The 72,089-nt window shown below is 37.5% G+C and overlaps 2 protein-coding genes across 3 annotated transcripts; one reads left to right on the top strand and one right to left on the bottom strand.

The window, feature by feature from the left end:
- Positions 1–9,893: 9,893 nt before the first annotated feature.
- On the bottom strand, positions 9,894–11,930 carry LOC133792501 (protein FAR1-RELATED SEQUENCE 5-like). The gene is made up of 2 exons (XM_062230411.1): positions 10,104–11,930; positions 9,894–9,929 (listed from the first exon to the last, which is right to left on the bottom strand). Exons 1-2 carry the CDS (start codon positions 11,928–11,930, stop codon positions 9,894–9,896), a joined length of 1,863 nt encoding a protein of 620 aa, XP_062086395.1.
- Positions 11,931–29,301: 17,371 nt separating this feature from the next.
- Positions 29,302–32,734, top strand: LOC133789002 (glutamyl-tRNA(Gln) amidotransferase subunit C, chloroplastic/mitochondrial). Of its 2 annotated transcripts, XM_062226707.1 has the most exons (7): positions 29,302–29,651; positions 30,665–30,800; positions 31,178–31,414; positions 31,494–31,534; positions 31,626–31,681; positions 32,349–32,400; positions 32,521–32,734. In XM_062226707.1, the coding sequence occupies exons 3-7, from the start codon at positions 31,211–31,213 to the stop codon at positions 32,594–32,596; spliced, it is 429 nt and encodes a 142-aa protein (XP_062082691.1). In that variant the 5' UTR covers positions 29,302–29,651; positions 30,665–30,800; positions 31,178–31,210; the 3' UTR covers positions 32,597–32,734. The 2 variants fall into 2 exon arrangements, with proteins under 2 accessions (XP_062082691.1, XP_062082690.1); XM_062226706.1 differs by lacking the exon at positions 30,665–30,800.
- The last annotated feature ends 39,355 nt before the right edge of the window (positions 32,735–72,089 follow it).

Raw genomic sequence — 72,089 nt, 5'->3', positions numbered from 1 at the left:
TTCTTGTCATGGAGCCAGGCCATATAGATGGCCTCGTCGAAGGTAGCCTCCAGCAAGGCGTCCGCTTGTGTAACGCCCTAGTTACCCCAGAACAGTTACGGTGAATCAGAAATTTGACTCGCTACCCGAGTCATTTGGTTAAAAATGTGCTTGTAAGTGTTATTAACAGACTAAGGTGGAAAACAATAAAAAGGAAAGGATATATTTTATTAAATACATAAAATTGTTCATGGGCCCATAAAAACATTTACAAGTTATTTACAACTCAAAAATGTCATTACTGTTTCAAATTTACAACCCGCCGACCTAAGCGGCAAAAATATGGTAAACCCCCTAGTTCCTCTAAGAACTCCTTGGCCGTGGTGGTGAACCAAAACAGGGCAAACCAGAGAATTCAAGGTATAGAAACGTACCCAAAGATCAGCTTATGATGCTCTTCAATGGAGGAACACTGTCCCAAACTCGTGAGGCTTACTTCCCAAGATTGAATCCTCAAGAATGGCTCAAAAATCTCAAAGGAAACTAGAGGAGAAAAAGATATGGGAAGGCTCTTAAAGATGCTCTGTTTTTCTACCTCTTTCATAGCCTAAAATGGTTTATATCAATCCTATGGGTGAAAAGACCATTATACCCCTAGGTCAAATAAAGGTTTGTAAAGGCTCCCAAGGGAAAAATTGGTATTCCCCACCCATTTGGTTAATCATAATTAACGCTCTCCAATTCCTGCTATTCTCGATAATCTCAAACACCAATAATGAATATCCCGTTATCCTTTAATTCCTGGTAACGCTCTTGTTATCCCCATTTCCTGTCGTGGCCCCGGGACGATGGTCCAGGCCCATGGTCTGGGTGATTGGATATGGGCCCAGCCCAGGCCCGCTCTGCACGGGAGTAACCAAGGACGACGGCCCAAGTGTGGTTCCGGACCTGGATGGTGTCCAGGAAGATGATCCATGAGTCGCTCGGGAGACGTATGGCCAGTTGGGGATACGGTCGCGGTATACGCAAAATGATCCCGGAGTCTGGTAAACGGTCCGGGCCTGTGGTAAACGAAGAGGGACAGAGGTAAACGAACCCGGGTCATGTCCTCCAGGTTGGCATGAAAAGGCATCCATGACCATGAAGCCGCCCCACGACGCGTGGGAGCTGTCCCCACTTTTCACCTGCGGAAAAGGCCACCTGGGATTGCACGCCGCTTGTTCAGACCTGCACTGGCAGTGCACTGACCGATCTTGTCTCCTGAATCTGCCTCGTAACTCGGAATGTCCAAACCAAAAGCCCTATTTTTTCGGGCGAAGCATAGGCTTTGGGCTGCCCCAGTGGGCTTCAGTCTCTCTTAATCTTTTGTATTTTTATCCTTTGTATTGGGCTTCCATTATAGAAGCCTAGGGTATTTATCCTTGATGGGCCCGGGTCATACCCGGTCGAAGGCCCGTGCTCCTGTGAGCCTATAAATACAGATGGCAGAGCTCTGCAGAAGGGATCTCTCTTCGACTTGTATACAGTTACTCTGTCAAAACATAGAGAGAAACTCCATTGTAAAAGAGTTTCCAAGCTCTAATACAACTGACTCGTGGAGTAAGGCTCGTTAACGCCCCAACCACGTAAAATCCTATTTTTATCTTCTAAATTCCATATCATTAGTCTTACCTAATATTCATTAATATAGTTTCCGAAAATCTTGGTAAACAGCTCTAATCATTAAAATCACCCCGAAACTCATCCTGAGGCCCGAACTTAAACCTGTTATGACTAGACCGCTAAGTAATATTCCATGATTGTCTCATGCCGAATAGCTCGAACTAACCCACAATGTAATGTGGTCTCAACACTATATCACCGACATGCTTACAAATAGACAATTATACTCTCAACGGGCCAAAATAACCAAAATATCATAATAATTAAATGTGGACTGACATGCATGCGTATAACATCATATTATAATATAATTGACATAAACATTCATATTATCATTTAATGGCATAATTAAACAGTTATGGCCCTCCCAACCTACTAATCCAGCCATTAAACCACATTACAGATTTCGGGGCATTACAGCTTGTTCTTTCCCTTGACGGGTGTAACGCCCTGGATAGCCAAGACCGCTACACTGTGTACTTATAAAGGTGCAAGACTTGCTAATGAAGTCATTATTTTAAAAACGTGTCACTAAACATGTAAGAGCTAGGGTTAAAAAGGTTTTGGTCTTAAAAGACTCATTTCATATATTTAAACTATTATAAACACGGGATCCCATAAGAAAACCGAGTTAAAATGAGTTTACAGACTCCCAAAAGTACATGAGTAACCACTAGGCATATTAAGGAAAAATAGACAATCTTCAGGTCTCGCGTCCCTGCCTAATCCTCAACCGTGGTGGTCGGGCACCTGACTATGTACATTCTGCTCGCTGAGCTCTCCAATCAAGGCTGATCTAACTTGCCCTTGCCTTTACCTGCACCACGTAGCACCCCTGAGCCAAGGCCCAGCAAGAAAACATCTTATACAATTCAATCAATGATAACAGACAATTAACTCATTAAGCATGTATTTCCCATCAGACAATCCACAACAGATATTCAGCACATACATTCAGATTCAAGATACAATCTATCACATATTACACCCATATCACATAATATTCAGGGTCGACAACTTAGGCCGCACCCTCTGTTTAACCCACTGACTCCGACCCGCTTAAACCGAGCTCAGTGCATAATAAGCTGTCCTCGGCTACCAGTGGCCGAGCCGCGCCTGTGCGCTAGTGAAACCCTTGGCACATACGATGGCCGTTGGTTCACTAAATGGCTTGCATGGCATAATACCATCTTTTCAAGCATTTACAATTGGGAGCCCTTAGTCCCGTCACATATATCCAATCAGGTGCAGTTTTCTTACCTTTAGTCTGTACAATTATTGATTACGAGCAACGCCCCTGAAGCACGATCTGTTCCCGAGTCTAAGCCTTTATTACCTAGTCACAACCAAAGTATAGGGTTCCATTAATACTCAGATATAGGTTTCCAGTTACAAAACTAACTCCCAGGAAACCAAATTCCACCAAGCACGGTGGTGAAACCAATCCCGAGCATACTAGACCATTCCCCCGTGCCTAAAACCCTCAAAAACTCATGTGTGCAACCAAGGGCTGCGACCCTTGAAGCTTAGCCGCGACCCTAGCCTCAAAACAAAACCAAGCCCATCCTGAACAAGACATGCGTCGCGGCCCTTGCCTTGGGCGCCGCGGCGCCCTCCCATGGCCGAGCCTCCTTGGCCTTTTTCATCCTAGGGCCGCAGTGCTCTAGAACAGAGTCGCGACCCTCCCCTTCGTGCCCAGAAAACCCATCATTTCTAAGCTTGAAACCTCATCTTAAACCATCCCAAAGCTCCCCAACTCATAACCAATTAATCCCAACTCCTTTAACATGACTTAAACAACATAATTCCACAGAAAACACAGCCTAACACAGACTAATCTCCTCTTTTCAATTTATGAAACTCAAGAGCTATAAACACTCAAACCAGCCATTCAAATCCAATTTAAAACTTCTAAACCATGAGTTGAAACTTACCTCTTCTAATGAACCACTTCACCAAGCCAAAGCCAAGCTAAGTCCCCAAGTTTCCTCCTCAATTCTGCCTTAAGACATCAAAACCATGTTTGCTTCAACACTTAACCAAAACCCAGAATTTTAACCACAAAGAAGAAGATTAAGAGCTTACCTTAACCCTGTTTTAGTTCTTGATTTACTCCTGAGCTAAGCCTCCAAATCACCCCCTTCAATCCTCCAAACTCCAGCTGAATTCTAGCAAATTCTCTTTAAGTTTCTGTGTTTCTTCCCCTTGTTTTCCTTGAGAGAGACTAGAGAGGTAAGGTTGAGAAAATAAGGTCGGTTTATATTTTCTAAAGGCTTCCTTATGTCTATCTTACTCGTTAAGTTAATTCCGAGGCTCGGGGTGCCGGAACCGTCCCCGAGGCGAAAATGGTAAAATCCCCCAATATTCCCGCCTAGACATCCTAACCTCAAATATATCTCCATATATTTACTTTCATGACCCGATAGTCCAAATCGCTACCCGCTATCTAAAAATACCTCCGACTTATCCAAAGTCATATCTTAAGTCCCGTTGTGACTTTTCCCGCTATCTGACCCTAGGATCGTCTCGAGTCGTGCTCTGCGAACCTATCCACATAATAATGTGGTTCTCACATATACCACATATTTATCTCATATTACATTACCACATAATACCATCAATTATCATATAAACATTACTAAACATATAATTACTCTTTTAAATCACAATTATTCCATTAATGCCGTCATGGCACACTAAGCAAAGCCCTTAAGCCTTATTAGCGATTTTGGGTCGTTACAATGGGTCTCCCCATGCATCTTCACCTCCAGCTGAATCAGCTCATCTAATGTCTGAACACAGGTCTCCATAGTCTTCAATGGCTTAAACATATCGTAGGGGGTGAAAAGACTAAATTGCCCCTAGCTCATTTAAAGTTTTGTAAAGGCTCCCAAGGGTAAAACCGTCATTTCCCATGCGTTTTGTTAATCATAATTAACACCCTCAACTTCCCATTATTGTAGATATTCTCAAATACGAATAATTCATATCCCGTTACCCGTTAATCCCCAGCAACGCTGTAATCACCAAATTACTCGGAGACTCACCCCGAGCTCCGAACTTAATCCTGTTATGACCAACATGCATGAATATACATAATTACGCCATCAGCTGGCCAAATTACGAAACTGCCCCTATGATGAAATGTGGACCCACATGCATGCATTTAACATCATATTATAATATAATTCACATAAACATGCCCTTCATCTGTTTTTAACTACATAAGACCACGAAGTAATCAACCTTTTCTACCGTTTCATTTTTACTCGACTTCTCTTTAATAAGTTGCATCAGAATAACGGGGACTTCTCTTTAATAAGTTGAAATACTAATGTATTAAATAATTATGATACATTAGTGTTTCAGTGAAACTCCACATCATTTTTGGAAAACAATCTCCGCATTTTGCAGCTATGTTCATAACTACAAAATTAAATTTTTAATGATGTATAACTGTATTCTATAATTTGTTTCACCATAATTTAAAAAAAAAGATATCTTTCACATGTGGTATTAATATATATTTATAAAATTCTAATGATTTCATGAAATTTTGTTAGCACAACTGGGAAGGTGCTATCTGAGTTGTTACACGAGGAAGGGGGTTCGACCTGGTGCATTGTTACATTTATGCTCTTTAATTAAACGTAAGTTCAACTTTTTTTGCTCAACTAGCTTTCACCCCTCCATTGAAATTCAAATCAACTCTCTTGCATTGATTTTGCCTATATATATACAATAAATTTTTGCAAATTAAGTTCACACCACACTCAAAAGATTAGTTGAACATCTTCCCTCTAGTATTTTAAGTAAATACTAAACACAATATCAACTGTTTTCAGTTTCAATCCAAAACAAGAGGATGCTGAAAGATATGAAAATAGGTAACATTACACATATTTTGATTTCTAATTATAACAAAAGGGTTCGCACAACATGATCCTTGATACTAATACATTGTACACATACACTCATGTTTACTTGATAGAACCATATGGCCACATCGGCAACCATGGTTACTGAAAAAGAGTGACTACATAAACCAAATATCCATTATATATAGAACTACTACATTAGCTTGTTAAGTTCAAGTTAATTTTCTCTGTCAGTAGACAACATCCTTCAACTCTTGGAAACACAAAACCATAGTGTCTAGTGCATCTTGCATAGCACCGACGGTTAAGCTGCTCAAACCTTTCTTCTCAATCTTAGCTCGTAGAAACTGAGCCGTCGTCATACCCTTGTAAAACTTCCCAATCTGTTCCTTAATAAAACATTCAATGTCAGTGGGTTTTGGATACTTTAATTTGGCGATGTCAGGTTTCTTAACAACCGAGTACGGGGATATGGTTGTTAAATTTTATGCCTACAGCCACCTGGGTGGTTCGAAAGTAAACTGGAAGAGTTAAATCCATTGCGATGGTGTTGCAGCCTGAATCCATCGTTTGTATGGCTCCAGCGTCAGTGTCTGCGTCCGCATCCAAAATTATGTCACGTTTGTTCAACTCTGAATCGTTGGCTGAGGTGGCCATCATATTTTCGAAATATTACCCTTAATGTCTCTGTTCGCCAAAACAGAAGTCCAATGCACAGATGTGTTTATACCAGTGTTGGATTTATATAATGGCAATTTATTATGGTTTCCACTAGTTTTGTCTTATTATATTACATGTACATTAGTGTATCTGTGCATTGAGAACCCATATATCCCACAATACCCGCCAAGCATTGAATGATTGACCGACTACCAATAGTATTTTGAAATTGACTACACTGTCGTGGGATCCACCCATTTTTTGGAGTATTTATACACGTTATGGCTTCTTTGACTCAAATACTACCCACCCTCACCACACCTTCATGTCATATCCAAATTTGATTTTAATATCCATAGTGGGGCCAATTCTGTGGATGCATTGTTTATTTGCTCATAACACGACCCTACATTGTTACTTGCATTTATTTCAAATGTCACTACTGCAGGAATGTACTATAAGAAATGATAGTGTGGCCTCGTATTGGTCCCACTTAAAATTTGTGTCATAACGCCTATGGCACTTAGGCATACCCACACCTCTCAATGACTTCTAGAGTACACCATCCATGTCCTATGCTCTTGTTTGGACTATGTTATTAGTGTGCATATGTATGGAACACTATAAACTCCCATTTATTTACGACCAACCATCTACTATGGATTCCGGCTCCTCATTCGACTCATGCAATCAAGAGGTTTTCCCCGAGGTCGCCCGTCAAGAAAACATCCGCCCGGAAATGGAAGAGTTCACGCACTGTAGAATAACAACCCTCCCCCCACACCCTTTAGAGTACATTAATGATCTAAAGGATAAATTGGAGGAGAAGAAGTTCTTGATTTGGCAAATCAATTTTGAAAAAGGTATGTTGGAGGAACGTAACAAGTCAATGGAAGCGAAGATATTGGAGTTGGAGGCCGAAATTGTTGAACGGTGCAACGAATTAGAAGGATTGAGAAGGATTGCTTCCAAGGACGACTACCAAAGGTTGTCCGAAGTAGTGGACGAACTTAAGTCTGAGGCATTGACTAGATACCAACAATATCTAGATGAAAAAGTGCACAACAGGGTCGGTGTCCGTTTGCAAAAGGAAGGTAGAAGAGGATGAACAACTCCATTGTTAGCAACTTCAAAACTTTATGATACTATCCTTGTCTAAGTTAGTCTAAGTGGGCGTTGCATTGCATTAGTTTCACCGAGTAAGAATGGTTTGTTAGTTTATAAGTGTTGTTCAATTAGGTTTGGGTTGTTGGTTTCTTGAGGTGGCGTATGTCACAATGACTTGTTTGTCAGATTATTTGACTAAACTTTCATAATATGCATTTGTAGTACTTATGATAATTAATAACTTATAATGGAATTATGTTCACTAGTATTACTCTAAATGAATGTGAGAGTTACACTTGAGGAGACTTAGTGGGACAGCCTTCCCATCATGAAGAAATTGTTAGAGTACCACATGACAGTGCACCTATCTAGAGAGTAGGTTCATCTAGTCTAAGTAAAGTTGGTTGTTACCATACTCAAACAGCACCTCCCATCCCCCAATTACGACCATATCTATATGCAGGTACAAATTTTTTTTTATGAACCCCTGCCAACTGAAGGATTCACAACTACATTGTTAAAAAGTGTTGTTCTACAGATCGGTCATACATGGATCTTATTTTTTACATTTTCCCAGTTACATACAACATCCTCCCCTTATTGACTACATAAACCAAATATATTGCTTTCGGTGATACAAATGAGGAGTTACAAAAATTGAATCCATTTCTCGGTATATTTAATTATCCTTCGAAATTGGGTTATAATATAAATTGGAAAGGAAAGCACTAATGCTTTTTGTAATGACCCACTACCCTACACTTACATATAAAAACATCATAACTTTATTTAAAACTAAAAAGCAAATGTTAAACTACATAAAATTTAAAGTAGGATATGGGATCCCATTGTTTTTAAAATAAAAACATATCATAACTTTAACTAAATGAATTACAAAATAAAGTGTGGAAAATACATATAAAGCATAATTTTTAAAGTACTAAGAAGCGACTTCATCATCGAACCGAAACGCTCAATCCACCGATTCCATCCCGCCTCAATACACAACCCCTAAGCTGCCAAGAACCTTTCCGCCACCAAAGCTATTTTTCTGGACATATAAACATAAAGGAATGAGCCTAATGCTCAGGAAGGAAAATCTAACAACATAAATCATATACATAAATTTATATCATAGGCTAAAAACATACCATAACATATACTATAAGCATATCATATATGTCATATATACTATAATGGCCGTTACTACTTGGGGCTTGTAAAGTAAACAAGTCATATTAATCAAACCTAGGTTAAAATTAATATTCTAAAACTATAGGTTAAACTTAGAAAATGTACAAGTGTTAACACGAGTGTCCAACTAAATCCAAAACTGAACCAAAATCCACAGTCATAAAAATACTACAACTATTACTATTGGTCCTACTATCTAACTAGCTAAGTAAAGTTCTTGGACTCTACACTTTTTAAATAATTACCATTATAATGATTAAATAAGCTCTTTAATATGAAATAATACTCCATGAGTTCATAATAATCGAAATATTCAAAATTTTAATTATTTCATTTCTTCAGCTTTAAGAATTACGATATGAAATCATGGGTGAAGTTCATAACCTAATAAAGCTTATTAACACAAACAACAAAGTAATTTAAAACATATATATTCTACTCACCCATGCGTCGCAAAACTATGACTGTCGGCTATCGTACTTTCATTTAGACGAATATCGCCACTCGCAGAAATGTTATTTTACCATGGTGTAGATGTGTCATTATTGCCATCGTCATTGCTTTCTCTAGGCTGGATGAAGCCACAACATACACTTGCTTCTGTGGATGGAAACTTAGAAAATGGTTGAAATTGTTGAGTCATTTGAATTTGAGGTTGAACTTTGCAAGTTGCCCTGTTGTGCCCTAACTCATTGCAGTTTTTGCATCTTCTCTTGTTAGCCACCTTGTTATCATGCTCCTTCTCCTTTCCTTTTGACTTTTTATTAGGTTCCCTCCCCTTAGTCCGAATTAAAGCTGGATCTTGGATCACTCTGTTAGATGGGTGGGAGTGGTTCTCATTTTGCTCAATGTTTGCGTCACCGGATTGATTACAAAATTGGAAGCACATTGTACGCCCTGTTTTTCCCACGGGCTGATTAGCGAGCTGAGCTGCGGGACTAATCATGGTTATCTCATGGACGCCCCCGCAACCGAAGCTGGGTCGTAAGATCATACCTCCTTAGCTCGAGGTAATCTAAGGAGTCGCCTCTAGTTGCTTAATGACAGAGTCCGGGCTCTGAAGACCGAAGGTCGAGTCAAGCATCCAGCCCGTAGTACGAGCTAGGGGTGAAGGCTCTGATCCTTTATAAAGTCAGCCACGCAAGGTAAACGTGCATATATCAGACATCACATGTCTGATATATCCCTGACTTCTCGGACACGCAGCAGGAATGTGCGTATTCAGACACCCACGATTGGGTTGGGTCGTGCGGCCCATTATCTCCTTACCAATTGATTTGACCACACTTATGTGTCAGGTTTAGGAATTAATCATGAATGTCACAGAGTTGATATGATAGGTAAGAAGGTCACGGGATGACCTTCTTACCAACTCCTAGGTGCCTTCTCCTATAAATATGGAGACCCTGGGAGTTAAAAAGGGTTGGATCCTCTCTTGTAAGAAATACCCTGTAATCGTATACTCAGAATATAGCAATAATATTGACTAGTGGAGTGGAAGGATTTTAACCTTCGAACCACTTAAAAAACGTGCCTTGAGTAGCCATTTCATTTTCCTAAGATCATATATCTGTTTCGGTTCAACTTTAAGCACTAATCCCTTTCTCTCCTTTTCTTAATTACCTGTTGGCGAAGAATCGTGTCAACACACATTGACTTAAATTTCTCCTCCAACCGAGACATCTCATTCATGGCCTCTTCGTAAGTGTCGCTTTGCTTGGTCGCAAAGTATCCCATTGCATTGAATCGTGATGTTAATGATCCCCATCTTGTACATACCAACACATCACCGGGCATCCTAGAATGGGGGAAACCATTCAATTCAACCGAGCTCTTAGCATCCTTCCTCCATCTAGCCTTAAACAGAAAGTCTGGAATGCAAGGTATGTTCAAGTGCTTCATAACAGCGAATATATGACGACATGGAATTCCATCCGACTCGAACAGCATACATGTACAATTGATGTGTCCATGGTCAGTATCGTAGTTCACTTGACTCCATACTAGTCCTTTTGGGAAACGTGTCAAGTAGTACGACCGACTGTTAACTGTTACATCTGCAGAGTCAACTAAGTATGAAAGAGCACTACTGATTTGCTCTGCCACCTTATCGTACATGGTCTTGGTAAGAATGGAGGCAACTTGTTGGTAGTACTGGTGGAGGACGTTTGTTGGTATGCTGGGCGAAGTGTGGTTACTGATGAAGTCATCCTCCCTTTCGGTGTGGTGAATGTTCTGTATGGTTGCATCAACTTGGCCGACAAGATCCCTAAGCTTAAGTTTGCTCGTTAGGAAGTGCGATAGGTAGGAATTGATTGACTCGGACCTTTGGGTGGTTGTAAGACCCGCGAAGAAGTTTACCCGAAGGAAACACTCAGCCCAACTTTTACGGTTGGCGTAAGTTGTTTTTTCCCAGCGACTTTCTTGAAGATGGAATTCTGAGACCATATTGTTCCATGTATCCTCAAACTGTTCCTCGGTACAATATTGATAAAGGAGCTCGTTGAATTTTGCCTTGAAAAGTGGGTGAGGTGTATTGCTGGTTAAGTTGGCCTGAAGGTGCCACGCACACAAATGGTGGACTGACTGCGGCATGACTACCTTTATTGCATTTTCCATAGCGTGGTCTCCGTCGGTGACAATAACATGCGGTGCCTTGTTTTTCATGCACTCTAAGAATTCTTGTAAAACCCATATGTATGTCTCCTCCGTCTCATCGTATAGCAATGCAACTGCAAAAACAATTGTTCTGAAATGATGGTTCACCCCGACGAAGATTAGTAATGGTTTGTTGTATGCATTTTTCCTATATGTCGTGTCAAAAGCCATGATTTCACCGAACAAATTGTAATCTCTACGACAATTTCCATCGGCCCAGAACAGGTCTGCCAATCTGAAGTCCTTGTCAATTGTGTGTGTTTCATAGAAATCAGGATCACGCAAACCGAGACATTCTAGGTAACCGAGTGCACCTTCAGCGTCTGTTTCCCCTTCTTCTGCTTCCTGTCGCCTTTGGCTACCAATCCAATTATAAAGATCCTTTTTCATGAATGGAAGATACTCACATCCTCCCCTTTCTCGTGCTAGATGATTTAATATATGGCAAGTGCGTATGCCTGATCGTCTCATTGATATGACCTGTGCACCTATACATTCTGGTATAGCTCGGTTGGATCGCAGGAAATGTAGCTCTGTCTTTGCAGCTAGGTCATGATTATGAACTGGGTTAAAGTCTTTCGCCACCCATGTGTTATCCGACCTATCAAAGTTTACTCGGAGTACTGCTAGACAACCTGTCCTGGTAATGGCTCTGGGTGTTTTCTTTCGGTTAGTTAGGTTTTTCCACTTCTCTCTTCTAAAGCCCTGTTTCGAGCAAACCCATTTTCTTTGCCACTCTGAGTTATCGGCCTTCTTGCGGCGAACATCTTCTTTTCGAACACTAAAACCCATCCATTGGGAGTACGTGTAATAAAAATCTTCCCATTCTTGAAGGGTATTAAGGTGTTGATGTACGATGTCTTCTTTTGATAGTTCTTGTGATCTTTATTGAAAAAATTTACTTGGCCCGGTACTGTACAGATGTTACTTTACATATTTTCCGTGTTTTCTCGATCTTAAATCCCTGAATACACTACAACTTCGTAAGTACCGAGGAAAGTAGAAAAAATATTTCAGTAATATGAAAGTCGTGATTTAATAGATTTTGGGGCGTTAAATATTGAAATTTAGGATATTTCCCCTCTACTGTTTTTTAAAATTTGTGAGATGTTGTTGTTAAAAACTTAATTTTTTTTAGTAAAAGGGCTTTTATTAAATTAATCTTTGACTTGCCAAAACGTGATATAATATATTTCAATTTCTGTATTCAAATTCTTAATTAGGGTTCATTTAAATTAGGCAAAATTGAAAATTTTATGTCTGTGATCTTAAAATGTACATCGGCCCGATAACTTATATTGGACAGTGTTACTTCTTGGGTAAAATGTTGGTGTTTCCGTCCTACACTTTTCACTTTTCAGTTTACGTGGGAAATAAAAAGAGCAAAACTACGGATAATGTTCACATCTTCTACTTCCTATGGGCCTGTTTGGTAAAAAAATTATTTTTTAAATTTATTAAACACAAAAATATAAATATTAATTTATTTTTATTTCTTTATTTTTAACAAATAGAAAGATGATCGGTAACTATTTTTGTTTGTTTTTTTTAAAAACAAAAAATAGTAAACACGTTTGCTAACTTTTATATATATATATATATATTTAACAATACGAGGTGTTGATTTGAATAATGGAAGAAAAAAAAAAGAAAAATTAAAAACTATTTAAACGAATTTTGAAAGTAAAATAATAATTTTTTCAAAATTTAATAAATTTTAATTAAAATTTAATAAATTAAAAAAGAGTTACCAAACATAATTTTTGTTTAATTGTCACATTTTTAATTAATTAAATAAAAAAACTATTTTTTTAAGTGTTAACAAACGACACCTATGTATAAAGAGGATGGGTGACTACAGCATGAATGCATGTGAATTATTATTTGGTTCTTTTTTTCAGGTTAGCAACAATATATTTGGTCTTATGTACAAGGCTTATACATATTCTTATTTCTTATGTCATATGGGTTTCTATTACACTATATGCAATAAAAAATTGGGAGATAAATTACCAATTTTTTGGTGCCCAAGGTGATCTTTCTGATTTCGTAATAAATTAACCATATGAAATCTTATACATAAATAGTCATAGTTTACAAAAAATGTAAATCAGAGTGTAAATACTTTGGGTGTGTAATTTTTATGCGATATTACTTTGGACTTTCATCAAACTAATATTCCTGTACGAAGTAAGATTAACTTAAAAGGTGAATGACATCAAGTACATAACATACAGATAGCCTTAACAAGGATATATCACCTACTACAAAGCATTGCAACTATCTTACTAATAAAAGGTACTTGGATTACCCAAAATAGTGTTTTAGGTAAATTTAGTACCTAATACGAGTGCGTACGTAATATAAAAAACAATAATGCATTTTCAAGACACTTGATGACATGAAATTTAACATAGTGAGGTCATAATGCAACTAGATCTTATAACCAAAAGTATCATAATGTGAAATATCAGTCAAGCACTATGATCTTCGTCCTAATTCCTGAGTCGTTAGCTTCGACACACAACTCACTGCTAATGGTCTCTTGGTGCTTAACCATAGTTCCTAGATGATCTATAATCTGGCATTGTTGGAAAAGGAAAGACTTAATGTCCATTGAATTAACCCTTAAAGTTGAAGCTTTCTTAGCAGCAAGGTTTTTGAAAGTTGAAAGCTTCTCAATCTTAAGATCTTTTTTCATACAATTTTTGCACTTACCACGGAAACCAGGCTTAGTCTTTGGTTTCTTACTACCATTATCACTCGGCGACATCGTCGCTGACCTGTTAACTGAGGAAGGAGCGGAGTGGATTGTCATTTCAGTGTTCTTAGTGGACGGTGGTGTTGGGGGAGTGGACTCAACATGGAAAGGAATTGGGAATTGATGGGTTGGTGATTCAGGCTCTTTTTTAACTACGAACTCCTTTGGGAATAGATTGACGCATAAGTTAGAAGATGCCATGTTTTTTTAATGGTTCAGTGCAAAAAACTAGGGTACAAGGCGAGGGATTGGGGGTGGCAGGTTTCACTAACTGAGAGTGTTATATATACTGGGAGGCTGGGGTTGTTAATTCTCAAAACTGCTTCCCGCCAAAAAATTTGTTGGTTAAGGATGCTATATTCAACCTTAACGATAATGTGTAACAGTGAAACAAAACCCTTAACAAAACGATGGTTTCGTGATTACAAATGAAAGTGGGTTACATCTTCCATGTTTCAAGCAAATTAAATGAACAGTAAGGGTCAGTGGTACCTTTAAGTTATTGTGGCCCAATGCTATCTGAACACTTGCATCCCTTCTTACTCTTCCACCTGCTCAATTACGGGTAGCTAAATCAAAGGACACAATATTCCCCTGACAATCCACCCCAAAGAAGATCCTATACAACTTTATTAATAGGCAAATTAATTAAGGCAATATCTTTCATTTTATTCTGAAATGGCGGGATCGATTATAGAAAATGTACATATAACATGGGAATGGATTTATTGATTTTATTAAAGCTGGTATACCTTAATAAGGAGTGTTAGTTGAACATTACGAGTGGTGCAGAAAATAATGAAGCCATGAGTGAAAATTGTCACCTAAAAACAAATGAACACTACAAATCATATAGAGTAAGTATATCTTCTCGTAAATTTGTTTAGATGAGCATGACATAAAAATTACCTCTTTCAGTAGCTCATAAACTATATACTAACAAGTAAACGTTGGTTGACTTTGTGACTTTCTATGATACTAGATGTAGATCTTGCCATCCAAGGGCGAAGAGAGGCACAACATCAGTTTGGTTCACAAAAAACATGTGAATGGCTCATATATATACTGCTATTGAATGAGCCATTTAATGTGGTGGTTCTGGTTTGTTGTCGCAACTGTGCCTTACATTAATTATCGTTCTCCTTACACCTGGTGGTAAATGATGTGTCATTTCATCCATACATTAAATGAACAAACCTTCATGTTATTCCATAATTATAATTTGTTAATTAATAAACGCTCAAACAAGCAATAGAAGGTGACATCACCGTAAATGCATTAAAAATATGGGGTGGTAGATGTAAAAAGAAATTTACTCATTTGGTTCTTTTTTTTTTGCAAAATATCGTTCTGGTATTCTGTTTGCAATAATACTCATATGATACCCGTATTTTGAAAACATAAATATTTGGTATCCTAATTGATAAAATTTTTCCATTATCACCAAATTGTCAGCAGTTATTTATAATTTGTAGATCGTATGATTAAATTTATTGTAATTTGATTAAATTGGTAAAAATTTATTAATTAAATTTTAGTTTATGGTACCAAATATGTACATTTTTAAAATACAGGGTACCAAATATGTCAGATTGTACCAAATGAACATTATTTGTACCAAGATGATACTTTGGAAAAATACATGTTAGCAAATGGTTACTTACCCGATGTAAAACGAATTAATATATTACAAAGGTTAAGTGTAGTGATTGACTTACATGAATCGTCTTTGTTGGGTTGAAATGGAAATGGTGACAATTGTTGGGGCTCTTACATGACAAATATAGATTTTTATTCTTGAATGTGTAAATGGTAGTACATAGTTTTTTTTAATGGTAGATGCCATCTAGTAATGAACCTTAATTTAGAAGCCATAGGAATTGAGAAACACTAGGAGTAATCGGCCATAAAGGGTATTAGTCGGTGTTACACAATACATACGAAGTAAGCTGGAGAAGACTTGTTAAAACTAAAACCATAACATTTAATATATACATAGAGGATAGTTTGCATTACACATGCAAGGGCCCCTTACACATTGATAAAAAAAGCCTTAATCATAGTAGGGGGTACACAAAAGAGAAGAGTTTCCAAAAGTACGATCCAAAAGACTGTTTTACAGCAAAGTGACTTGTAAAGCCATTAAAACTTGAAAAGATACATATTCAGTAATTCCATTTATAGTAAGTGTAGACCAAATTGAGTAGATATAACTAAATAGATATCTATTGATTAGGTGGCTTCTGAGTTTGGACGTATAGTGGGTACATGTTGATATAGCCACTCCGGAGCTCATCGATCGCGACTGCCACAAATTCCATTTCCTTTCTCTAGGCCATCTCTGTTGCAACCGACTTCTCTTTCAGCTCTAATACCACCATCTTGATGGAGTGTAGGTCAGACTTAAGGAGAGTGTTCTGGATGTTGGACGCATTGTATCTCCTCTCCCATTCGTTCCGCTCGGTGGCCAGCCTGACGTTGTCATGCACAATTCAGTTAATGTATTGCATTTGCTCAAGATGATTGTCATCAAACGACGGGAAGTTAACGATGTTATTCATTGGCAAAGGTGTGGAGTCCATTTTAGAGAGAAAAAGAGGATATCCAAGTATACAGGTAGGGTGGTGGAGATTGAATTGAGGTCAACACGATCCCTACACACATATATATACATATAGAAAACACATTCCTCTGTAAATGGTGGAGTTGTTAATGTACTGTCACTTATCAAAAATAGGGTTGCACAACAGTCAAAATTACATAAAGTATGCCATTATTAGAAACATAAGGAAGCAGTCACGTATTACGTGGGAAGAATTAGAATTTGCGTTTCAGCACGTCATGGTCACGTGAGTTGCAAGTGCTATTACGTGGGAAGTTATTTGGAGCACAGTACATGAGAAAAATAAGAAAGGAGACGGAATTGACTTCCATTTTCATGTTTTTTTTCAAGTATATCAGAAACCTTTTATTAGTGGGCCATACTTAATATCAACTTATAATTCATAGATTATTTTCAATTTAAAATAAAATCTCTGTATATATGAGGGCCATACTCTCATGTTTTAGTATCGTGTAAATAGAATGTACAAGAGTAATATTGGATTCACACACAAGTACAAATCATTATATAGGGCCCCACACGTTTGACTATCTATTTGTGTTTCTGATTTTAGCTTGTTTCCAAAGGTTGCGTGCACAATTTTACTATGGATCACATTTGGCGGTCATGGGCCCACGTTATATCACTTTCATCAGGCTTTCATTAGCTTGTACCGATCAACATAAACCGAAAATACATGATAGTGGGTTGTCATTTACACTGTACTCTACCATTATCTCTCTTGATGTACTGCGGTGGGACTATATTGAGTTATTAAAACTAAATTTTTGAAAGGGCACTCGGTCATGGATTCAAATTCTTCAATCAATTCCTGCAATTTAGAGTTTCTCCATGACCTCCCACCACGACAACCAGACCCCCTAGATTGGGAACAATCCAGTTTCTATAAAATAACAACACTCCCAGCAAATCCGGTCGATTACATTAACGATCTCCTGACTACATTAGGGGAGAAGGAGTACCACATTTCAAATATTGATAGGGAAAAACGTGTTTTGGAGGAACGAAACATAATAATGAAGGAGAAGATACTGCAGCTAGAGGCAGAGCTTGCCGAGAAGTGAAATAATTTACAAGAAATGACACGAGATGCTTCGTACTCGAAGGACGAGTGGATGGAAGATTATGAACGACTTTCCGAAGCAGTGCTGCAACTTAAAACAGAGTCAATTACTAGGTACCAAGAATACCTAGATGAGAGATTGAATAATATTGTGGGCCGTGAACTCTCCAATTTGAGGTGGAAGAGGATGACCAGTACCTGAGTTAGTAGCTTAATCTATTACTTGTTATGTTCATTGTTTCCTTAAAGTAAATGTTAGTTACCATTTTTAATCTTTCGTTGCCTCTGTTATTTCCAAAGTTGCTGACATTTTTTTAAAATGTTTGTTTGTAAGTTGGCCTTCTAAATTATATTTAATTAAATTTTATTTTCCTTTGTTATTTATGGACTCATCACACTTTTTTTGACATTAACTTTGAAAAGATTTTACTTTCAGTATCGAAATGAAATTGAGTGTATCTGTTTACTAGTATATTGATAGGACAGGACAATTTCGGGAGCCCATAATGTGAACTGTTCTTCACATTACCCCATAAGAAGGAAAGGTGAGTCTATTTTTAGGGTGGGTGGATGTAGTATTATTAAGCTCATGCTCTTCTAAGATATGTCAGAATAAAAGAAACAAATATTGTAATAATGGCCAATATCTTGTAGGAAGGCTATGTTTTACCTATTCCGTGTTTACTAAAAAAGTTGACTTCAATGGTTTTTGTATATCATGTTACCTCATACACATGACCTCAATGATGGTAGTCTTTAAAAAATAATTTTTTTGTAATTTATTTTTTGTGCTATTCATTGAAATTGAGTGTCGACCGTATAAACCCAAAAATCCATATTTTAACTGCATCTTCACCAACTCTTAAAGATCATCACTTGTCCCACATTTGGGTATTATAGTTTTTTATGTAATTAAGCTTTTCTCGTGGCGCATACACCATTTACATAAATGGCCAGGAATACCCATTTGACACATTGATTAAACATGTGTACCCTTTTTTAAATAAATCTTAATTTTTGAAGAGACAATTCAAAAACTACCCTCATTAATAACTTGATAAAGAAAGAAAAACATGTTGTTTATCGTTTAATCACAAAGTTCACAAACTAGTTAGTCTTTAATCATCAGTTTTAACAAATTTGTAAACAATGAGTTTACTATTTCAGAAATTTTCCAACCGAAATCGTAAAACAAAATATACATGAACAAGGTATTAAGTATTTTTTCAAGTAAATTGTTAAAATTAAGATTAACCGTCAAGCTTTTAGTTTAACACAATTGTATAGGAAAATATTGGTTTCTTGTAAACTGTAAACAATGAGTTTACTCTTTATTTTTTTCTTTTCAATAACACTGTAAACAATAAGTTTACATTTCAAAGAAAATAGAGATTCACAATATTTAAAGAAAAAATAATTAGTCAATGAATGTATCTGTGTTCTGCTACGGAAGAAGATGTATAAAATTCAAAATTAATGATTCATTCAACTAATCCCCTTTTTAGTAACAATTTTAATATTTACATGATACAATTTGATTTTCTGAAAGAAACAGTAGTATAACATAAGCAACGAATGTCATTAATTTTAGTTGACAACCATACTCATGAACTTGAAGCACTCATTATGTTGCGAGAGCCTATTAACCATTAACGTATATCATGGAAGAACATTCCAAATTTCCTTGTTGAAGTACTTCCTCTTTATTCACTCTCCTAATGTCAGATTCTCTTAGTAATCTCTGGTTTTGTAACAATAAAAAAAATTTATAAACTAAAAAAAAAAAGAGCCAAATTATTTTGTAGCTAACTTAAATCTCTGCTATGTACAAGTCAACCCACCTGTTTCCCCAAGAATTATGTAATATTACAAAAACATCAGTACAACATACAGAAGGATATATATCATAAACCATATTTAATATGGTTGCACTAGTGCATTTAAGTAAAATTACAAGCAAGGTATTTTTTGGAATGTTGGAGCCTACCTTTACCTCCACAACAATTTCAAATTCCCAGCAAGTAGTCCTCAAAGCAAGTGGATGCACTACACATTCAACATATATGTAAATTAGTTCCATTATTGGTACGTAATAAGGAAAAAAACATGAATTGGAGTAATTATACAAACCAAACGATTAGAAATATGAACAATGAAGACTAGGAATCAGGTTGTATCAATTACCACTTTAATTTTGGAGATTGCATCTGCAAAAGCTAGTTTCCTGAACTTTTTACATTTAAGCCAGGCTATTTTCGTGGTCCTCACCGATTTCGGGTGTTAAAATCTATACAATTTATCTATTCTAATGTATAGAAACCTCTTAGCAAATTGAGCGTGTTCGCAATTCAGTTAAAGTAGTGAGAGAGTGCAAATGAATGTACTGAGCTCCTATTAAGTGTTCGCACTAACGTAATATATGTGATACGCTACGTAAGAAAAGTGCAAGTTCACGTAAAATGAGAAATAGAGTGTGAAAATTGACAGTTCAAGTACATGACCATCTTTCCAGCAAATATAAAGGACGGGATTATGTTTTGCATATTTGAGCAGTACACATAACACAGGTCTGGTTTTTACTAATATGGTTGATGGATACTCGCATTATATGTCCCAATAATGCCTTCCTATTTAAGAGTGAATAATCAAAAAATAAACCACATAACACACATTAATGTGAGAAACATGCATGCCCAACTATTGTGTAGCCACAAAGAAATTAATAGTGTAATAACTAATTGGTCTAAACATGGCATGGTAGTATGAAGACAAAATATGTAAATACAAGTTTAGTTCATTGACTTCCTCTTTTTTCTCATTCCGCGCTTCGACCAGTGTTGCTGTCGAGACTTTTTTGTTGAAAGCGTTGGAGGCGAAGCATCACGTCTTGGGGGAAAACACTTACCTTCTTTTAAGGTTGATGATTCACCACCTTTGCTTGAACAAACTCCATAATAAGCGGTTGCATCATGCATCACATCCCAAAATAGGCCATTGGATTCCGATAAGACAATATCAATTGCAAATCGGAATCTCTCATTATGGTCGACTATCTGCAAAGTAGAAGCAGGCAAGCATACATTTAAGATAGTAACGCGGTATTCTAAACACAGTGCATAGGTTGTTTAACCAAAAATAAAAATATAAGGTTAAGACACCTACATAGGTTGAGGGAGGAGATTGTCCAGATGCAATGTACTCCATAAACCTCATGACAAAAATACCACAATCATGTCCATTGTCCTGTTGCGGGAGTTTTCCGGCAGGCACTATATTGAAAACTTCAAAAACAGGTTGGCCATAATGCACATCATCCATCGTCCTCAACAGCAACTTATCAAGCTTCTTCAACTGTAATAAGAATTAAATAGTACATATACTTTATCCATTATTTAACATCAATAATATTAAATTGACAAGACACGCATACCAGTGTGCTAAGAATATGTATCCTGTGCCTTTTTGCGCGTGCAGTGGACATGGAGTCCCAATACGATGCAGAGGAACTCTTAATGTCCAATACAGCCAGTATCCAGTGATTGTATTCGATGTCCTTCATAGGCACTAGGATCTAAGTTAACTCTTACCCAAAAACAGATGATTAGATAAGTGAATTATTCAAAGAAAATAAATAACTTGCATAAGGAAGGCTTAGAATACTTTTTCGGCATTATTTAGAACCAAAGTAACATCGACAGGTACACCAAGAAAACCAAAATCCCCCGTCTCCCAAAAGTTTCGAGCATGACCACTTTCCTATTATTAGATTAATAGAAAATGAGCAACTACTAACTACGTTATCAATGTTCAACTAAGGCAATCAAACATACGTTACAACTTACCAAATTGGGATGAAAGGTGGGAAAAATTAGAGTTCTCATATCCTCCATTTTGTCACACTTCTCTTTATGTCTAAATCGTAGTACATGAGCAAAAGCATCAATAATCTGCAAAACATAATTAAGTATAAAGCCGTTTATCCAAACCCACCTTATTCAACAAATGTAAGGCGTAACCCTTCATAAGATACTTTGGGCATCCTAATAAAAGTGAACTATGTACAAACTGGGTACTTACCTTCATGTCCACATGAGCTTCAGGCCTAAGGCTCCTAAAGTACCAACGTTGCAACTTTGCCATTGGATTTACTACCAACACCTCACTGAAAATTACGGGGTTGAAAAATGTAAAAAAAGTAAACCTAACAACATAAATATTTTCAATGTAGAAATTGTGTTAGAGATAAAAAATGGTTGATTTAAGATGGGAAAGTATCACATACCTCAAAGACAAACTGAAGTAAAAAATGAAAAGTGCGATTTCGAAACTCGCCAGGGGCAAGGGCCTCCGCAATTTGAATGCTCCAATTTGGTAATAATTGCTTTCATTGTATGTGTGAATCATATTCTGAAACAAGTTGTCCAATTTTCAGAGCTCCTTCTCTCTCCTTAGAGTGGGAGGATCGATCTTCTCATTATCATCTTCCTCTATTTCATGTACAACATGATCAACCATAATCCCCGGGATACTAGGTTCATGAGTCGTGACTTCATCCACAATATCCTTCTCCTTTCCTTTCTCCACCTCCTTCTTTTCTTTCTCAAGAGGTCTAAGTTTAGCAAGAGATTCGTTGAAATCTTTGTCCATTTCAACCATGGTCTTCCCATTCTCCGAATTAGATGGTTCACAGGGAAAAGCATTTGGGTCAGTGTTTGCTGGGACCTCATTGAAGAACTCCTTCGGTGGTGAAAATGTTAATTCAAAATTAATGAAGTCATGCTTCACTTCCCCCAGGTTGCTTTCGTTGAAGGAGGGTGAGTAGTTTCCATAAGAAGGTTCATTCCGAAATCCTATACCGCACTCCAACAACATTGGGTTATTCCTAATCGAAAGCTTCTCCAATATCCTATTCTCATCCATTTGCATGTTTGCTAGGATAGGGTCATTAATTAATATGGCTGAATCCCAAGGCTCCTCTCCCTTACTATACTTGGGAACACCACCACCACGCACCCTTGAACTGATTCCGCCGCTCAAACTCTTACGTAATCGTTTGAATTCCTTGGCCATTTGCAACTTCAAATCCTCATGAAATTTTACCATTTCTATTTCCTTTTCAATCATTTTGTTCTCAATCGATTCAACCTTATCACACAAAGAGGCGAGCGTGGCGGGCATCTTCGATGCTGCAGCACCGTCCTGCAACTCTATCATTGGAATCTGAAAAAACATGGGAAAATTTTATTAATTCAACCAAACAAAATATTTCGAAAACAAGAAATGATTATTTACATAATCATATACTTACTTTATTTGATTCAAACCCCCCATGCTCCTGTACCCAATCCAGTATAGCCTTGAAATCATCGTCAGACCACACATTTAAAGGGCAGAGGGATCTATCAACATATCCTTCCTTCCAAACAACGTGATGACAGTAAAATAACTACAACATGTAGAAACATAAATTGTTATACGATGGTGTCTCATAAAACAATTACAGTTGCTAAGTGTAAAGAACATGTACCTGTAAAAAATATATGCATCCTCCTACAAACATGCCTTTGTTTTTGTGATGCCGTCGAAGGGTCTTCCATAGATAATTGTACGACAGTGATGCCCAGTTAACATGACAAACCGCTGCAATGTCATTTATGGCCTTTATAGGATCCTCCACTTCGCGAGCAGCATTTACAGACGTATTAGGCATCAAGAATACAGAGACAATAAAGAGCAAGAAGTCTCGAATGAAGGACATGTCCGCCGATTGACTTGTTATCAATTTCTCCTCTAGAACTTGCACAGCAGTGCTTTCAACCTTCTTTTTCGAATTCTTCTTCCTGCTACCATGAAATAAATTTTCAACACCATCCTTAACACCAATCGTAGCACCAAATATTTGACTGTTCAATTTAAATTGTTTCCCATGAACCTCCAAAGACCCGACTTGGGTGTTGAACCGAGAAAACAACCATGTCACTATATTCCTTCTTACGACACAATCTTTCATCCCCAAAAGTGCCCCAAATCCCATTTGTTTCACTACCTCCTTTTGATCCCCATTGAGTTTGGAAATAACAGAAAATACCCTACGAGGTGAGCATCTATAATCTAACTTCTTTGCGTCAGCCATTTTTTAATTATTTTAATCAGTCCAAACTAACCTGTCAAATAAAAAACGGAAATTTATTAGTCAAACACGACTTAAGATTTACAAACTCATAAAAATAAATACACCATTCGCCTATCATAAAATTTACCAATGACAAAGGACAAAACATGAGGAATTCAGAGAGATTGTTCTTAAAATTTGGTGTATTAAGGGGTTTTGATCTGATCTGTTGGGTATTATTCAGAAAATAAACAGATTGAAGTCAGTGTTGATTTAGTTTAATAAGAGGAAAGTTGGAGATGTCACAGATAGATATTTAGAAGCCAAGGAAAATTTTCAACAACCACAATATTTGCTGCAACAGCAACCTCAATCTATAGAGTTACAGCAAGCAGAACAAGTAGCATGTTCAGAGTTTAATCACTATTCAAAGATGCATGACAGTTTTCTTAGGCAAAGGAGCAAAGTTACTTGGTTGTGATTTGGAGATGACAATACATCTTACTTTTATGCTACTTTAAAACAGATGTCAGCTTTTAATAGAATCACTGCTTATTTGGATGAACATGGCAAGATTGTTGATTGTTATGATGATGTGGTTAATCATTTTATTAACCATTTTAAAGGTTTTCTGGGCAGTCCTACCTCTGCTACTTCTAGGATTCAGCTGGATTGTTTTAAGGTTGGGAACATTTTGAGTTTAGACCAGCAACTCAGTTTGATTAGGCCTTTTTCGAAGAAGGATGTAAAAATGGCCATGTTTAGTATTCATGCTATTAAAAGTCCTGGCCCTGAGGGGTTTGGTTCGGGGTTTTTCAAGTATATGTGGAAAGATTTGGGGGATGAGATAGCCACTGCTGTGCTGCATTTTTTTTATTCTGGCTGCTTACCTAATTCCCTTAACAGATCAATTATTACCCTTATCCCTGAAAAAGATACTCCTTCCACAGCAATAGATTATAGACCAATAGCTTGTTGTAACACCTTATACAAGTGTATTTCGAAGATGATGTGTGTGAGATTGTCTACTATTCTTCCTTTTCTTACTCATCAGAATCAGGGTGCTTTCATTAAGCAAAGATCGTTGGCCCATAATATCTCATTCTCTTTTGTAAGGGTTCCTATATTTCAGTTCAGATTTTGTATTATGGTTTTCGAAAATTCAGTCAGGTTTCTGATCTTGCAGTGAACTTATCTAAGTCTCACATCTACTTTGGTGGTGTTCATTTGGATGAAAGGAAAAAAATCATGGATAGCTTGAATATTGAGGAGGGATCCTTCCCTTTAAATATCTGGGATTGTGTCTAAGACCAACTAAATGGAAGGCTGAGGATTGTGGTTTAATTCTTAAAAAAATCCAAAATAGATTACATACTTGGTCTAGTAGACATCTTTCTTTTGCAGGAAGATCTCAACTCATACATTCTGTTTTGTTGGGTATTAGGACTTATTGGATGAGTATATTTTTGCTCCCTCAAAGAGTTATTAAGGAGATTGATAGGTTATGCAGGAAATTTCTTTGGGGAGTTAAAGGCATCCGTAGCAGAGTGCATTTATCATTATCAGATCAGGTGTGTTTGCCTAAAAGTTTGGGTGGGATTGGTTTTAAAGAAGGATCTAAATGGAATATTTTATTGATGGCCAAATATATTTGGGCTATTTCATCTAAACGGGACTCTTTATGAGTCAAATGGGTAGCTAATATCTATCTCAAAGGGCATAGTTTCTGGTCTTATAATCTACAATCTGATGTTAGTTGGTACTGGAGGAAGCTTATTAAGCTGAGAGATCATTTCTCTCATGATTCATTAAAGCCTTCGGTTTCCAAAGGCAAGTTGAATCTTTCTAGTCTTTATATGCATCTGGTTCACAAAGAGAAGGTTCATTATGATAAGGTGGTTTGGTGCAAGCTATCTATTCCTAAGCATATATTTATTCTTTGGCAAGTGGTTTTAGGTCACCTTCTTACTCGTGACAACTTGATTAAATGCCATATTCAAATTGAGTCTTGCTTATGTCCTGTTTGTGAGTTGGATATGAAGTGGCATGATCATCTGTTTTTTAGTTGTCCATTCTCTTAGCAGGTGTTGTATCAGGTTCGGTCTTGGCTGGGTCATCTGATGTGGCCTCCTAAATACTCAGAGTGGATGAAGTGGATGGATGGGAGACCTAGGGGGCTTCATCAAAGGATTAGTGCTGTTGTTCTTGCTGCTACAGTGTACATCATCTGGTCTAATAGGAATTGGTGTATTTTTGAGTCTTATTCTTGTACTGTTTTGAAATTGAATTCTTTGATTCTTATGGGTCTTAAAGCCAAATGACTTGATATTAGGAGCATTAAACTAAAGGCTGTTGAGAAGAGTATGGTTGATTTTATTCAACTTTTGTAAAGCTGTAACTGTATATTCGTTTCTGGTACAGAGGGTTTTGTAAGTTGATTTTTTAGTGGAATATATTTTTCTTCTTATAAAAAAAAAAAAAAAAATTACGCTAAGTAAACATTCCTATGCACTTACGTCAACAACCTAGCCATCTCTGTAATTAAAATGAAACAACTCTTGGGAACTCCCGAGTCCTTTCAAGTTATCACATAGTTTAACTAGATATGCACCACACATAAAAAACCAAACTATTTGATTAGAATAAATTATACCTTGTATTATAATTAATATACTCCATGCAACAACAATACTTGTCATGCTTTAACATTTAGATTTGTTTATATTTTAAATACTTCTAAACAAAGATGTTAATGGAGTGGTAGTGCATTAGACAAAATAGATTTCAGTACAACAACCCCCTGGCAAATAAATATAATCTACTCCAATTTCTCAAAAACTTGAACACAATAAGTAAGGTGTAAACACATTTTAGTTGATTATATTTTCCTCCAAAATCAGTTGTTTAACATGAAAAAAATAATACTTCGGTCAACTAATTACATTTGTCTAAAAGCTATCGAAGAAGTGACAAAGTAAACTATCAATGATTCAATCACTGCTGAAACTACCAGTGAGTTATGTTGCCAAAACCAATTAAGCCAATTATATGTTACTTCTAACATTTTGGTTGGTCACAGAAAACAGGTTAACAATTTTTTATTCTCATTTTTTCAATAATATATATCTTTACAGACTTTAACTCTGCCCCTTAATCTCACACACACCACTAGAGATAATCTCAAGTGGCATCCAATATTTTCAAATAAAGTGTCAATAACTATTTTTCTTGTGATTAGGACCTGATGCATGGCCCTTAGTTTTCCACAATGGTGTTTGATTTTATTTTTTGTACTCATTTTCATAGAGTTATCTATTTCAGTTTATCATCAATTACCTTCCAATGATGACACATTCATAGTACACCATGACTATATCTCTTCCATCTAGTGACAACTGTGAACATAATCTTGTTAAACATAACAATGCTGAAATTAGAAAACTATCAATTGAAGCACACCCAAAGTCAGAAATTACTTGAGTATTCTACGAGTCTCTTATTCAGTACACTGATTCTCTTACCTTGTCTATTTTCGTAAATTTTTTTAATTCTTTTCCAGACCCTCTACTTAAATTCATATGCCTATTTAACGAGTGCCAACTGCATCTTTAATTGACCATATAGCAATAAGAAATTCATAACTTTTCGAATAAATTCTTCACTGAGACATTTTATCAAACAATATGCAAGCACTTTTAAAACTAATACAAATAAAAATAGAGTTTAAAATTGGATGAAACAAATGCATTAAAAACTTTGATAATATCAATTTGATCACGCATTGTTATATTTCACAATCATATGATTGCTATTATAATTTCTCTCAAACTAAAATTCAAACATAAGGTGGTCACCATTATATATGCTCGGCCACTGAATAATCGAGTGCACCATTACCCATAATTCAAAGAAGCCAAACATAATTTTTGCCTAATTAGCTAATCCCCAAAACTTATCACGTAAATGTGGTATAAGAACTTACCCGAAGAACTCGACACAAAGATGCAAGGATTTATGCTTGGCCACTCGGTCCTTCAAACTCAACGCAAACAACAGTGCATGTAGAATCAAACACCTCCAAATTAGTAGCAAATTTTACCAAACTCAATCCAAATCCTCACTACTCCAAACAAAAAAACCTAGCCCGAATTCGTCAAGGAGAATAATGGACTAAATGAGAGGAAATTTTCCTTCCAAACTTATGATTTGGTTTAGGAGGGACTTTAGCTTTTCAAAGGAGAAGAATGGCTAAACGGGCAAAATCACTGATCAAACACAAAGAAAAGGTCACCGGTTACTAAGGGGTCCCTAAGGCCATAACATTACTTTCACACCCAATAAACTCAACAACTAAATCACACCATCCATTTTCTAAACACAATAAATCTAAAGGCTGAAAATCAAACACAGGACTAAGTCCTGAAAATGAACCGAGGAACTGAAGAAAGTCCCTTATATCATTACTTTAGTTTAAAATAACAAATTAAATATTATTAAAAATAAAATAAGGGTATTTTTGTAATTTTAAAATTATACTTGATTCTAGTTTTTAATAAATGTATTTTTTTAATTCTGTTAAAAAATATTTCATAAGTAAAATTGTTTATAAATTATTTTGATGAAATATATTATTATATTAATTTTATGAAAATATAAAAACTTAAATGGTGCACAACCAAACACAAGTGATATTCTTAGGAATCACAGATAAGATTACAGTGCACAACCAAACACAATGATGTAAGTTTCCAGTCTATCAGATTACCCTCTTCAACTTTCCCAATAATATGAAAACTGTGAACTCCTCATACCAAACGACCCTTAAGAGTCTTAAAATGACATCCATGAGCTTATATATTTATGTATATTCCTACACTAAATATAGCTAAACTTCAATCAGCATGTAAACATTTTTTTAATACCTTTTTTTTTTTTATCTTTTATTCTTTTCTCTCACCCATTAGTTAATTTTTTATTATTTTGTTCTTTTTAAATTTTATTTTTTAACTTTAACTATTAAATAATAATTACAAATATAATATTTAAATAATTTAAAAAGAAAATATAGATAAAGTGATTTATAATGTAATATAAAATTACGAAGTAAAATATAAAAAAAGTTGAGTTTCGATAAAGTATTTTAATGAATAGAGTATGACATTTATTAGGAGTGCTCCAACCATACATATCTGGTTCGCGGACTATGGTTAAGCAAAACGCCTCCTTTCATTTACATACTTCATTATGCAAATTTTCTAACAATACCAAGGAAAAGAGAAACTTAATTAAATATAAAATCCCACATAAAATATTTTGTCGGGATTTTTTCATAAATATGGCTTTTTAGCTATTAATATGCAAAAATATAGTAATTAAATTTTTCTTAATTTGTGTGGACAAATTTAATTAAAAAAAATCAGATTATGGGGGAAAATATGGCATAATAATGATTATTTACAAAAATATGAGAAAAAATCCCATAAAAGGGAATACAAATTTTAAAAAGCCATAAAATAATATTTGTAAAAAAAAAACCATATTTTTGAAAACTTTATTAAAAAACCCATATATAAAATGTAATTTTCACTATTTTGTCTTCCCACTTTTAAATCTTCAGCTGGGTTAGAGTCATAAAAAGCCCAAGCCCAAGCCCAACCCAACCTAACATCATCCCATTTTCATCAACTCCTCTCATCCTCTCTGGTGTCTCAGCCACTACCAAACCATTCTCTCCCAGGCTCACAATTCAACAACCCGCAAACCACCGTGTTGGCTCTCAGCCACCGAGCCGTCACCACTGCACCACCAACTCCCGAAATTACGAGCCACCACCTACCGAAGCGGACCACACCATCGCATCGTGCCATCACCACCAGCAAGTCTCGTCACAGTAACACACCTACACCATCTTCCGCCACCACGGTCCACGCCGAGTAGCTTCAAGCTTGTAGTAGGTCCGTATGTCTCAAGAATTTTTCTCAGAAATATATGCATTTTTATCTGCTTAAATACCCACAAAATTATAAATTAGTCATAGAATCTCTTAATGTAGTCGTTGAATGTTTTCAGTGATTAAAATTTATTATTATTATTATAGTTTTACCTATAAACTGTGTATATGTGAAGCTTTTTTTTTTTTTAATTTGCAGTAAATATGGCTTTTAAATTTTGGCATAAAGCAAAATAAATTGAAGAAATAAAAGAAATGTTTTTAACACTAAACCAACTTGAAACATAATGAATTAGAAAAATTTAAGACAGCAAAGACCAAAAAATATATATGTATATATATAATTAAGCAAGATTGATTAGCAAAGTCTCCCAATCATTAACAAGCTGCTTCTTTACTGTTTATGGAATACAAATCTTGACGAGCTTATCATGAATGCATATCCTCCAAGAACATCAACATGTGAATTGCACCAAAAAAAATATATGTATATATATATATGTATTGATTTTGCTTAATAATTTGGCTGGTTAAGTCTGTTAAAAAAAGGTCTGTTCAAAATTCAAGTAAGATCTTATTTATTTTATTGTTAACTTGACCTATAAACAAGCTTGCTATTCAATTGAAAATTTGGTTGGTGTTGAATTTCAACACTGTTTTTTCACTTTTAAAACTTAAAATGGTAGGACCATATAAAATACTTGATTTTTTTTTTAATGGTATAAAATACTTGATTGGTTGGGTGTTGAAAAATAAAAACTAAATCATTTAAATATGTTTTTGAATTTTATGCTAGAAAATGAAAACAAATGATTTGGGGAGATTTAGGAACATGGTCTCCAAAATTATAACACCTATGTGGGTGTTATTAAGGCCTAATTGCTAGTGAATCCAAATCCATTTTGAAATCTTAAAACTTGTGGGCCCCATAATAATGAGTGGTTGGTAGGATGTTTATGAAAACCAAATCCAAATATCAAAATCTGATGAATTTTGTGTTGTAAAATGAAAAACAAGAAAATCAACTTCTTCCCAAAAACCCTAAAAAACAAAATCCACTTCTTCTCTTTCTCTCTCTCTCCCCTCAACGGCGACTCACCGGCCCTCCTAACTGCCTGGTCGACTCCCTCTGCTCTGCCATCAACCACATAAGGTATCACTTTGGGTTTGAAGTTTGCATTTGTAATGATACAAAGTTACACAATGCCATTTAGAAGTGGCATTTAAAGCTTATTTTTCATGTGTTTTTCCTTCTAGTATATACTTTGTGTTGTCATTTTTAAGTCTTAATCAATAGCTGGTGTTGCATTGTCATTCGTTACCTATTTTAGAGTCAATTCCCCTTGTTTTTGTTATAGTGATGTTGCTTTATTGGTAGTCTATGAACTATTGTTGTTGGATACTCTTGAAAACTATTCTGTTTACTTTTTAATCTGAACTGGACTTCCTTGACAATATAGAAATGTTCTCACTTTATACTATAAAGTAGCTGGTTAGCTATTTAGTGATAAAGATCCTGTACCAATGTAGAGTTGAGACGAGAGAGAGAGAGGCAGAGGGAAAATGGGGAGCAGAGCTGTAGTTTTTGGAAAGGGAATCAAAGTTTTGAGCCTCCCATTTAATGGCAAAGCTCTTCTTCTTCATAAGAGGAACAATTTAGATTTGGTTCGAAGAAACTGCTCAAGTCCAACGAGTGGGTCCCCTCTTCAACCTCCGGATGTCTCGCGTTTAGCTGAAACAGCCAGAATTTCCCTCACTCCTCAAGAGGTGTCTTGGTTTTTCGTCATCTCAAGATTTGTTTTTCTAGCTCATAAACCAATTCAAAATCTGTATTTTTCCTTATCAGGTTGAAGATTTTGCTCCTAAAATTCGTCAAGTAGTGGATTGGTGTGAATCTCCCTTGGAGTACCAAGTAATAGCTTATTGGGGTTTTTAATTTGTCTGTAAATTATTGAATGATTGGTTTGGTGACTGACAGGTTCGGACAACTTCAAGCTGTTGATCTTCAAAGTGTTGAGCCTGCAATTAGAGCAGGTGCTTATTCAACTCCCTCTTTTTCCTTGATATAGCCTCTACTCTACTTGTATGGATTTCCTGCTTAACAACTCTTAGTTTAAAATGGGAACATTCCAATTTATTTAGGGTCACGTATAGGGTTTATACCTTTTTTGACCATGTGTTTTTTCTTATTACCTGTTTGAACTCTATGTTTTGACAAATTATTTTTTGGACCCTATGTTTTGTAAAATAGTTAAAATAGAACCTTAAACTCAATTTTGGTCAATGTTTTCTCAACTAAAATCACAAATAATTTACCAAATTAACAATTCAGAACAAAAATAAAATCATTCTACTTAAAAACTGTATTGTTATATTTAATTTTTTCTTCATTAAAATTGAGTTTAGGGTTCTATTTTAATTATTTTACAAAACATAGGGTCCAAAAAGTAATTTATCAAAACACAGGGTTCAAACAGTTAATGGAAAAAAATTTAGGGTCCAAAAAAGTATAAATCCTAATTTTAAATTGTTTGACTGAAATTAATTACACATCAACATGTTTAATTTGTATGTGTAATTTCCTTAGCATTGTTCTTCTGAAAATGATGTTAAGTTTGGAGTGTAGCTACTAATTCTCCTCAAAAGTATTTATAGGCAGCTTTATAATGAGGAAAATTGATTGTGTTTGGATGATTTACAGATACTGAAGGTGACAATTTGCGCAATGATATTCCTGAAACATTTGAGAACAGGTAATGAACAGTACGAGAGGGTGTTTTAATACTTAATGTGAATTTATGTTATGTACAGTACAAATTTATAAGGCTTTTGGGCTAAATTCTTTTACTGGTGAAATGGTTTGTTCTCAACAGGGAAGCCATAATTAATGCAGTTCCAAAGTATGAAGATCCATACATTAAAGTTCCCAAAGTCTTGAACAAGGAATAGCTCCTTTTAATTGGTTGCTGGGTTCTTTCTTCTTAGGCCGATTACTCATTTTATTATTTATTTATGTATGATACTTTTTTTGTCAATTGTAATCTATGGTATTCAAGAAAATAAATTTTAGTGAAGAAGTTGTGAAAAGTGAACCATAAATAAGTATCGAAATATATATGCCATGAAAACTTATCAAAATTGTATAAGAAAAAGAAATATCAAAATTAAATATTTACAAATAGGACAACACTCAACAACTGTTACATTACTTTCGTGTTACATGGTACTATCTGGTAACCATAAAAAAAATAGATTTTTATTTAATTAATTAAAAATTTGACAATTAAACATAAAATAGTGTTTGGTAATTCTATTTTTATTTCTTATTTTTTTAAATTTTAAACAAAATTTATTAAATTTTGAAAATAGAAAATTTTCACTTTCAAAATTTTTTTAAATTGTTTTCAACTTTTAATTTTTTTTTTCTTCTTCAAATCACCACCTTATTTTATATTGTTAAACAAAACACAAAAATAAAAGTAATCAAACGAATTTATTATTTTTTATTTTTAAAAATAAAAAACAAAAATAGTTATCAAACATATTTTTATTTTTTAAAAATAAAAAACAAAAATAAAAATAATATTTTCATTTTTGTGTTTAAAAAATTCAAAAACAAATTTTTACCAAACAAAACCTTTGTTAATACTTTTATCACATAAATTTGCCATGTATATATGTTTGTTTGGCCATGAATAAATTCATTCAAGAACAATGACAAAGACAAACAGTGCATCATACATGTCACAAAAGAAAATAGATGTTCTTGCAAATTGAACAATCAACTCAAAATTTGAAAAATAGTAGGTGAAAAAAACTATTCAACAAGGAAATCCGCCACAATCATTATTTGCAACTAGTTGTGCCCAGTCAAAAACATTCATTATTTTGATGAACCTCTCATTTATTTATTTTTCTTAACTTTTTTTACTGTAATAACTTGAAACTAGAAGAATGCCATTGTCATCAGTGAAAAGAAAAGAAAGAAAAAATTCGTCCCTTAAAATATATTCTTACTTGCCATCATCATTCTCATTGTATATAAGATTATGACAAAGTATATTTAAAATTAAATAGTTAGAGTATTCCTGATAGGTGCTCCGTGCTCCATTCTATCTCTTAAGATACCTCATCACAACTTAATTTTTTCTAGTTTACCTCATATTTTTATATTATATCATACATCAGATTCTCTATATTTTCTTTTACAAAATTTAAATATTATATTTATAAATATTATTTATTAGTTGAAATAAAAAAAAAATTAAAAAACAAAATAGTAATAATAAAAAATAACTAATGGGAGAGAGAAAGGGAAAAAAAGATTAAAAAAAAAAGTATTAAAGAAATATTTAATGAAGCTTTAAAAGATTAGCTATATTTGGTGAAAAATATATTGGTGTTAGAGTCTATTAATTATAGCTAAATCTTTATAGCACCCAATAGAGATGAATTTTAAGCCCTTAGCTATTTACTTTTACATATTTCTTAGTTTAGAGCATCCATTGAAAATGTTCTTAGTTATATTAAATTTTTGTTGTGATTAAATATTGTTGAGTTTTTTTTTCTTTATTAATTTGTGAAATTTGATGTGGTTAAAAATTTGTTACTAAATGGTGACATTATAAATCTTTATTTGCATGTGTGAAAATATTTGAGATATTTTAAAAACTAACCATTTTTATCCTCTATTCGCCATAAATAGTCACATATTTTATTTTTATGACTTATACGTACAATTAAAGACAGAGTGACTAAAATATTTTTTATTTATATTTTTATGCTTGTAGTTTACCCATTTGGTTTACACTTTTGGCTTGTAGTTTACATTTCAAAACCTATTGGTTTATGTATAGGCCAAAATCTGACATTGAGCTCAACATGACAACATGCACTCATAGTGATATCCAACTTGCAGCCCAAAGGTGTTCTAATAACTTTGGACCAATATGCCCAAGTTTAGAGCAGTTAGTACCTACCCAGATCAAGTCTACAATTTGGAGCCCACAAGGCTAACACTCATCCAAGACTAGGATGAGCTCTGTAACGCCCTAGCTACCCCAGAACAGTTACGGTGAACGGTGGACCGGAAATTTGACTCACTACCTGAGTCATTTGGTAAAAAACGTGCTCTAAGTGTAATTAACAGGTTAAGGCATAAAACCAATAAAAAGGAAATGGAGATTTTTATTACAAACTGCTCTGCAGAGCTAAACAAAACGTTTACAAGCTGTTCCCAGTACAAAAAGGTCACTACTGTTGTAAAGTTACAATCCCGCCGACCTAAGCGGCAAAAATAGGGTAAACCCCCTAGTTCCTCTGAGAACACCTTGACCATGGTGGTCAAGCGGCTGCATATGTACACACCACCACATCAGCTCTCCACTCAAGGCTAGGTGAGCTTCTCTTTCCCTTTACCTGCACCACATAGCACCCATGAGCCAAGGCCCAGCAAGAAAACATAACACTTTATATAATATTATCAAATGATTATCATTATAATCACACTGAGCATAAAGCTTTCAAACAAATGGGTAAACACCATAGGAGGTTCTGATAAACCACACTGAGTGACTGCCATGCAAGTCACTAATTCAGATGGAAGAGTGGTTGATGGGTAAGCCACTAGCCTTCAACAGGTTCTGGTAACCACACTGAGTGACTGCCATGCAAGTCACTAATTCAGATGGGAGAGTGGCTGCTGAGTAAGCCACTAGCCTCCAAGCGCTTATTTCATTCATCGACCCTCGGGGTCGGTCTGGCATTAATGCTCTCTGAGCCATTCAATGCTGGTGATCTATCAGATCAAAACTTGTTGGCTTGCGTGACACACGCTAAGGCCGTCCTAACTAATAAGCCAGCTCAAAGTGATCAGTGCCCAGTACCACCCCTGAACCTGACTAATAAGTCACAGCTTCACAGTTGATACTAGCACCCTTGCCAAACCTGACTAATAAGTCAGTGCCATGCACAAATGAGCAACATATGCTAAGCATTCTATATTCAATCCATGTCCATATTTCACAATCACATGCCTCATGTATATCCACGCATGTCATATTTGGGGTGCAGTTTTCTTACCTCTGGTTCGAGCAAGAACGAATAAAAGAACAACCCTGAGAACGATCGACTTTTTGGTCCTTTAGCGGTTACCTGGTCATAACCAAATCATGGGATTCCATCAATAAAATGAATAATAAAAGGTTCCCAAACCAAAACCTAACCTCCGGGACCTCAAACACTACTCAACCGGGTAGTAGGTTCAATCCCGAGGCCTTAGGCTTGCATCCCCGAGCCAAAAAGCTCTCTTTGGCCAAAAATGCCTTAAGGGCCGCGGCCCTCCTTGGCCATGCCGCGGCCCGCCCCTCAAACAGAGGCGCCTAAACCCAGAAGCTCCCAAGGGCCGCGGCACACCCTGGCCATGCCGCGGCGCAACGCCCATTTCAGCCAAAACCCCTGTTTTTCTTCCCTTGCGTTTTCCCTTGAAACCAACCCTTCAAACCCAATTTAAACACCACCCAAACCTCTCTCAAACACCCATTTAAACCTCCAAACATCACTCATAACTATCCCTCATCATAACCCAAGTAAAACATCCCAAGAACTCCTCTTGATTCCAACTTTCCATACCAAAATCTAAAGTCGAAAGCTATGAACGAAAACAGAGCATACATGGAAACTAATGGCTTAAATCTTACCTCAAGTTCAGGTTATGATGCTCTTCCACTGTGGAACACTCTCCCAAAGTATCAAGGCTTAGCTCCCAAGCTCAAACCTTCAACAAGTTCACAAAACTCACAAGGAAGAAGAAGCAAGAAGAAGGTACGGGAAGGACAAGAAGGGAACTCTGTTTTGGGTTCTGTTTTACAGCCTTCCATACATCATATATATCCATATACCAAAAGACCATAATACCCCTAGGTCTTTAAAAGTCTCTAAAACCACTCAAGGGCAATTTTGACATTTTCCACCTACACCGTCAATGATAATTAACGCTTCTCAATTCCCGCTAATCTCAATATTCTCAAACACCAATATTTCACATTCTGTTACCCTTTAATACCCGGTAACACTCTAAACATTAAAAGCACCCCGAGACTCACCCCGAGCCCCGAGCTTAAGCCCGTTTTGACCAAACCGATATTTAACATTCCTTGATCGTCTCATGCCAAATAGCTCGAACAAACCCACATTATAATGTGGTCTCAAATTATATCACCAACATGTGAATAAATAATCAATTTACCCTCAACGAGTCAAATTACCATCACACCCCTGTATAAAGAAATATGGACACATATGCATGCATTTCACATCATATCATAATATAATCAACATATACATGCATTTAATCAATTAATAACATAATTAAGCAAGTACGGCCCTCCCGGCCTACTGTTCACGCCGTTAAATACATCGGAGAATTCGGGGCATTACAAGCTCTAACTTACGCCATGTGGCAAGAGAAAATAATGATTAACTACTTAACATCACGTGACAAAGTGGAATTAGTCCACTCTCCAACTAAGTAGTAGTCATCCTCTGAAATAGGGGGAAAACCGCTTCTCCAGGAATCCCCGATGAGGAGAGCAACGAATCTTAGAATGAGCTTATAAAAGGACTCCTTGAAGGCTGAGAAGATCAATTTTTTGGACAGACCGTGACTATAAACTAATTGGAACAGACTCTTTCTAGGACACGATTGCTACATTCAATACTCAAAGCCACACTCTAATTCCCACACCTTATTGATCTCTCAAACTCCATACTTTCTTTCTACACTTTGTATTTGATTGTTATTTCTTTCTTTCTGCTATTTTTATTTACAAGTTTACTGACTTGACCATCGGAGTGCCTTTGGCCGGCACCACCCCGGTGTCCCAAGATTTCTCCGTTACTCATTTGTCTTTGTTCTACAGGTTGTTAGTACCTGCGACAATCAATTTTTGTGATTGTAGATTTTAGCCTCTACAATTTGGCGCCCACCGTAGGGCCCTGGCAAGCTGCCACTGAGCAAAGCGACTCAACACCTATTACTCAGTCATTCGTCGCTAAAGCAATGGTAGAACATATGGAGGAAGGAGAGTTCAACGTAGAGCAGGCCAACATCCATGAGAAACTCGCCACCTTCACGGCTCAGATGAGGGAGAACACAGAGTGCACTAGAGCAATGGAGTGAGATGACGTGTCGCGTAGGTCGTCTGTACGGGGTCGTACAGTGACGTGTTTTTGGCTCGAAAATTCAAATTAAAATGCTCTAAGCTCATTAGTTGAGTCTAATGACGTTCCTATATTATTTAAATGGTTCATTTGAGTTAATTGGTGAATTGATCACGCATCTCTCTCGCTCTCTAAAAGCACTTTCTCTCTCTCTAGCTTTCAAGATTACTAGTTTTTTCCAAGATTCTCATCAAGATAGCATGACTTTATGAAGGATCAAGGCTTGTGAATCTCAATCTCATTCCATTGTTGTAGCTTCAAGAAATCTCAAGGAGTAGGCTAGGAATAGATATTTTTGGACAACAAATATTCATTTATGTCAAGCCTTGTTACAATTTATTGTTCACATAAAATCATAGACTTATGATTTTATGTATTAAAGTTCTTCATCAACAAAAGTCTACTCTATACTTTGTTTATTTGTGTTTATGTACATTGTAATCTTCTTCCATTGAGTTTAGATTAATCTTGTTTATTGTTTTGAGTTGTAATATACAAAACAAAGGTTGTTGCCTCTAACCCACAATAATAAAAAATCTCTATCTATAAGCCTAAATTTGGTATCAAGTTTGTCTATCTCTAAGGTTTTCTACTAACCAAAGTTATGGAAGAAAGCTCCTCAATCTTAGCCCTCAAGTTCTTGTCTCAATATCCAGTGAGACTAGATAGATTCGATGGCTCAAATTTTGTAAGAGGGCAAGATAATATCAAATTTCTCCTCACAACTTTGAAGGTGCACTACATCCTTGACAATGATTTGAAGGCTTTGGAGTCTCCAAAGGATGATGATACTCAAGAAGTGATCAGGGAAATGAAGAAAATGGAAGAGGATGAGCTCATATGTAGAGGTCACATTCTCAGTGCTCTATCAGATCGTCTCTATGATCTCTACACAAATACTACATCGGCAAATGAGATTTAGGAAGCTCTTGAGAAGAAGTACAAAACCAAAGAAGAAGGTACCAAGAAATTCCTCATAACTTAATACATGGACTTTAAATTCTTTGATGCTAAACCCTTACTTCCCCAAGTACACGAGCTTTAAGTGATTGTGAATAAGTTATTCACTTTTAAGATAATATTGTCAGAACCCTTTATTGTGGGAGGGGTTATAGCTAAGTTACCTCCATCTTGGAGAAGCTATAGAAAAAAGATCCTCCATAAGAATAAAAAGATATCTTTGGAAGAGATCTTGAAGCACCTAAGTAATGAAGGCGAGTCTCATTCTAGAGACAAGTGTATGGAAGAGTCCAATGTTGGGACATCCACGGCTAATGCCATATAGAAACTATTTCAATCCAAAGGGAAGACTCACAAGAAACCCCAATAAAATAAGGATACTTACCTAGCCCATAAGAAGAATGAAGGGCAATTCAAGGGTATGAGAGTCCCTTGTTTTGTTTGTGGCAAGAGTGGCCACATGGCTAGGGAGTTCAAGTATCGAAAGTCCCACAACCATGGATCCAAGTTCAACACAACCGAAGAGGAGTTGGTTGTTACCTTGAGTGAGGTGAATGTCATCCAAGGATGGTGGTATGATATTTGTGTCACTATTCATGTAACTTATGATAGAGAGGTCTTCAGAACCTTTGAAGAATCAATAGATGATTATGAGATCCAAATGGGAAATGAGCATAGAACAAGGGTGTTGGGAAAGGGGAATGTTGATATTTACTTCACATCTGGAAAGAAGGCCCTATTGACCAATGTGTTGTATGTTCCAGATATGAGTATGAATTTTGTGAGTGGCCATATGTTGAGCAAACTCGGCGTCAAAGCGGTGTTTGAGTCCGGCAAGCTAATTTTATCCAAGGGCAACTACTTTGCGGGAAAAGGGTATGTTTGTGATGGGATGATAAGATTGTGTACCAAAGACAATTGTTTTGATAACAATGCATGCTCATCTTCCTCTTATATGCTTGGCCTTGATTCTATTACTTTGTGGCATAATAGACTTTCTCATATAGGATATAGTATAATTAAAAGAGTTATCAAAAGTGGTTTAATTGTATGCAATGATGTTGGGCATGATAAATTTGAATTATGTGTTAAATTTAAGATGGTAAAGAAACATTTTCCAAGTGTTGAAAGGAAAAATAACTTGTTAGATTTGATACATAGTGATTTATGTGAATTGAAAGGAATAATTACTAGAGCAGGACATAAGTAATTTATTACCTTTATTAATGATTGTTCTAGATTCACATATGTGTACTTGCTTAAGAATAAGGATATGGCCTTTAGCATGTTTAAAATCTATAAAGACGAAGTTGATAATTGTTGACCAGTGTTTTGGTCAATGTCTCTGAGTCACTTTATACGACAGAAAAAGAATTAAACGAATTGAAATCAGGTAAACGACACAAATAATTTTATAGTGGTTTGGCCCCAAGAGTTGGTAATGACCTACACCCACTTGCACTTTATTTATTAGAAAAGCTTCACACTTAAGATCAAGAAGAAACATGGTTCAACTAAGTTTCTTAAGTTGACGAAAGAATACACTTCGAAGGGTTTTGTTTGTAAAGTGCTTGCAAAAGAAATCTCCAACTCTTTCTCTACTCTTTTTCACTTAAGGTTAATGATTGAATAAGCCCCTTATTTATAGGGTCTTGATGGGCTATGGGCCCTTACAAGAAAATCTAGGCCCTACATGTGCAAGTGTGGGATTTTTATATTCGAATATGACTAGAGAAGAGAGGACAGGCTCATTACATTAAAAAAAATATTTTGGGAATTCTGATAAGTATCAGAAGTAATTGAGCGTGAGAGCCAAATGAATCGAAAGATTCATGTTTGGTTCGGGAAGGGATCGTGGAAGTTTTGAAATGAATGGAAAGATAATCTACTTTCATTAAGTGATTTATTAGATAATCGAAAACAGAAGATCTTGAAGACTATTCGAAATTCAGAAGAACTACGCTGGAGGGCCCTAGAACAACTGGATCAGTACATTCATTTACATATTCAAATAATATAAGAATAATACAATTTAAATATCAGTTACATAAATAACTTGAAATATTTGATAGTGTCTTGTGAAACCCGGATCTTTGGGTAAGGCATATTGTTTATCAAGTAAGTCTTGTACTCCGAGCAACTTCATGAGATGGCACTAATATGCTCCATCAACGAGCAGACTACTGGCTCTTTACAAAACAACCTGACATAGCCTCTCTGAGCATCTACTCCTTCCAACCAGCATTATAAATTTAATGTGGTATGACGCCACGTGTCTTCTTCGTAGCAGCCACATCATCCATTCAAAATTGGGTTAAACATTTGCACCCCAAGTTTATCCTAGGGCAACTAGCACTGGATAAACATCCAAACTTTGATCAATTAAGTATCTATTCACCTTCTTAATAGCATTTTACATCTCATATCTTTGCTTTTATATGCAATGTCCATGACTCCTCGAACACGCAATTGATGACTTTTGGGTTTCCTAAGCGTCTGTCACACTTTCCCACTCTTTCATCATTGCACATTTTTAGCAAAAAACAAGGCACATTTTCACCAACCCATGCGCACGACATCACATCATGCCAGAAACTCATGATGAATTTTTTTGAGATGACGTCACCTGCTTGCTTCTGAGTCGTTACCTATAAATAGGTCTTCCTATAACCCTTCCTTCTTTACTTTTTCGAACTTTCCAAGCTTTATTTTTCTCTGAAATCATCTTAAACCGTGACCTTGCTCTTCATTTCCTCTTCAAAAAATCTCCTTCTTCTCCCAATCTTTCAACCAAATTTTCATCACAGTAAGTTTCTCAATTCAATTTTTTGTATTTGCATGACTCTTTGTTACTTGTCGCATAACTTCCATGCATTTTTTGGAGATTTCATATCTGTATGTTCTTGATGTTCTTGATTTTTTACGTAAAAAATCATTGATTTTCTAGGAAAATGTCTATTTAAGGAGTGGTAAAATGATTTTAGGTCTTGGTTTAACCTTGATCGTGTTGTTGCCTTCGAGAGGTTTTTTTTTTTTTTTTTGAAAACTCGAAGAAGTGTTGCTTGACTTTTTAAATCTGCACTAGTTTCTGCTCGAAGGTAGAATTCCTGAATAGCTCACACTTAGCTAGGCACACACATAGGCTGGTTGAATAGCTCATATCCCCTCTACTACTTTCACCAGATGCATGCACACGATCACTGGGGGAGTGATTATTCTATTGACCCGGATCTGCTACAGACTCTGGCCGATGAAGTGGAATGAAGTCAACTAGATATTGACATCAATCGTGATATTCCGGAGCCATCTAATAACTCTGGTGAGCACTTTTCACTATGATTTTCATTTTGTTCTTGATTAGGAATATTGCTGGATGATTGAGAAATTAGAACAAGGAATAAGGAAACTCCTTCCGAATAATTGGAATTTTATTGTACATCCTGACTTTATCAATCCACTCCCGGTCAGAATTCCGACCAGAGGGAGGGCAACGAGCAGGTCTTCGTTTGTTGAAGAGGTCATAACTGATGCTTTTTGTTCTTCAGATATGGCTAGGATCAAGCAGATAACCAGACATAGATGTGCTATAGATTCTCATATTGCTAGGTATGCGACCAGTGGACAAAATGTTGAGCAGCCCATACTACAGAAATAACCTGAGCAGATAGAAAGAGAACAACCCGAGCAACAACCACAACCATAAGAGCAACCACAAACACAACCCCAAGAAGTTCCATTTGACGAGATTGATTTTGATGATGCACAGTTAACAAATGTCGTTAGACTCATGGCACAAAGAAAAGTCTGCTTGAGTAGGCAAGTTAAGTGGTACGTGGCTCCAGCTAGCACCCTCTCGAGCCGTTTACTTAGGGAGTACCCCCAAAGATATGGTCTTAGGAGGATAGATTTAGTTCTTCCTTGATCCGATCAACGGACGCACAGTCCTGGTGGTGCGTACAATGCCTGGCCGAGGTATAATATTCAGTCAAGCGCCAGTCTTCCCCTCCATCTTTATTTTAAGAGTGTCATGAATTTCTTCAGCGTCGCTCTTTTTCAAATGACCCCAAATGAATACTTAATGCTCTCAGCGTTATTTATCCTCTATCACAATCAAGGATGGGCCGCTCCTACCCTTCATGAATTCTATTACTTATTTGATTTAAAATCGAATCCAGGCCATAAAGGTACTAGGTTTTTCTACTTCTGTCAACGGGACAAGACCAGGTTCTTGACTAAGCCCACATTTAGGAGCAACGTGGGTAGTTGTAATAAAAAGTACTTTCTAACAACCTCCTTGGGTGCTGAAAATCAAGCTTTCCAAAGCTTGTGACGTCACATTCTTAGTTTCCCCTTTCTTTGCTTAGCCCCACTCTTTCTTGTTGCGTTTTAGGGCCATGGGACCCACCCATTCCTACTATGGACATGGCCAGGAGAGCAGTGGTCTTAAATCAACTTCCCTCTGAAGCAAAGAACTGCAGACTGCTCGTAATCGACGAGAACCTGAGCATCAGCAACCTAGCGATTGTGCTCCCACGGGGACGTCTTCTAGGCCTACGGGGAGGTGCCTGGGCATCAGCAACCTGTCTGGCTAATTCTTCATTGCGTTTTGTCATCTCTGCCAACTGTTTGCGCAGTTTGCGATTTTCAAGTTCCACGATAGGAACATATCTCTCAGGGTTGTAGTACATATCCTCATTAGGCCTGGGAGCAGGTGCTCCTTGAGAATTGGATGAATCACTCCTCTCCTCCGAGTCTGGGTCCACCATGGGCTGCTTTCCAGGTCGTCGGGGATGTTCCTCAATACGAGGAGTCTACTCCTCAGGTATCTGGGGCAATGGTCGCCCACCAATACTGGGGTTGGTTGTAGCGGTCATTGATGATTCAGGAGGTTTTCTGATTAAAGCTCACGTCTTGTTTAATGGCTCTCAATGAAAGCACCAAACTGTTGACGCCGTTTTTTGTCAACTTAAAAATGTAGAGCAATTAAACAAAATACCAAAAGAGACAAACAATATGAGACATGATTTTTACGTGGTTCAGCAATTGAAATCTACCTAGTCCACGAGTCGATGTTATTCAACTATGGAATTCTCTCAAAGCTTCTTGGAAGCAATTTAATAGAGTCTTCCCAATACCAATTTCTTCCTCTACAAATGAATAGCTCCAATCTATTTATAGGTTGGTTTACAGAAAATCTCCCCTCATATTTCGGGGAGTTATTATTCAAATCTCAAATTAAATACAAATAAATGCATATAATTATATAATACGCATATAAATTCCATGATACTCAGGATTTAATAACAAATTACAACCAATCCATTAAATATAGGGATTCTCAAACAGTAACTATGTTCACACTTGGCTATCGACCTCAAATATTCGAATGCCTTCGAGATTGACTAACTATCACAAGCTCGCTACCTCGGTTTTCCTTGGTCTTAACAAGTAACTTTGTCGAGATCATCCCTTTCGAGCTCACAATGCCCGAGGTCGAACCGTCTTGTCTGATGGTAAAAGATGAATAAGGAGATTTATACAAGTGTTGAACCTTTGTCATTGTAGCTTCGAGATCGACTTGTAACATTGGAACACCTTTGAGACCACGTAGCTTCGAGCTCATCAGTTCTGACGTCGTCGTTTTAATACTCAGCGAGACCATCCTTGACTTTCTCATTAACGCTGAATATATGATGAATATGCTTATTTTGATCTTACACTTTATGAGCCTGACTTTCAAGATCAAAATTTTCATTCTCAAAATTTGGGTGTAACAATATGTAATATTATATTCTTAACACTTTTTACTAATACTAAATACAAACAACGTGTAATGCACATTTACTTAGTTTGATTTATTGAATATATTAATTATATTTATTAAATTTGTATTGTTGTCATATAAATTTTAAATAAATAAAAAATGTTATATATAAAAGAATAACATAAACATATTAAAAAAAATTAAACCAAAACATTGTTTATGATATATATATTGTTGTCCGTATTTTCTCACAACCGACACGTGGCAGTCCCTGGTGGCTGGCTATGGTGTATGCGGACCTCCTCGGGGTATGTTACTTCCCAAGGCCTGAATTCGGAGAAAAGATCCTTTTAGGTTAGGATGCATCCGAGGAGGACAGTAGGTGCCTCGGTTAGTTACTCGCCGAGTTTTGGTCTCGGAGACGGAGCTTCTCCAGCTCGGAGAGTTAAGGCAAGGAGTGGTGTCTCGCCCAGGCTCGAGGATCTAGTTCTCGGACTTAGGAGGTGGAGCAATGTCTCAAGGGGTGTGGGTTCTCAGAGTCAGAAGAATGTCTAACAACCTTTGTGGGCGATTCGTCAACAGTGTTGTCAAGGTACGATTTGACAATTTGCATGCCCACTACGCCGCCTGACACAGAAATACGTACAACATGCCCTGACAGTCCCAGGGGAATGTTCCCCAGAAAGTGGTTAGCTTTCTACAGTGGGCCCTGCAAGTCTCGCCTGGGCCATAACCTCTATTCATTGCAGCCCCATGCACTGAAGTGTATTAATCCTCCAATTATGGGAAGAATGTGCATTAGTTGTTTATGATTTACATTAATGACCCCAGCCCCTATAAATAGGGCTAAGAGTCTCATTGTAAATGGTTGGGTTTTTTTATTGAGAATGATATCTATGCTCAGAGCAATCTAAACACTGCCTGAGAAGACATTGTAGAAGCTTGCAATCTCCCTAATACTAAAGAATCGTGGACAAGTGTTCTTTTATGACCTGAACCACGTAAAAAACTTGTGTTCATATAGTTATTTCTTTAACCTCTTTTATAAACATTGATAGCAAAAAATGCAATCAATATATATAGTATGATAACATTTTTATACATTTTTTTTTAATAAAAATTAAGGTTATGTATTTTATAGGATTTATACTTTTTTGGACCCTGTGTTTTTTCTCATTACCTGTTTGTACCCTGTGTTTTGACAAATTACTTTTTGGACCCTATATTTTGTAAAATGGTTAAAATAGAACCCTAAACTCAATTTTGATGAAGAAAAAAGTGAATATAACAACACAGATTTTAAGCAGAATGATTTTATTTTTGTTCTGAATTGTTAGTTTGGTAAATTATTTGTGATTTTAGTTGAGAAAACATTGACCAAAATCGGGTTTAGGGTTCTATTTTAATCATTTTACAAAACATAGGTTCCAAAAAATAATTTGTCAAAACACATGATCCAAACAGGTAGTGGGAAAAAACACAGGGTCCAAAAAGGTATAAACCATATTTTATATTATTATAATATTTAAATTTATATTAATATGAGTATTAAATATCTAGTTTTGTATTAAATATTATTATAATAATAATATTTGAATTCATATTAATTTAATTAATAAAAATTAGGATTATATATTATTATCATAATAATATTTTATAATATTTCAATTTAAATTTATATTAATATAATTATTATATATAGTCTTATATTAAATATTAATATAATCCTGATATTTTATAATATTTAAATTTAAATTAATACAATTAATAAATATCTATTTATAGTAAGTTTTAAAAATATATTTCATTGAACATTTAGAATATTCTGTTAAAATTAACAAAACAAACCATTAAAATCAATAATTTTCATTGTCTTCCCACTTTTTATCTTTTGTATATAGAAATACTATTATTTATACTTTCACTCCTACGGAAAAAAAAATTCTGAGTGCAAAGACTTTTAAATTCCATCTTTTTTATATTTATGTAATGAATAAAAATGGAGGACTATTGAGTACCAATTATGGATATTTTTAGGGTTTATACATTTTTAGACCATGTGTTTTGTTTCATTACTTGTTTGAATCATGTGTTTTGATAAATTATTTTTTGTACCTTATGTTTTGTAAAATGGTTAAAATAGAATCCTAAACCTGATTTTGGTCAATATTTTATCAACTAAAATCACAAATAATTTACCAAACTAACAATCCAGAACAAAAATAAAATTATTCTGTTTAAAAACTGTGTTGTTATATTCAATTTTTTCTTCATCAAAATTGAGTTTATGATTCAAAACAGAGAGTCTAAACAAGTAATGAGACAAAACACAATGTTATAAACCCATATTTTTATCCACTTTAGTAAGACTTAGATTTTTTATTATTTTTAAAGAGTTAGACTTAGACATTAGATTTTGAAATTTCTCATGCAATTAATTCAGTGTAATGTGACTTTAATGTTGAGTTGGATTGGAAATTTCGTGTATTTATTTGTTTTTTTTAAAAAAAAAAGTCTAGGTCAACACAGTGGAGATAGAAAGTATATAAAAAATATTGGAAAATTTGAGCGAGATGGTGCAAAATCCGAATATATCTTATTTGAAGATATAAAGGAGAAAATAAATATTAAATAATTATAATTTACACTATTAAATAGTAATTACTATATATGTATATTTTAATAAATATGTCAAATTGCTACATAATAAATTTCAATAACAATAAAAATCATTTGTGATTTTATAATTATTATGTACTATATATTAAATTTAATACATGATATATAAATGAGATTAGATTGGTTGTAAATGTAATTAGATTTTTTAAGCTTTCTTTCCCTTAATCAATCTAATTTAATTATAATTCAATTTTAACATCCTATTCAATTCAATTATTTTTAGCAACTCTCGTCCAACACTTGTTAAAGTGATAGTGTCAATTCAAGACATCCTAAGTTATCACTATCAATACGTTAGGAAAATTTGATGAAAAGAATCATATATCTTCTATATAAAAAAGTGAGTAGATAACAAAAATTGTTTGTTTTAACAATTTTTTATTTTTTTTTCGGTTAACTTTAACTAAATATTCTTATATTTAACAAAATATTTTTATATTTAATGTTAGATTGTAAACATGACTTAAACTTAAATAAATAAATAATTAAATAAATTAAAATAAGATATTTTTGATATGTTTTACAATAATAATTATTTAAACAAAATAAAACTATATATTTTATTCAATTATTTTATTTTATATATGTGTAGAGATTATTGATATAAACATTTATATATGCTATAGAACTATAATTCATTCTATTATATATATTTTAAAAAAGTGAACCTGTTTTTATTAAAATAATAGATAATATTTACAACTTTAAAACTAAGAAAATGTGCATTGCACGTTGTTTCTACCTAGTACTAGATACAACCAATGTGCAATCACATTTTCTTAATTTTATTTATAGAATTTATATATTAATTATTTTTATTAAATTTGTATCTTTGTTATATAAATTCTAAATAAATAAATAATATTATGTATAAAAGAATTTCATAAACATATTAAGTGAAAAATTAAACCAAAACATTATGTATAATTTTTTTTAAATATATATAATATGATAATTTTTTTAAACATAAAAGATAATCTTTTAATAAAAATTAAGATTATGTATTATATATTATTATTATAATGAAATTTAAATTTATATTAATATAATTATTAAATATATAATTTTATATCATATATTATTATAATGTTTTATAACATTTAAATTTAAATTTATATTAATATAATTATTATATATGTAGTCTTATATTAATTATTATTATAATAATAATTTATAATATTTGAATTTATATTAATATAATTAATAAATATTTATTTTAAACTTATTTTTAAAGATATATTCTATTAAATATTTAAAATATTATGTTAAGGTTAACAAAATAAACCGTTAAAACTAAGAATTTATGTTATCTACATATTTTTTTTTTATATAGAAGAGATATAAACTTATCAAATTACCCATTTTACATTCATTGCAATCAACCATCTTGTAAAAAAATTAAACAAATAAATTGAAAGATTAATAAACAGAAAAATATATTTTTTTTCCAAAAAAATAATGCATAAAAGATTAAAGTATGAATGATATAAAAAAAAAAGAAGATATTTTTGTAATATTTTTGCACAGGAGACATTCTTCATCTAGAAACCCAAGAAATAAGTATAGGATCTAATTTCCACATATATTTTTTTCCACAACAGTAGTTGCAAAAATCATTTTCATGACTGTTCACTTTTTCCAAAATATATTAACACCAGTACTTTTCAATTATTCACAATCACACACAATTTCTAGTGATGGTTATCCAAATTCCAAACTACATTTAATAATAATATCCCACTTGTGTGTGTAGGCTCATTGCCTTCTTTCTTTTTTGTCTTTTTCATATCTTGCCTAAATGTGATTTAAGATTTTCTATGACTGATAACTTTCTTCTATTACTTCAAATCTAATCATAAACTGGCTTTTTATATAATGTCGAAATATAGATTAGCTAAAATAATATTTTTGTTTTGTAACTGTGTGTTATGATTTGGTTACTGCGAGTTACAATTTGGTTAATATTAGTATTAATTTGGTTATTATGAGTACAAATTTAGTCACTATGAGTTACAATTTGATAACTTTGAGCATTAGTTACTGATTTTGTTACCATGATCACCCATAGTTTGGTCATGTTGCCGAATTAGTTCCAAACAATTTTGTGATTATGAGGTACCAATATGTTCCAAATCAATTTATGAGTTCTCAATGATTTGGTTGAGTTATTAGATTAATCATACATAATTTTGTAACTATGAGTATTTAAAGAGTTATCAAATCAGTCATCGGCACTTTTTTAATTATATGTTCTTATATAGTTATTCATTTTGTTATGTAGTAATGATAGTTACCAATTCGGTAAAAACAAGTTACTACTTTGGTAACTATGTGTTATAATGATTTTGATGAATAATCAAATTAGTCACCAATAAGTATGTAAATAGGCTGAAGTTACTTGATTAATTACTAATAGTATGTAAATATAAATTACCAATGATTTCAAACATTAATGGATTAATCACTAAATATTTGTTTCTTATAACCATTTGTTTTGCTGTCTCAATTTTTATTATGACTGGCTTTTATTTTACTAACATTTGTTTTTATTTCATTCTATTAATTAATTTATTTCACATAAATCTCACAACATTAACATTAAATTATCATGCAACACATAGCAAACAAATGAGCATGCATGCACATTACCATCTCTTTTTGACATGAGAAAAACCCCTAAAATTGAAATCATAGGAACCAATTAGTTGTTGAGTGCAAAAATTATCCAATTTAATTAGAATGACCGATCCAATTATAATAAAAATCATTTATATTTAACTTAAAATTGAAAAAAGATTAAAGTCAATTTTACCATTAAAAAACCACAGATTCAACATCAACAAACCATAATCAAATATACAAAACTAAATTCTTAATTTTTTTCCTTATCCAAGTCCATACAACCAAATATGTTTTAGTCAAAATCTCAAGACTAAATGAGGTATTGTATTCAATAATTTTCTAAACTACATGATCCAAAATCACAAATCTAAGATTCAAAATCAGATATGAGTTTAGAGTTCCGTCCTTGTCGTCGTCACACTTACTAGGAGAGTGGATTCAATGCTTATAAATTTTTTTTTTTAATATTTTAGGTAAAGATTTAAATTGATATTTTAAATAGTAAATAAAATTTAATTGATTTATATCAATCATAGGTTGCCATTTGTGTCCAATTTAACGACCAAATACCTACTAATGCATAATAAAAAGTATTTTTGTGGTAAAAAAGAAAAAGAAAAAGAAACTTTAGTATTAAAAGTACCACGTTCAAAACAACTTTACGTGGTCATTTGGTATGCTTGAATCTAAAGACTGGAATGACAATTTGAATATTTTCTCATGTTTGATACCGGGTTTGAGTTTTTCTATTTTGGAAAACTGTATTCCAGAGATTTTAACTTTTTCTAATTTTAGGTTCAAGTGAAACTCATATGACAGGTGATTTTCACATACTCAATGTGAAACACTTCAAAATTATTATTATTTAAAAAAAAAAATCTTAAACCAATAATTTTTTTAGTTAATAACTTATTTTATTTTTGTTTCTTATGAAAGTAAATATACATATATCAAACTATAAAGTGATAAATAATATTTGTTTATTTAAAAAAATTGATATGTAAGGTATTTATATTATTATTTAAATTTAAAATAACAAATGAAATATTACTAAAAATAAAATAAAAATATTTTTGTAATTTTAAAAATTATACTTAACTCTAGTATTTAATAACTGTATTTTTTAATTTTGTTAAAAATATATTTTATAAGTAAAATTATTTATTGTTACACCCTGATTTCGAGACTTGAGGTTATGACCTCGAAAGTTGGATTCGTCAGGTGTGAGCTTGCGATAGCTAAAATACATGTTCGTAATCTAGACGCCAAATCTTCAAAGCAGGTGGCAACCTCGAAGATAGGTAGCCTCGAAGTCCTTATAAGCTCGAAAGACAGAACATTGGAGTATGTCCATTGTCGGGTGGCCTCGAATCAAGTGGTCCGAGCTTGGCATGGGTGTGAGCCCGGAATAAGGCGGCCTCGGTGGTATTTACCCACTCTGAGCTGGTCTTGGGAAAGTAATACAACTCGTAATTTACTTAGAGACCTAAACTGGCATGATGTTGATTGCTGATCTCGAACGGCTTAGTGAGTCACCTGAGGAGACGCAGTCCATGCATTCAAGAGATATTAATTGTTGTAACTTCCCTACAATAAAGGGATATTAACTAGTCGGTTATACGCCCCCTGGTCTTCAGGGGACGTTTCCTTGTATATAGGAGTTACAAGCTTTAAAGTAATTAAATTTATTAATGAACGGAATAACTTCCCGAAACGTGTGGGATTGTATTATGAGATCTCCTCTATAAATAGAGAGGTCATGTACCTTTGTAAATGACCGAAATTTTGTGATCTTGAGAGAATCTCTGGAGAATTCATCCCTGAAGAATTTCCAGAAAATTTCCTAAGTTCTAATAAAAAAGACTCGTGGACTAGGCAGAGTTAACTGCTGAACCACATAAAAAACTCTCATTGTTTTATTGTATTATTCTTGCCATAGTTTTGACTGTTTACGTGCTCTACATTTTAAGTTGACGAAAAACGGCGTCAACAGTTTGGTGCTTTCATTGAGAGCCTTAAGCATTACGATCCCTGAACAGCTATGGCCGCGAATGATCAAAATATTCCTGAAGAAAACTATCCAAGACGCCCTGGGAAGCAGCCAATGGTAAATCCAGAGACTGAAGAGAGAAGCGAGTCCTCCCATTCTCAGGGACCTCCAGCACCTCCAGCCCCAAGGGGTGATGAGGACATGTACTATAATTCTGAACGGTACGTTCCCATTGTGGAACTTGAAAACCGACAGCTGAGAAAACAGTTGGCTGAGGCCAATAAGTGGAACGAGGAATTGGCTAGGTTAGCCGCGGAGGCCCAGGCAGCTCAGCCCCCACCTCCGCGTGAGAACCAAGCCCCACCTCCGAGGGACGTGCATGTTCCTCCCCGCAGGCCTCGTGGACGACCTCGAAAAAATGTTGCCACAAGGAGACCAGAGCAACCTCCGCCACCGGCAGAGCAATCCGCTCCCTCGAGACCCCGAAGAAGTACTCAAGCTAGGGCTCCAGTTAATTCAACTGCGGAGGTACCAGTGGAAACTGGGAATAACAGAGCCCCTACAGAGGCTCGGACTCAAATCCCTGGTAACACGCAGAATGTTACCAACCCAACACGGGCGAACTCAGGACCGTCTAGACCTCGAAATGGGTGGCAGCCACCGTCACCCATACGATTCCCTCCATCACCTATAAGATACCCTTCACCGCCTCGCAGGAACGCTCAGCCAGTTCGAGATGATGAGGAAAGGCGTGCAGGAAGGAAACAAGGAAATATAGAAGCCTTCAGGGAATGAAGAGGCGCCCAGCCTACAAGAAGTCAAATGTCTCAGTCTCGCACTGCAGAGACAAGGCAGCATGAAAGAGATCCATCTCGGAATAATCATGCAACGAGTCTCACCAGTGATGATTCAGGAGACACTAGATTAGTCAACGTGTATGATCAAGGTCGAAGAAATACTGGAAACCATAGGAACCGCTCCGACCTGCGGGAACATCTGAATCAGAATCGGGGTAGTGGTAATCCATCGAACCCGGACCTCAGAGATCGCCTAAATGGGCGCAAAGATCCCCTGCGAAGGTGCGAACCTGGAATTGTGATCAATGATAGCCAATTTCAGGCAAGACCCCTCGCGGACCCGGTTCAAGAAAGAATTGATCAACTGGAAAAGGCCTTTAGGCTCTTGCAAAATGAGCGAGGTCAGAGTCGGGATGAGGATTTTGACGAGGAGCTCGAACCATTCGCTCCCCATAATTCCAACACTCCATTTCCTCAAGGGTTTCGAATCCCTCATGTCCCGCCTTTTGAGGGGAAGTCCAACCCGTACAGCCATCTGAGTACGTTTAATACCATAATGAGAGCAAGTAATGTGGGTTACAAGCTCAGATGCATGTTATTTCCATCATCGCTTACAGGACCAGCAAAAAGCTGGTTCGAGAAATATAAAAAACATTCGATCACTTCTTGGGATCAGCTATCAAAAGATGTCAAGAAACAATTCAGAGCCATGATCGGGGTAAGACCCGAGGCATCAACTCTGACCAACATTCGACAACAACCAGGCGAGACGTTGAAAAGCTACCTTGCGAGGTTTAATTTGGAAGTTGCCCGAGCTCGAAATGTGGATGATAGTGGTCATCTAATGGCTGTCCAAGCTGGAGTAATGCCGGGAAGTCCTCTCTGGGACGATATGCAGAGGAAACCGGTGAGGTCCTTAACCGAGTTTAATAAGCGAGCTGAGAGGTTTGTCAATGTAGAGGAGGCGAGGTCAACACTGAATATGACTTCTCAGCCCGTAACTACAACGATAAACGTAAACTCTGCCTCAACCTCGGCGGACCCACCAGTTTCAAAGCCTCCTGCGGAAAACCCTTCCAAAAGAAAGAAGAACGAAGGGAGTAACCCCGAGGCAGAAGGGGGAAAGAAGAAGAAGAAGGGGGAAAGGTATTTCTCCGTGTACAAAGTGTACAGTGAGCTCAACGAGTCTCAGGAGAATATATACTTGGCTAATGAAAACCAGGTCCCTTTCAGGCGTCCAGACCCCATGAGAAATCAGAAGTCCAAGAGGGACTCCAGCAAGTACTGTCGATTTCACAGAGATACTGGGCACACTACTGATGAATGCAGGCAGTTGAAGGACGAGATCGAAGGATTGATCTCGAGAGGCTATTTCAGACAATATGTCAAAAACCAGAGTAATAATCAGGCTTCTACTAGCCAGAGGGCAGCTGCGCCACAACCTGCTCAAAACAATAACTCCCGAGCAAGGGAAGAAGATAGGCCCCCTCCAATTGATGGAGAAGACGCGATAACCATCTCGGGCGGGCCTCTTCTCGCAGGGATGGGCAGGAATACCCAAAAGCGATATGTGAACGAGCTAAAAACTGGGGATGGGTCTCCTTATGAACCCGAACCTAGAGTTCCAAAATGCCAAAAGATTGAATCTCAGCCGATAACCTTTACTGAGGACGACGCGTCCCATGTTTTGTTTCCCCACAATGACCCACTGGTCATCACTCTCCAGCTTGCGAATAAGAGAGTTCACCGAGTTCTCATAGATAATTGGAGCTCAGTGAACATTATCTATAAGGCCACCTTAGAAAAGATGGGACTCACGCTTCGAGACCTAAAAGCTTGTGCAACGACCTTGTACGGTTTTTCAGGAGAGGGGATTGCCTGTATGGGGTCCATCGAACTCCCAGTAACCTTGGGAGACTACCCAGTCTCAGTAACCAAGATAATGGAGTTTGTAGTAGTGGACCTGCCATCGGCCTAAAACGTGCTGCTCGGGAGACCCGTCCTAGTAGGGCTGGGGGCAGTCTCGTCTGTAAGGCATCTAGCCATCAAGTTCCCGACTTCTAGTGGCAGCGGAACGTTGAAGGGAGACCAGTTAGCCGGAAGGGAATGCTATAGCATTTCCATAAGAGGAAAGAAACAGGAAAGTGAACAAGCACTCGTCGTTATTCAGAATAAGGACGGAATAGTCTTGGAGATAGATGAAGAGATCGACCCAAGAGTGGGGGAAAAAGTTGATCTCGAACCACTGGAAGAGCTCGAAGAAATCAAGCTCGAAGAGTCAAATCCCTCGAAAACAGTAAAGGTCGGGAAAAATCTACATGAAGAAACTAAATAGCAATTAATTTTCTTTTTGAAGAAAAACTAGGATGTCTTCGCGTGGTCACATTCGGACATGGTAGGAATAAGTCCAAATATAGTGAGCCACGCACTAAATATCGATAAAAGCTTCCCACCGAAGCAACAAAAGCGAAGACAACTGGACGACGACAGAAAAAAGGTCCTAAAAGAGGAAGTCGTCGGGTTAAAAGCAAACCGATTCATTAGGGATGCTTTTTACCCCGATTGGATAGCCAATCCGGTACTGGTCCCAAAGCCCAATGGGACATGGCGAACCTGCATTGACTACTCGGACCTCAACAAGGCCTGTCCTAAGGACTGCTTTCCTTTACCACGAATTGACCAGCTCGTGGATGCCACGGCAGGGTATGGATTAATGTCATTCATGGATGCCTATTCTGGATATAACCAGATTGCCATCAATGCCCCTGACTAGGAACATACGAGCTTCATAACAGATAAAGGGTTATATTGTTATAACGTCATGCCATTCGGGCTAAAAAATGTTGGGGCCACAGACCAGCGGCTCGTGAACATGATGTTCTCAGAGCAAATAGGGATCAACATAGAAGTTTATGTTGACAAAATGTTAGTCAAGTCTCGACTTAACGATAACCATGTTGATGATCTTGAAGAATGCTTTGCCGTGCTCTGGAAATATAACACGAAGCTTAACCCTCAGAAATGCTCCTTTGGAGTATCTTCAGGAAAAATCCTGGGTTTCATTGTAAATGCTCGAGGAATAGAAACTAACCCAGACAAGATCCAGGCCCTAATCGATATGCCCTCACCTCGAAAACACAAAGATGTCTAGAGTTTGACCGGCAGAATGGCGGTACTAAGTAGGTTTATCTCGAAATCTACAGACCGTTGTCTTTCGTTTTTCAACCTGTTGAGGGGAGGCAAGAAATTTGAATGGACGGAAGAATGCGAGTTGGCCTTCCAGGAGCTCAAGAAACACCTCGCAGAACCCCCTATCTTATCAAAACCTATTACGGGAGAAGTGTTGTACTTATATCTTGCCACTACTGAGCACGCCATAAGTGCAGTGCTCGTACGAGAGGAAGAAAAGGTGCAAAGGCCCGTATATTACGTCAGTAAAAGGTTACTGGGGGCAGAGTCGAGATATCCCTTGATGGAAAAGCTAGCTCTCAGCTCAATTCATTCATCTCGGAAACTTCGACCCTACTTTCAAGCGCACCCCATCCATGTACTAACTGATCAACCACTAAGACAAGTCTTGTCTAAGCCAGAAGCTTCAGGTCGACTTCTTAAATGGGCAGTTGAACTCGGTCAATTCGAGATCACCTATCATCCAAGGACGACCACTAGGGCACAAGCCTTGGCAGACTTCATAGTGGAATGTACTGGCATGACCAGCGATGAAGTTATAACCCCAGCCCACGAGCTGTGGAAACTTTACGTTGATGGGTCATCTAATGAAAATGGATCGGGGGCAGGAGTAATTTTGATCACTCCTGTAGGAAGCAGATTTCATTCTGCCTTGAGATTTGACTTCAACGCATCAAATAACGAGGCCGAATATGAGGCTTTACTGGCAGGACTGCGTATAGCCAAGGAGCTCATTGCTAAAGCAATACATTGCTACAATGACTCCCAGCTGGTGGTTAACCAAATTTTGGGAGAATACCAGGCTCGCGGTATAAGAACGGCAGCTTACTTAGAAAAGGCAAAATCAGCATTGGAACACTTCGATTTCTATGCGATAGAACAGGTCCCCCGAGAACAAAACTCGAATGCGGACGCCTTAGCTCGGCTCGCTACCTCCACCGAGAATGATGAGCTAAATGTCGTACCAATTGAACATCTCTCGGCACCTAGTATTAACGAGCCAGAGCAGGAAGACGTGTGTATGATTGATTCCGAGCCTACCTGGATGACTCCGATAGTCGAATATCTCGAGACCGGTGTCCTTCCGAAAGATCAGAACCAAGCTCGAAAGTTGATGTATCAAATCCCCTGTTACACCATTATGGATGGAAAGCTGTATAGAAGAGGATATTCCATGCCATTACTTCGGTGTGTGACTCCACCCGAAGCCAAGAAAATCATTGAAGAAATTCACGAAGGGTTCTAGGGAGACCATACTGGGGAGCATAGCTTGTCCAAGAAAATCATACTCCAAGGTTATTTCAGGCCCACCATCAAGTCAGATTCTTTTGAGTACGTAAAGAAGTGTGATAAGTGCCAGCGATTCGCCACAATTCCTCAAGCTCCACCATCCGAGCTAACTATGATGACCTCCCCATGGCCATTTGCGGTATGGGGAATCGACCTCATAGGCTCTCTCCCAATTGGCAAGGGCAGTGAAGTACGCGGTAGTCGCTGTAGATTACTTCACGAAGTGGACAGAAGCTGAACCGTTAGCAACTATAACCTCCAAAAAAGTCCTTGACTTTGTAGTGAAGAACATCATATGTCGATATGGGATGCCGAGGAAAATTGTATCCGACAACGGAACCCAGTTCGACAGCGATCTGTTTACCAACTTTTGCGAAAAAAAAATGGAATAATAAAGATTTTTTCGTCAGTAGCCCATCCCCAGGCAAATGGCCAGGTCGAAGCTATAAACAAAACTCTAAAGAGTTCGCTGAAGAAAAACTTGGAAGAAGCAAAAGGAAGATGGCCCGAAGAATTGCCCCAAGTTCTATGGGGATATAGGACCACGGCCCGAACATCGACAGGACATACCCCGTTCTCTCTGGCGTACGGTTGCGAGGCTATGTTGCCAGTTGAGGTCGAAATTCCCACAATTCGAGCCCTCGCTTACGATCAAGCCTCGAACCACACTCAGCTCGAAGAAACTCTTGACCTGATCGAAGAAAGAAGGAACGAAGCTCAGCTAAAAAATGCTGCATACCAACAGCGAGCTACCAGGTACTTCAACAAAAGGGTTCGGGATCGAAAATTCGGTGTGGGAGATTTAGTGCTAAGGCGTGTATTCTTGGCAACGCGAGATCTAGCAGCTGGCGTGCTCGACCCAAATTGGGAAGGACCTTACCAGATAGAGTCAGTCATCCGACCCGGTGTTTACAAGTTGGCGAGATTGGATGGAAGTCTAGTACCGCGAGCATGGAATGGCGAACACCTACGACCTACTATCAATAGTATAGGAAGGATGTTGCCTGTAACCATGCTTGTTTGTTTGTATTGTTTTGTCTATTTTTGGATTTTGTCAAATAAATATTTATTTCGTTTAATATGCTATTTTTTTTTTTTGCAATCTCTCTTAATTTAATAACCTATGGTCACATTCATAGGATATTAAGGGGGCATTATTGGTATATATACCATCAGCTTGAAAAATAAAATAACATGTACGAAATACATGCAAGTGTTTGGATATAACCAAATGCGCGAACTAAAATAGTTTGGATGTAACCAAGCTATCAAACATAAAAAAAAAATGTACAAGTGTTTGGATATAACCAAATGCGTGAGCTAAGATAGTTTGGATGTAACCAAGCTATCAAACATAAAAAAATGTACAAGTGTTTGGACATAACCAAATACGCGAGCTAAGACAGTTTGGATATAACCAAGCTAGATTAAAATGTAAGTGTATGGATTACAAACCTAACACAACCTTAATAGGTTTGGAACAAACCAGCTAAAACTAATCGCCAGTAAGTTGGAGCATAACCCACTTCAGATAAGCCGAGACCGAGGCTAGAGTATCTTGCAAAACAATAGTTTCGACCTCATAACCTCGGAGAGATAACCGAGGACGAGAAAAATTAACTAAAAAGTAAGATATAACTAAATCGTTTGCATTACACACCATACAAGTACTTTCGGGTGCATGGTTAAAGTAATATCCGACCTTGACAAATAACGAGATCGGAAGCGGATAATTCGAGCAAACTGTGCATGAATGCATTGAACCTCGAGCTTAAATCCAAACTATGTTTGTGTGATTAAACAAGCATATACGACTCTTTAATATAAAATGTGCAAAATATTTCAAACTGAGAAATGTAAAGCATATATATTAAAAGAAAGTCAAAAAGAAAGAGAAATTGTCTCAGCCCTACGAGCATAAATTAAAACAATTACAAAAATAAAGGGACGCAGCCCCGAGGTAAGATTTATGAAGGAGCAGTCTCCTTAGCCTTCTCAGCATCAGCAGCACTAGACTCTCCATGACGAATAGCATGACTACCCTTCTGAGCCTCTCGAGCAGCCTCCTCCGCTTCAAGCCGAGCATGCCATTTGGCCACGAATCCTGCCTCGAAAGAGCCTAGGAAGCTGGTGTCGAGGTCGGCGTTGCTGGCCCAGATCCTATACATGGCTAAATCAAACGCCTTGTCCTTCTTCTCTTTAAACTCAGCGAGGAGACAAGCCTTTTTATTCTCTGTTATCTTGAAAGTGGCGGCCTTTTCTTCCTCAAGCTTGGCATTGGCCTTCTCCAGCTCCGCAAGCCGAGCATTCGCCTTTTCAAGCTCGGCTGTCTTAGCCTCAACCTCTGTCTTTGCAGCCTTGAGCTCATCAGCCATCTTAAGCTGAAGATCCTTCAACTCTTGGGCTAAAGACATGCTCGAGTGCACCTCATTGGTCAGCTTATAATTAAGCTGAGCTGAGACAACAAGTGCCTGGCACACAAAGAAATTGAATTAGAACATATGATAAGGCACATAAACAATTAAAAGAAAGTTGTGAAAAGTTACCACGGCAGTAAGCTCAATACTCTTATCATAAAGAGTATTGCAGTCCCGAGCTTTATTCAAAAACTCCCAATGCTCAGCGTCGAAACCACCAAGGCTCTGACCCACCCGAGACAGGATATCCGAACCGAGTACAGCTCCGTGGGCACCAGCAGCATTGTCAATCGCGAACTCATCAACATGAGTTTGGATCGACAACATATGTGACTTGGAAGTTGAGAGCTTCTTCGAGGGTGGGCCGAGTACTGGGTGGACTATGACCGGGGGAAGCACGGAAGAAGCGTCCGAGATGGATGCGTTGACCTGGGCAGTCGGGTCCTCGGCTGTGCTCGCAGTAGTCGGAGCTGGTGGAATCTTCTTAGTGCGCTTGAGGACTTTGGAGGGTCAGTCCGACCTCCGCGAGCCTCTCGGGCGCTTACTTTTTTGAGCCCCCTCGCCACTAGCGAGCACGACATCAAGGTCGAAATCCATGGCACTTGCACAATTGTAATTAAGATTTAGCGTGGCGCTAACAGACAAAGAATAAAGAACAAGTAAAGAAAAACCTAACTGGAACTCTCCCCCGAGCTCGTGCTCGGCGACCAAGAAATCCCTCTATCTTCAGAGGAGGCTGGGGGAGTACCTTCCCTATAGGTGGAAGTCAATCTCGAAAGGTCCCTATAGTCATTAGTTCGATACTGAACGGCTACTCCATCCCACACCTCATTCAAGCTATACATGGTGTCATATTTCCCGAGCCAGCTATCAAACCTATGAACCTTATCGTCTACCCAAGACCATGCATAGAAATGGTTCCTATCATCCTTACACAATACTAACCTATCGAGTTTATGTTTTAGCAGTGAAGGAGACCACATATTCAAGCTAAGGATGACTGTACCTTGCTCATCGGAGCCCGAGCTCGAGGTCTCATCGTTGGCCTCATTTCCCGATTGTGGACTCCTATGGCGGGCTAGAGATGGGGGCCTCGCATCTCTTCTCAGGGGGAGGTTGCCGGTTGGTAAAGGAACGAGCTCCCATCGGGTGTATTTCTTATTGGACCAACCCGATGTAGACTGATCTTCCCCTAAGAGCCCACATGTCCGGAGCTTGTCTTCGTGCAGGAGATAAGAGAGGATCTCCTGCCATAAGGGAGTTGGAGCAGAGTCTCTCTATGCTCCGTCATCTCATCAGTGGGAGCAGGGCGATGATAGTTAGCTAGAAAATCAAACGCATTTCAACTAAGTATGGGCCTAAAAACAAAGTTCGAGCACAAAAAAGAAGGAGGTTGAGGTACTTACGAATCCGTCTGAACGAGTAGTATCGAGACGGGGCTAGGCCATCTGTCCAGAAGAAGGTCTTCTTGAAGTCAGGAGGATGATTAGGAAGATCCTCGAACATCTTCTTCTCCTTAGGATAGCTCGAGAGATAGTATAAGCCATCTCCTCCCCGAGCTCGGGAGGGATTACTTTTCAAACAAAAGAGATATAAGATCTCTACGGGTGAAGGCCCTTCCCACTTCAGCTCGTGGTAAAACGACCTTAGGGCCGACAGAACCCTATAAGAGTTGGTATTGAGTTGGAAGGGAGCCAGCCCAACATAGTCCAAGAAGCCTTTAAAGAAGGACTTCAAGGGAAGGATAGCTCATGCCTTCATGTGCTCCTGGCTCCAAGCCGCATACCTCAGCCTGCTGTCAGGGCTTCCATCCCCCGGAGCATGGCAGCTCCGCTCATGGGCAGTCAGAGCTCGGCACCTAAGCGAGCCCGACAACCCTAAGCCGTGAAGGGCCAGAATATCAGATATCTGTCCCAGCGACGTGACCGAGCTCCAGTAGTGTTCGGCCTCGAAGAATTCCCTCCTCGGCTACGAAGTGGAGGGTTCCCCCATTAGTAAAAACTGCAGATCACCTGGTTTGAAGGCAACTGTCACTCTAAGCTTAGGGTCGAGGGGAATTGGTCTAGGCTCGGTGTCAGGATCTGGGTGAAGGGCGACCCTTAGTCTTTTCCTTTTCCCTTCTTCGACCTCGTCTATCTGATGTCGGAAGTGATCTCGAGTGTCTTCTTGCTCACACCTCAGTTCGTGCTCCCGAATTAAACGCTGGTTCCGAGTAAAAGGAGACTTCGGACTTGGAGCTACTATTGAATAAGGAATCACGAGCTTTGACCCCCACCACTTTCCCAAATTCTGCGGCATCTAACAAGAAATCAAAAGGGTGAGGGCCAAGCGAGCAAGAAATAATGAGAAATAATACCCAAGCTCGGATGATCGAGGCTACAGGGCAAGCTTGATCCAAATGATGAGGCCAATCTCAGAGCGTGTTTTCCACCGAAAGGAAATAAGGTGGACATGTTGTGGGAAATCCCGAAATATCAGGGAAAAAAGATGGCGGTTATTAAAAATGTGATATTTTTGAGAATCGTGCATTCTTTAAAACCCAGACTTTGTACCCGATATCTTGGTGTGTAAGATAAGTCCTCAAAAATTTAAAAACTCATAAAAAAAGACCATATTTGGGTCTTCCTACATATGAACTAGATTTAGAACTAGTAATGTGGAAACCTAAACCTAATATCTATCGATCAAAGCATCCTAGTGCATTAAACTAAAGAATGAACCAACACAGTTCCAGTGACTAAGATGCAATTGAGGCAGAAACACACGTAAAAGAGGAAAAAATATATAAAGCCAAGATCAGATACTTACACAATGTAATTGGTGGGAATAGAAAAATGGATGACTGAACGAGCAATTGCAAGTACGATCTCACCGATTCAAAAAGTCCAACCGTGTTTTGTCTTCTCGGCTTGGAGAACATGCAAGAATCGAACAAGAATGGCTCTGGTATTTTCTCTCTAATTTTTTTTTTTGAATGTAAGGGAAAAGTGAAGAAGACGACCGGAAGCTTATTTATAGGCCCATGGAGATGTTGAAAGTCGAACCAATCTAGGCCTTTGGCCAGATTCCGTGCCAAATCCGACGGTCAGGGATAAGTGACATGATGGTACTGTAAAGGTGGCAGGTGGACGATCGTGGGCAGGTTTCCAAGGTACTCAAGTACCTTGAATAAGCAATACTCAACTGACGCGTGTCCATACTCGAGTATGTGTGACAGTGCGGTTCCCGAAGAAAGTAGTTCAAAAGTTTCCTTCTCATAGGATTCGAACTAATACTTTTAAGGGACAAAATGGTACACCCAGATTTCGAGACTTGAGGTTGTGACCTCGAAAGCTGGATTCGTCAAGTGTGAGCTCGCGATAGCTAAAATACATGTTCGTAATCTAGACGCCAAATCTTCAAAGCAGGTGGCAACCTCGAAGATAGGTAGCCTCGAAGTCCTTATAAGCTCGAAAGACAGAACATCAGAGTATGTCCATTGTCGGGTGGCCTCGAATCAAGTGGTCCGAGCTTGGCATGGGTGTGAGCCCGGAATAAGGCGGCCTCGGTGGTATTTACCCACTCCGAACTGGTCTTGGGAAAGTAATACAACTCGTAATTTACTCAGAGACCTAAACTGGCATGATACTGATTGCTGATCTCGAACGACTTAGTGAGTCACCTGAGGAGACGCAATCCATGCATTCAAGAGATATTTATTGTTGTAACTTCCCTACAATAAAGGGATATTAACTAGTCGGTTATACGCCCCCTGGTCTTCAGGGGACGTTTCCTTGTATATAGGAGTTACAAGCTTTAAAGTAATTAAATTTATTAATGAACGGAATAACTTCTCGAAACGTGTGGGATTGTATTATGAGATCTCCTCTATAAATAGAGAGGTCATGTACCTTTGTAAAGGACCGAAATTTTGTGATCTTGAGAGAATCTCTGGAGAATTCATCCCTGAAGAATTTCCAGAAAATTTCCTAAGTTCTAATAAAAAAGACTCGTGGACTAGGCAGAGTTAACTGCTGAACCACATAAAAAAACTCTCATTGTTTTATTGTGATATTCTTGCCATAGTTTTTACTGTTTACGTGCTCTACATTTTAAGTTGACGAAAAACGGCGCCAATATTTATAAAGGGAAATTTGATTTTTAATGCAATAAGTGACACTCCGTTTGAAAAATACCCTATCCCTATAAGTCTCTCGTTTTGGTCCTACTAATGTCGTTACTACCCAAAATACCCCTGGCATAATTTTCTCAAACTCTTCGTATTCTCTCCCAAAATACCCGAACCAAGCAAACTTTGAAATCGATAGGACTCAATTGAATCCGTAGAACCCAACCTTCATTGTCTTCCACGAACACGAACAACGGCTCCCAAAAGTCGGACTTGACGATCGGAGAAGGGGAAGGAGAAAACGTCGAGCAAGGCAACCAAATTTTTAGGAAACAACCTCAAAGAAAGAGAAGGTGAGGGATTTCATTTTTAATCTGCAATGTGTTTATGTGCCTGGTTTTTTTGTTGATTTTTGTTCATAGGATAGATCGAGGCTAGGGAATGAAGAAATATGGGTTTTTTTCGATATTTTTCATGAAACTCGATAGAAATCGATAAGAATCGATAAGACTCGATAGTATAGGATGAAGAATGGATTAGACTGTGCCTCGATAGGCCTCGATAGAAATCGATAGGAATCGATGGGGACTCGATGATACAATGCTTTGGAAATTTTAGAACCCACCTCGATAGGAATCAATAGGAATCGATGGGACTCGATGACACAATGCTGTGGAAATTTTAGAATATAACTCGATATGAATCGATAGGACTCGACAAGACTCGATGATAAAATGATTTGGGATTGTAGGACCTACCTCGATAGGACTCGAAAATACAAGGCCATGTGAATTTTAGAACATAACTCGATATCAATCGATAGGACTCGATAAGACTCGATGATACACGGCTTTAGGATTTTTAGGACCCACCTCGATAGGACTCGATAGGCCTCGATAAGACTCAATAGTAACCCGATTATATTATTCTTTGTGATTTTGGAATCCACCTCGATAGGAATCGATAAGACTCGATAGAACTCGATTGTTTCTGCCTCGATAGTAACTGCCTTACCAGATTGTTTTACATTTTTAACATTTTTTTTTGTTTTTTTTTCCAGATGCCTGAACTTATTGTGCCATTGGAGAAACACTTTCCTGGCCGTGTCACTTATAGGGGAAGTGCCTACTTGGATACCCTTATAGAGCAGTTTAAGAGGCATGGTCTTATTGAAAGGGCACAGGCATGCCCGTTGGGACAGTTCTTTAAGGCAAAACCATTTAGTTTTTCTGGGGTTCTGCTGCATCAGCTAATGTTGCGTAAGGTAGAAAGTAAGAAGCCTGAAGAGGGTCAGTTCTACCTGGGCAACACTCTGTGTAGATTTGGTATTGCAGAGTTTGCCCTAGTTACCGGGCTAAATTTTGGGAAATCACCGTCCCCAGATGAATTGAAAGAGCATCTTTCAAGTGATCGGATCATCCAGGAATATTTTAATGGTGATTTGAAGGTTAGTTTTGGTCAGTTGGAAGATGCATTGAAGGCCTCCACAAACCCAGAAGATGCATTTAAGCTGGGTTTGTGCTATTTGATAGAGGGGGTACTGAATGCCCCAGAGAAGACAACAACGATATGGGGAGATTCCCTGAGGATGGTTGAGGATATTGATTACTTTTTCAAGTATCCTTGGGGGAAGTTGTCATTTAAGAAGGTTAGCAAAGGCCTTCAAAAGGACATGAAGAAGTAATTGAAACACTATGAGGAGAAGAAGAAAAAGGGGTCAAGCAAAAAACAGAAGGAGGCGAAGTATAGTTTCAATTGCTATGCACCCGCGCTTCTTTACTGGGCTTTTGAGGCCATGCCTTCTCTCGGGAGTAAGTTCGGTGAGAACAGTGGGAATCAGATTCCCAAGATGCTCAGCTGGGCTACGAAGATTGATATCACTATTTCGACAGCTCTGTTGGCTCCTATATTCGCCAATCGTCAAGTAAGTTCCATTTTATCTGGTTAAAATGTCACAATATAATTGATTAACGATTTATTTTATTAAAGTTTATCTGACACATGTTATTCAACCATGCAGTTAGTGGTATTTTCCATGCTGAAGCCACGTCCCGGTGAGGTAGTCTACTACAATAGCCTCCCAAAAGTTGATTCCAGGTTATTCCCTGAGTTGGAGGCTGGGACTGCAGTGGATGAAGTAGTGGTACCTGAGAAGGAGGCAAAGAAGCTAGCAGAAGTTGCAAAGGCAGCCTCCATTTTTTATGAGGATGTCCCGAGGGTTGATGAGGGCACTTCACAGGTCTGTGTAGCTTCATCTAGTCAGGTTGCCCAGCTTGATTATGAGAAACTTCTGCAGAGGCTTAAGAGGGTTGAGGAGGGCCAGGCAACCCTACTACAGAATCAGACCACGATCATGGCTCAGTTGGCGCAGGTGCTTTCACTGGTCTCAGGTCAATCCACCGACGTAAAATCAGATACAGAGTCTGATATCTTGCCTGCAGACTACGAGCACGGTGATCAACCCTCCACTCCACAGGCCCAGACATCTGTAGCTCCCAGTGATGCTGACAGTCCCAGTGTACGAGTACTGCAGCCCGAGGAGGCAGCTAGCCTTGAAGTTGTCAGGAAGAAACGCAGGCCTAAGCGTTTTGATGACTTCACCGACCCAACAAAGAGGGTCAGACTAGATAAACAGGGGCTAGTTGCTGAACCACTGAGGAAGTGTGACCCACAGCAGGAGAAGAGCTTCCATAGGTGGATCGTCGGGAAGATTGACAACAAGAGAGACTGCAACGTGTATACTGGGACGCACGGTGTGGCATGGTTCTTACAGTTGCACACAATCCAGACTTGGCTTTGGGATTCGGTATGTAAATTACATTCATGTTTTCAATTCAATCTTAAAATATATTGATGGTACTAACGAATTGTTATGTTTTTTTAGCATATTGATGCCGCTTTGCACATGCTACGCTGCCGATGCCACTTTTACCATGCTGCATTTCGGCAGGATGTTGCGATTATGAACACCACCTTCCCCCATGTGTGCCTAGGTTGTTGGAATCATTTCAGAGAGACCGGCACTATGTATACATGGGACGACGATGTGCTAAGAATGTTGAAGGGCGATGATAATCAATTCCTTGTATCATGGCAAAATGTGAGTGAAGTATATTTTGCCTTGCACGTCGAGAAAGCCGCACATTGGATCGCCATTGAAGTCTCCATTCCAACGTGGTGCATCAACGTTTATGATTCCAACCATAGCGTGCTCAGTCCCGCTTTGATGGAGGAAGCGATCAAGCCTTGGTGCTTATTGTTGCCTTCGTTGTTATGGTGTTCTGGCATGTTTGACGACCACGAGGACCTCCAGGTATATCCTGAGCAGAATGCAAAGCCTTTCTCATATTGTCGTATTCCTCCAGAGGAGTGTCCTCAGACTAAGACAAGGTATTCCCCTATTTAATTAGTGGATTTTGAAATTTGAAAATTAAAGTTATTTTTATCTTCTATTGACACAAAATCGATGATATGCAGTGGGAATTGTGGTATGTTTGCCATCAAACATATCGAGCATATGGTTGCCAGGCTACCACTCGATACTGTTATCGATGAGAACATCCAGCATTTTAGGACCAAGTGGTGTGTGGACCTGTTCTATCAGAATTTGGCCCTGTGATGCTCTTTACATTTTTGTCTTACACATCTTGTATAGTATACCATATAGTTAGTTTTGTATATTATTTTTTTCCAAACAATATTTTTTGAAAAAGTTATTATATAAAAAAATATTAAATTCACATAATGTGTCTGCCTCGACATCCAAACACACAAAGTATTAGACGAAGTATTCCACATGATAAATGCAGCAAAATCAATTGAATAATTACATAACACAATATTTTAAATCCTAGCCTTACATGACTTCCTATTGTGTCACTACCACCACATCTGCTACACTTACGTGACTTGACAATCTTTTCCCCGCGTGAAGCATAGCGATTTGTCTTTTGCCTACCCACTTTCTGTTTCCTGGGCCTTCCTACAGGGGTTTTCTCAGCGGGGACGCCGACAACCGTATCTCTGATGATCAGGGATTACCCATTCATCCTCGTTCCCAATAGGGTAAATAGTATCTTTATAAGTGTCCTTCAATGCCTCGATTCTATAGTACGGGGAACACAATGAGTAAATGTTTATGCTTCTTTTTCTGGCTGCAGCAAAAGCATGTACACAGGGTATCCCAATGGTTTGGAACGCGCCACAAGAGCATGATTTTGTGGCCAAGTTCACCTCACCATCACCATTACCATCGACCACAAGAAATTCGTGATGACCAAGGACTTGGACATCTAAAAAGATTGCTTTATCACCTATTTGCTTCAAATCCTTTTCCATCTCAGGTGATAACACTGTTGTTGCTTTTGCAATTCTTTCACGTCTATCTGCAAACCAAGATTGAAGAGTGAATCTTATGAATTCAAGAAAAGTGGCGACTGGAAAGCTCCTTGCCTCCTTGGTCTTATTGTTAAAGCTTTCTGCGTAGTTACTCGTCATGATATTGTATCGGTTACCAGGAAAATAAGCACTACTCCACCTTTCAAAGCCAATTCCCTCTAGATATTGAGCAATGGGCGGATCAATTACCTTAATCTTGTCAAAGAACTTGTGAAATTCTGTTCTTCGAAATGCGTACGCTGCACACCCTTTGATGTCTTGCACGTGGTCAGTTTTGAATTTTGCCACAACATTCATACAGATATGATGGTAACATGCACCGTGATGCGCATCTGGGAACACAAGCTCCAAAGCATGATTAATGCTTTTATGCCTGTCCGATACAAAAGCAAGGTTCTCAACGTCCCCTATGGCTTCCTTCAATTTTCTCATGAAATAAGTCCAAGAGTTATGGTTCTCATTGTCCACCAATGCAAACGCAATTGGAAACAACTGGTTGTTTGCATCCAACGCAACAGCACAGAGCATGTGGCCACCATACTTATTCTTCAAGAATGTGTCATCCACACAAATTACAGGAGGACAGTACTGGAAACCACGCCTAGAAACACCGAGGGAAAAGAAGCAATACAAGAAACGACCATCTTCTGCTACAAAATCAGTAATTGTACCTGGGTTCTTATGCTCCAACTGACACAGGTATCCAGGTAACTTGGAGTATGATTCCTTAGGTGTCCCTCTGACATGCATAAGAGCCTTTTCTCTGCATCTCCACTCCTTCTCATAGCTCATTTCAACCCCAAAATGGTGCTTCATGTCCTCTCTTATGTTGTTTGCCATGTACCGAGTACCATCGGTAGCAAATTTCCTCTTGATTAGGTGCCCAACAACCCACGGTGATGCTTGACGGTGGTCCTTATTGTAACGCCCCAAACTCCAGAGACCGTTACGGTGTGCCTTGTAAACAGTGCTAAACTCGCTAATCGAGTCATTTGGCCAAAATCGTGAAACTAAGTATGATTAGCGGTTTAGGGATTAAAAATTTGGTTAGGATGTAACGTTTCACTAAAACGTTTAATATATACATTGGGATCCCGAAAATAAAGTTTCAGAGTCTACTACAGAAAACATTTACAACAGGCCGTTCTAAGCGGCAAAACAGGGTTCAACCCTAGTTCCACTTTAAACCTCGGCCGTGGCAGACGAGCAGCTGCATATGTACACGTCATCACCTAAGCTCTCCAACTCAAGGATGGTCCAGCTTCCTCTTGCCTTTACCTGCACCACGTAGCACCTGTGAGCCGAAGCCCAGCAAGAAAACCCAATAAAACATGATATAATATCAACAACGATCATAATAACCATTCAGGACTATCAGTCCAAGCAAATAGGTGACAATAGCCAAAAGTCACAATAATGAGCATCGCTCCTTCTAGCCATGTGACGATAGGGTCACCAGGGCTTAACCGATAAGTGATTCTTTCTTAAGTTTGATTAGGACAGGTGCAAGGTGATTAGTCACCAACATAACCTTCCTCACGACTCTAGAGTCGAAACTATGGACAACGTCCCTTAGCCATGTGACAAACGGTCACTGGGGTCATATACCTTGGCTATAGTCATCTAGTCGTAGACCAGGCAAGCGCTTAATAGTTCTTCGACCTTAGGGTCAGCCTGGCATTAATGCCATAGAGCCATTCAATGCATGATTATCGACTTAAGCTTGATTAGGACAGGTGCAAGGTGATTAGTCACCAACATAACCTTTCTCACGACTCTGGAGTCGAAACTATGGACAACGTCCCTTAGCCACGTGACAAACAGTCACCGGGGTCATGTACCTTGGCTATATTCATCTGGTTGTAAGCCAGGCAAGCGCTTATAAGTTTCTCGACCTTAGGGTCAGTCTGGCATTAATGCTATAGAGCCATTCAATGAAAAATTCTCGACTTTAGAGTCGGTCCCTGACTAGTCAGTGTCAATCACAAGTAAGACATGCCACCAATCACATATTTCATGTTCCATATCCATAAACGAGGCATTTAGCATGCTTACTAAACATGTATTAGTGTTATTAGGGCCATGCATAAACACAGAGGCTCAAGCTCTGAACAGTATCATACTCAGTATATAAAACATGTCCCAAACACATGTTTCACATGCATCATCTGCAATATCCAGCAATCTAACATGCATCAATAACAGCCATGCATGTCACGTTTAATAGTCAACCAACATGCATCAAGAATAGCCATGCATGTCATACATAATAATCAACCGACATGCATCATATAATAACCACGCATGTCATACTCATTAATCAACCAACATGCATCATAATAGCCATGCATGTCACATATACACAGGGTGCAGTTTTCTTACCTCAAAGCCGAGCTAGAACGATTAAAAGAACGACCCTTGAGAACGATCAACTTTTAGTCCTTTAGCGGTCACGTAGTCATAACCAAATATAAGGTATCATTAATAAAAACGATAACTGAGGGTTCCCAAACCAAATCCCAGCCCCCGAGACCTCAAATACTACCCAACCGGGTACTAGGTCCAACCCCGAGGCCTATGGTAAGAATCCCTAAGCTAAAAACCACTTTTTAGCAAGTTTGGCCTTATGGGCCGCGGCTCCCAAAAGCTGTGCCGCGGCACGCCCCCAAACCCCATCTGCCAGACACGCTTGGGCCGCGGCACGCAAAAGCCGTGCCGCGGCACCGAGCCCAGTTCAGCCTAAAACCAGCACGCGAACTCATAATTGCCCCTGCGTTTTCCCTTAGAACCAGCCCCTCAAATTAGTCCAAAACCCCTTCCAATCACTCATTCAAACCTCTAGACACCACCCATAACCTCCCCTCATCAAAACCCAATCTAATCACCCATCAAAACCCCTTTGAATCCAAACTTCTCACAAGAATCAAAAGCTGAAAACCAAAACTTGAAAACAGAGCACACCTGAATTCATTGGCTAGAACTCACCTTAAACACAGTTTTGAACCCCCTTTGATGATTGCTACAGGTTCCCTAGCTGCCACCTTTGATTTCCAAGCTTAACTTCTTGATTTGGGCTCTCAAAATTCAAAGAGAAGAGAAGGGGAAAATCTTGTACGGGATGGAAGAGAGAATGAGAGGATAGGCTCTGTTTTACTCTGCCTTCTACAGCCTTCTAAACCTCATGCATATCCAAGCCAAATGACCTAAATGCCCCTAGGTCTTTTAAAGGCTTCTAAACACTCTCAAGGGTAAAATCGTCCTTTACAACCTATCTCGTTAATTATAATTAACGCTCTCCAATTCCCGCTATTCTCAATATTCCCAAATACCATTAAATCATATCCCGTTACCCTTTAATTCCCGGTAACGCTCTAATCATTAAATTCACCCCGAGACTCACCCCGAGCCCCGAACTTAAACCCGTTATGACTAGACCGAACACTTACATCTCATGATCGTCTCATGTCAAATAGCTCGAACCAGCCCACCTTATAATGTGGCTATATTAGTCAATCACAAACATGCACCCAAAATATACAATTACGCCCACAGTGGCCAAATTACCAAATTACCCTCATAATTAACATATGAGCCCATATGCATGCATTCACCATCATATAATAATATAATTCACATAAACATGCATATAATCATTAAATACTATAATAAATCAATTATGGTCCTCCCGGCCTCCTAACCAATGTCTTAAACCTTATTAGGAAATTCGAGGCATTACACTTATCTCGAATTTCTTGTAAGCAAGTGTGTACTTCGTTGTATACAGTAATCTCGAACATTTCAGATCGCATTTTTTTCTTACCCCTCAATCTCCAACCACAATCAGGATCCTGCAAGTAATGTACCACACATCAGTCCCAGATTTCTTCACCATAAACTCAAAATTATTCTTCATCGCAAATATGGATGCTTTGGTTTTCAATTCAAGCTTATTCTGAAAGAACTTCCCAAGGTGCAATTCTCCTGAAGCTTTGCTGGTTGAGGAATGAT

The sequence above is a fragment of the Humulus lupulus genome, chromosome 7 (genome assembly GCF_963169125.1).
Source record: "Humulus lupulus chromosome 7, drHumLupu1.1, whole genome shotgun sequence".
Classification (NCBI taxonomy): Eukaryota; Viridiplantae; Streptophyta; class Magnoliopsida; order Rosales; family Cannabaceae; genus Humulus; species Humulus lupulus.
The sequence above is the reverse complement of the archived record's forward strand: the minus strand, read 5'-3'. Positions and strand labels throughout refer to the sequence as shown.

Bases quoted from the DNA above. Each gene is read 5' to 3' on its own strand.
- LOC133789002 (XM_062226706.1), top strand. From the start codon at position 31,211: ATGGGGAGCAGAGCTGTAGTTTTTGGAAAGGGAATCAAAGTTTTGAGC. The intron at 31,682-32,348 runs GTGCTTATTCAA...GATGATTTACAG, and splicing joins TGAGCCTGCAATTAGAGCAG to ATACTGAAGGTGACAATTTG. The intron at 32,401-32,520 runs GTAATGAACAGT...TGTTCTCAACAG, and splicing joins CCTGAAACATTTGAGAACAG to GGAAGCCATAATTAATGCAG.
- LOC133792501 (XM_062230411.1), bottom strand. From the start codon at position 11,930: ATGGGTTTTAGTGTTCGAAAAGAAGATGTTCGCCGCAAGAAGGCCGAT. The intron at 9,930-10,103 runs GTAATTAAGAAA...ATACGATTACAG, and splicing joins ACACGATTCTTCGCCAACAG to GGTATTTCTTACAAGAGAGG.